The sequence below is a fragment of the Malania oleifera genome, chromosome 7 (assembly GCF_029873635.1).
Source record: "Malania oleifera isolate guangnan ecotype guangnan chromosome 7, ASM2987363v1, whole genome shotgun sequence".
Classification (NCBI taxonomy): Eukaryota; Viridiplantae; Streptophyta; class Magnoliopsida; order Santalales; family Ximeniaceae; genus Malania; species Malania oleifera.
Window position 1 is genome coordinate 19,241,331 of NC_080423.1, and position 72,089 is coordinate 19,313,419.

The 72,089-nt window shown below is 36.3% G+C and overlaps 1 protein-coding gene across 3 annotated transcripts; it reads left to right on the top strand.

Annotated features, from left to right (window-relative positions):
* Positions 1-12,731: 12,731 nt before the first annotated feature.
* On the top strand, positions 12,732-40,639 carry LOC131160302 (uncharacterized). Of its 3 annotated transcripts, none has more exons than XM_058115834.1 (9): positions 12,732-13,352; positions 13,450-13,575; positions 27,934-28,014; positions 28,108-28,196; positions 28,281-28,355; positions 38,240-38,301; positions 38,397-38,456; positions 39,093-39,290; positions 40,224-40,639. In XM_058115834.1, exons 1-9 carry the CDS (start codon positions 13,068-13,070, stop codon positions 40,301-40,303), a joined length of 1,056 nt encoding a protein of 351 aa, XP_057971817.1. In that variant the 5' UTR covers positions 12,732-13,067; the 3' UTR covers positions 40,304-40,639. The 3 variants fall into 3 exon arrangements, with proteins under 3 accessions (XP_057971817.1, XP_057971816.1, XP_057971815.1); XM_058115833.1 differs by having other exon boundaries at positions 13,453-13,575; XM_058115832.1 differs by having other exon boundaries at positions 13,147-13,575.
* Positions 40,640-72,089: the final 31,450 nt, after the last annotated feature.

The following is a 72,089-nucleotide window of genomic DNA, read 5'->3' on the forward strand; positions in this document are numbered from 1 at the left end:
TGAGGAAAACTCACTGCAATTTTGTTGATCACTCTTACTTATGGCGGAGGAATACCGTGGTTACAAAAAGTCCTATGAGATTACAATCAATTACAAAAATAAAATTCTCGCAAAACTGTTTATATCCTAAAATCAAAATACATTTCTATAATTAACTATCTTACACTATACAAGCCAATAAACATACATTGTCATTTACTATTACTTTTACTAGCTCAACTTTGGGCTCCACCGAACAGGTGTGGATATCTCTAGCACATCTTATCCTCCAATTCCCATGAAACCTCCTCAACTGCATGATTGTGCCATAGCACTTTTACTAATGGAATCCTTTTTGTATGTAACTCCTGTTCCTTTCGATCTAGAATCTGCACTAACACTTCTTCATAAGATAAGACATCACCAAACTTCAATGCCTCATAACTGAGACGTATTTTCTTAACATGGACACATGGAATACGTCATAGATTTTGGACAAAATTGGTGGTAAAGCTAACCTGTAGGCAACTGGACCCACTTTATCCAATATCTCAAATGATCCAACAAACCCAGGGCTCAACTTACCCTTTTTCTCAAATCTCATAATTCCTTTGTGTTGTGTCATGCATTTTGCATCCATTTTAGGCATCCATACTACTTGGCCAAGATTCTGGAAAAGCCTAATTTATTCATGAAAGATTCAAATTTTATCTCCCAAGATACTCTGCATCCATAAAAGGGAAAAGTAGATCAGTCCCAAGGTCATTCCCAGAATTCTGGCCAAATGGTTATCTAGGTTGCATTGCATCCATGCATTTCATGCATAATTCGTGTATAGCCATTCATGTTAATTCTTCTCCAATGGGTCTGTACTCACATTCCAATTTCTAGTAAAACTAGTAAGTCATGGTGGTAGAAGCAAGATTCAGAATTCCAACATTGAGCAAAGCAAGGACAATCTCTTTATATCCTTTTTCTAGGCGAAAAGTTAGAATCATGTGGAATCAATTAGAAAGCCGCATAAGAGCTCTTGAGCAAAGTCATGAGAATATCCATCACGATGTTCGGGAGATTAAGGATCAGATGAATAAGTTATTAGAGATAGCTACTGACTCACTCAAAAAATGAGCAGCTCGGAAGCTATCCCAAGTATAGGAGTTATGTCGTGTAATACTTAGCCCAAGGGCTAGATCGTCTCCTCAAGGAATGTGTTTTAACATCAAATTTTACATTCTTCCAATCGAAAATAAAAAGGTATTGAACTCAGTTCAAATTCAGGATTTTCTAGATTGGTTAAGACTTATATTAAATAAACACGCGAATTAAAACCCTAAAACTAGCATGCACTGGATTAAAGAACAAAAATGGAAACCCTAGTCTACTCAAAGAAACACCGAAACACGCACTAATTAAAGATGGTAACTTCGAACTCAGAATTAAAATGCGCAATGGAACTCAATAAGACTCAAACACAGACTAAAAACCAAACCTTTAACACGAACCAAGAACTTGAATTAAAATTAAACTATCAATCAACCTAAACGATAACGGGGCACAATAAAAACACGAACTTTGTATTTTATTCCTTTTTTTTTTTTTATCTCAGAACCGAACCAAACTTCACTAGATTAATTAAATAAACTAAAGCAGTAATTAAATCTACCACAAAATTAATTGAGAAAATAAATAAGTTGCGGCAATTCAAAATTAAATCTTTCCATAAACTTCAATAAATAAATAAATAAAAGAAATAACAATAGTCACTTGAATATTACTAAATAAGCATTTAAATCCAGATCACTTAGTCTTCAAAATATATATATATATATATATATATCCAAATAAAATAAAATAAAATAAAAGAAGAGAAAAGGAGAGAGACAGCCATGAGAGGTTGTGGCATGAGTGCTAGTGTGGGAGTCCAAGGAGGAGAGCTGCTAGAATTTTGGAGGCTATGTGGTTTGCTATTGGAGTTTGGAGGCTGGAGCTGTGTGGAATGAAGCTGCTCGGGGTGCTGGGGAGCTCTGGTTGCTGGTGTGCCACAGCTGGAACAGCTGCTGTGCTGGAAAAGAGGGAGAAAGAGAAGAAAAGCAAAAGAAAAGAAAAGAGAAGGAAGAAGGAACAAAACCAGAACAAAAGAAAGGAAAAAAAAAAAAAAAAAGCACAGTAGCTGAGCTCGGGTAAGGAAGAGTTTAAAAAGGAGGCTGGTGGCTACCCTACCTGGATCCACTAAGAGACCCGACCGGCCATGCATGGCCGGGTCAGGTCAAGAAAAATTGATTTTATTTTATTTTTTGTTTCTTTTTTTTTTTTTCTTCTTTTTTGTTCTCCGTGTTCATAGCCAAGTTTGACCTTACTGGAGTCCGTTTTACTCGAAACTAAAAACACAGAAGTTGTAGATAATCCTTTTCTATTTCTCCAAAAATTTGAATCATCTCGATCGGAATTCAGACGGAAAAGTTATGTGTGAATTACAAATTGGTGTTGGTTTTGACTCCTGGGAATTTTTCTGTGATAAAAAATTACCGAAAATTCATAAATTGTTCAATAAAACTCAAAAATGATAAATAGGGCACTTTGTTAAAATATTGGATGTAATTAGACATTAAATTAAAAATAGAAGCCATAATGCCCAGATTAAGATGCTTAATTACGCAGTTTTGGCGCGTAATCAACTACCTATTCAAGCAAAACTATGCAATCTCCAAAACATGCAGTTGAAAGTGAGCTTTTGTTCCCGCCACCTAGTAGTGAGCATCTATCATCACAATTGGTGAACTTGTTAGCTGGCTTGGGCCCAAGCTTACACACATTCATCCCAACGACTCAATACCCGAGATTCCAACTAAAGAGAAATGTCCAAGCACCACCAGTCATCAATCTTGATATCCAAGAAGGGAAAATAGTTAAAGAAACGAATAAAGAACAAACCCCTAGTTCGGAAAAGAATCATGAAAATGAAATAGGGGAAGAACAATTGCAAGCTATGAAGGAAGCAAATATGTTTGACCTGGTGGACGCTTTTAATCGTTGTTCAGTGTCGAATTTGATTTTACCCCTAAAGTTCAACATCCTAAATTGTGAGAAGTTTAGCGGGTCCAAATGTCTGTTAGCTCATTTAGGGATGTATTTTTAAAAGATGGCTACACATTCTAACAATGATAATCTGCTCATCCACTGTTTCCAAGATAGTTTGACTGGAGAAGCTTTAAAATGGCATAGTCGAGTAAAGATTCATACATGGAGGGATTCGACTTGTAATTTTATCACTCAATATAGCCATGATATAACTCCAGACATGTTAACTTCACAGAATATAGAGAAGAAGGTGAGTGAATACTCTTATATCAAGGGAAAAATAAGACAGCACAAAGTTATCCTCCGGTTGAAATTGGAAAAGCAATTTATCCATGAAATTAAAAATAGCTTCCCAAGAGGGGGGGGTGAATTGGCTTTTAAAAATTTCTTTTAATTCCTTTTGAGATACCTTAAACTTCATTTATTTCTTTTAACCAATTCTTGACTTGTTTGTTTAATTCTTTAACCAATTAATCAATCGAGAACTTAGTTCCTTTATCCAATCAATAACACAATTAAACAACCAATCAATTAAACAATATCTTCAAGTTAAACAATCAATTTATTTGCCAAGTACAAGTTAAACAACAAACAACCAAACCAAGATATAAAGTATTCAGCACTTTGGTAATATAACAACTCAAAATGGTTGTTTGTTTATATTTGCCAAATTTGAACCAAGCCCTGTAGTGAATGAGAATTTATGCTTGCTGATGTAAAGCCCTGTATAGACGAATCAAATTACTCTTTCCAAATATTTAGAACTCAAATAAACTCTTGGTAAATTTATCTTTGGGATGTTAACCAAGTAACGTACTCCCGTAAGGTTTCCACAAGATATGGTATAACCAACATACTCCCTTTCGGTTTCCGCAACCCAAATCAAAATTAAACCTTAAGTTTGTTTGATTTCCAAATATATGTAGTTTATATGATTTTCAAATTTAAACCATCAATGCAATTTAAATATGCTAAAAATAAAGAGTAAGGGAAAGAGAGAATGAGACGGAAATTTTTACGAGGTTCGGCTTATACCCAGCCTACGTCCTCGCCTTTGGCAAACCACCAAAGGATTCACTAGTTCAGTTCCGTTGGGTGGAACAATATCGATTACAACACTCCTTGGTTAAGGCTAGAGTCCACCTTCTCCAAACGATATTCTCTCGTTCGCTCAGTCCTTACATAAGCTAGAGCTCGCCTCTCTAAGCAATATTTCCTTACTTAGCCAACGATCCAAACAGCCCTTGGAACGTCAAAGAACTACAAGAAATACAAGATATAATCTACGTACAAGTATACTCTCTCAAAGAGCAAGTTAGTACAATTTCAGCACTATATACTTTGAATGTAAAATATCAATATGAAATACAATGAAGTTCAAGTGTAGAATTCACCAATATCCTTCTTAGAAGAGGATTAGCAGTAGGAACTCAAAGGAGGAAGGATTAGCACTTCAGAATTCTCAGCAAAATAATTTTTTAATGAGTGAACAAGAGAGTTTTGGAAGAACAAGAATACTTTCAGCTTTACAAGCAGATTTTTCAATTCTTGGATGTATTTTGATTTGCAAAAACATGTATTTATAGGCTTTCAAACTTGTTTAGATGTTGCAAAAGTTTCCTTTGAGAGTTTCCCAAAATTTTAGAAAGTTTAGAGCTCAAACGGCTATATTTTAAAAACAAGAGTTTTAAAATTTTTGCCCGTTGAACAGTGTTCAGTCATCTAAAGTGTCGAGGTCAGTCGACTAAAGTTTCTTAACCCCTTAAAAAAATAGAACTGGATATAGGGTCAGTTGACTAAAATCAGGGTTCCGTCATCTGATGTCGCAGGTTCAGTCGACTGAAGTTGCAAGTTTAGTCGTCTAAACTTTGCTGCTGTAACTCTCTGCCTATTCTGTCCTGTTCTTCTGTCAACAGTGACCCCACTTTAATGTTTTGGCCATAAATTTTTCTGTGTAACTCAAAATTAGGTGTTCTTGATGTCAAATAAAATCTAAGAGAAAATCCTACAACTTTCATTTTGATCACTTTTCAAAATAATGAGGTTTTGATAGTGAAAAATGCACCTGAATATGGCTATATAAAAACTAACAGCATTTGGAAATACCCTTTTTGGTGCTTTTTATTCCAAAAATGATTCTAACCCTTTTAAAATAATTTTTAGCCTTATAAAAATATTTTTCAGGTATTTTAAAAAGTATCTAGGTCTAAGTTAACCTAAGAGTTTCAAAATATTTCAAACGATATTTTAAACATTAAAGTACTTACATGAAAACTTCTAAAACTTTTTTCATTCTAGGTTCTTGAGTCTTCATGTTTTGTTTCTTCAAGCTTCCATCTTTTCTTCAAGCTTTCATAATCTTTGAGCTTTATCACTTTACCTTTCTTTGGATCTTTTAATATTCCTTGGCTTTCAACAACTCATTCATGTCTTCATATTTTTCAAGGTTTAATATATCATCTTTAAATCCATGCTTGGACTCTTTTAAGCTTCATTTGATCCTCTTGAGCACTTTGACCTTTGCTTTCTCATATATGAACCCCGAAATATCATTACTCACACAAATACATTAAATTTCACTTGTTTGTTAGCATCAAAATAAGACAACAAGGTTTTAAACCTTGTAAGGCCAACAATCCATTTGACCACTTTTTCAAAGATCCATGTGTTGACCACCATATTACAGGTCCTCCTCAAAATTTTGCTAATTTGGGAATCATTGGAAAGCAGGTTGAAGAAGCAGCCAATATAAGCAATGTGAAGTATACAGGGTCAGAACAAAGCTCTTCAAAATGGGTCGGGAAAAAGAAAGAAGATGAGGCCCGGATAGTGCAAAGTCGCCCATACTAGAAAGAAAGATGGGCAAGTAAGGCACGACCCCAATTTGTTTCCTCTAGGAAAATGCCCATACCAAAACAGCAGACACGAGAAAGAGGTTTTAGAAAAATAGAGTCAATTCCTATGTCCTATTCAGAATTGTTCCCCCAATTACTCGAAAGCGAGCTTGACTTAACCATCGCCGGACTGGTCATATGACATCCCCCTCGCACAATGGTAAGACCCACATGCACGGTGCGCATATCATGCCAATTCCCCTGGCCACACCGTTGCTGGGCATTTAAACACAAAGTACAATCATTGAAAGACGTTGGATGATTGGAATTTGATGACAAAAAGCCTGATATACATGGGAATCCATTGCCTAATCACTGCAAGGGTGCGATTAATGTCATTGGATTGGAGGACTGACGGGCATTCAAATTCAGAATCAGCAATAAGTGTGGAAAATGGATCATGCGCTAAGAGGGATGCTTCCATAAATCCTTTTTGTTTCAATTATTTTGAATTCGAATGAAATAAAAAAGCATTTCAGTCTCATCTTATAGCATCTTTCTTTGATTGTCATATCTTTGCCAAATTTTGTTTTTCTTTTTTGGTTCATGCAAGTAATATAGGGAATGATTTTGCCAGTACAAAGGATTTTGGGCTAGTAGTTGGTTTCAGGAATATATTCAATGGGGCGAAAAAAAAACCTCTAAGTTAGAATTTAGTAAGGACCCCACTTCAAGATGTTATCAAGAAATCTTATTGTGACGACCTGCTTAATTTACCATAATATTTTTTTACACATAATAGTATGCCAATAATTATGATAACTATAAACATAATCCACCCAGACTCGTGGGTACTAGGAAAAAAAACTGTCATATATCATTGACACCCTAACAATGGAAAACATACATCATATACATAACAAACCAACCGTCCAAATACAATACCAGAGTTTTACAAACCCGTCATCTAAATATACAAACATCCCAAAATGATCATAAAGTTCCCTAGGGTCACTACCCAAACCCATCTGACCCTAGCATAGTGACTTACCCTTCTGGCAGGGTAGATCAGCTGACCACTAACGCTGCGGAGCTCTATCTGCTCCTCTACCTGGATTCCTTGAAATTTTTTAGAGTTGGGGTGAGACACCTCTCAGTAAGGGAAATAAACAAATCAATGTGTGACAACATAGGTATTTCCATGTGTCATAAGCATATACTATATATAAATCGTATATGTGAAAAATGTCTGATAATTTACTGAATAAACATATTTGAAAGTAGCATAAATGTCATTGTATATATCTATACATGTAAAACATCTTATAACACTGTCTAATACATGAAATAAATCCCAGGATGGATAGCTAGTTGGTGTCATGTATTACCCCCACATGACTGAGTTGTGCGGCCCGAAGGTGGGACCTAGCACTGGCTGACCGATCATGCTAGATCAATATAAGTTTGTAAGTACGATGGGCCTGACCCACCCTAGTCCAGACTGCCAGGGGGACATCTACAACTCTGCACTGAAATCACATCGACTGCCAATCTCCCACAGCCCCTTGCGGTATGTGGTTGCACTAACATAATCTGAATACATATATAGTTACGGTACCGTGCTCCTGAAAACTAAACTAAACTAAGTCATCGGGGTCTGGATATCATATATTATGTTTCATATGCTGAACATAATTGTTTCATCATAATATCTGACATAATAATAATTTCATGAAAAGAGCATATCATACATTACGGTCATTGCGCTGGCATATCATATCATATAAATTATGGCCCTTGAGCTATTTCATATAAATTACGGTCCTTGCGTCATATCATATAAATTACGACCCTTCTACTGTTTCATAAATTACAGCCCTTGTACCGTTTCACATAAATTACGAAAAATATAATTCTTGTACTGTTTTAACCATTTTTCGAAAACAATAATAGCATGAAGGTTCTGAAAACATAACATTTTGTCATCACATAAATCATAAGGTTTTATACCCATGCCACACAAATTAAACCATTTTCCCTGATAATATATATAAACATTCCCTATAAATAGTAGTAATTTTCCATACATAATTTTATATCGTACATAATTTATAAAATAAAATGTTGTAGAATAATAAGTATTTCCATGAAAATTCTGACTTAATTTATTCCCTTACCTGGTTTCTTAAACTACACCAACATGAATTCCAAACTGATGCCTGTGGCGCTCACCCAGACCCTGAATCAAATTAATGGACCGGATCAGTCATATATGAATTTAACTGGGGCAAGACTTCATGTTGAGATCCAGGGAAACAAAATTTAAGGGCAATCATATTGGATTGGCCAAGCTCAAAGATTGGTTTGTTGATTATAGGCGCGTTGGAGAAAGAAAGTTCGTACATCACCATACATTTCATGCATTGTATGAAAAAAGGAAAAGAAAAAATGCATAGATACCCTTATGTCATGTAGCATGCATACATGTCCCCCTATTCTAGCATCTTAAGTAGCAGCATGCATACATATCATGCAATATGCATCATTGTCATGCAACATATATAAGAACCTGAACCGTGATAAATGGGTTTAATTCTAAAGAGATGGAAATTTTTGGTAAAAGAGCAAGATTCATTGACGAAGCCGAATTTCGTCAATGAAGCCTGTGTTCTTCTCGTCGACGAAATTCAGAGATTCGTCGATGAGGAGAAGTCGAGGAGTCTCGAAAAAACCAGCGATCTCAGATTCGTCGACGAGGCCACCGATTCATCGATGAAGTCAATGAAAGATTCGTCGACGAGAACACTTTTTCGTCGATGAATTAGGTCAGGTCAAAGGGTTATAAATAGAAAATTTCATTACTTCCTCACTAAGTAACTTCAAATATCTCTCTCTCTAAAACTCTCCCTACTCTCTCTCTCTCTAGATTTCTTCATCGATCGTTGAGGGAATCTGAAATCTGAAGTTACCACGAGGATCGTGGAAGGATTCTCTACAATTTCTATGGATCAGAATCTCGTTTCGGAGATTTTCAGGTTTCAGCGTAAAATCGAGGTAAGGTTTGATTTTCAATTCTGATTCGATAGTTTTGTAGGAAACTGTGTCGTGAGTATATTCTGTACTGTTGATTGTAGGTTTTGGAACTCGATTTGCTGTTTAGGGACCTTGGAGTTCTAAATTTGTTATTCGGGGAAAAGGTAAGGGGAACTATGTTTATATTGGTTATTTTTGAAATCGGACTCAGGGGAATTATGGTCCACGTTCCTGTGTGTGTTTTGGCTACTCATTTGAGGGGATCTAATAGGGAAAACTATGGGTTTTTCATTATTACAATTTTGGGAAAAAGGGGGCGACGGGCTGAATCCCGGGTTTTGTTGAAAACCAAGTATATGTGTGATTTATACTGTGATAGTGAGATAACTGTGCCTTGACTTGTTTAAACTGTATTTGTTTGAAAAACCATGATTTAGATTACCAAATGGGTGTAGTTTGTTTGGTTATATGAGCATGCATGTGTGTGATATGTTGAAATGCTTGTAGGAACTGGGTTCCGAAATTATTCTAGGTACTAAGAGTGTCCGACTCTATATCCGAGGGCATGTGCTTATCTCCTGCCACGTAGGCAAGAGTGTCCAGCTCTATATCCGAGGGCGTGAGCCTACACCGACAAATCAGGTCGAAGGGTGTGGATCCACCAGTTAGCGCCGGTACGATGCCATGGGAGTCGGGGACTAGCCATGTGCCGGTGGCGCCATGCTTCGTGGGTTGGCCAGGCCAACGCTGGATTGTCGCGGACCGGCTTTAGGCCGAAGGGTGTGACGTCACTGGGATTGCTGATCATGTGTTGTGTGTGTGTGTATGCACTGTGTAAATTAGTACTGGATTGCATTAAACTGCATGTATGTTGTATCATAATAACACTCAAATGCCACACATCGATATAACCTGTATTCTTCCTTACTGAGAGGTGTCTCACCCCTGCTGTATGTACATTTTTACAGGTCCTTCGAGTAACTGGAATTAGCATCCTGGTGTAGGAAGTATAGTGGCCGGTGTACTGCGTTTAGCGCTTAGGTAAGTGTTAGGACTGTATTTTTGGTGGGTTGCCATTTTGAGATGTATTTGGGCACCCGTTTGTACGTTTTGATAGAGCCATATTCTACTATTGTATAGACTCTGGTATGGTACTGTATACGATATTATAGAATGACCTTTTTTAGCTGCGTATATGATTGTGGTTGGATGTGTTTAGGGTGCCTGGGAACCCCACGGGGTCGGACCCGCATCCATTGTACTATATCTTTGGACGTCTTATCGGATACAGGGACAGGTTAGATCATATATTCACCCTTGGGTCCCATTTCGGGGTTCGGGGCGTGACAACATACATACATATCATGCATTATGCATATGTACATATAGCAATATGCATGCATCCTTGCATTCTAGCATCATGAGTAGCAACATACATTCACCATATAACATCATTTATTCATACTTGTCTGGTTGTATAAAGTTTTGTACATCTCTTTTCATCCTTGTCTAAAGCAATCCTTGTCTGAATATTGGAGGACTAGCCTAGGTCTAAGTCAAGCCGTCCACCCTAAAACGAGGGAACTAGCCCTCAGGTTCATATTGCTTTATCTACTCTAAAATTGGGGTATCGGCCCTCAGGTCCAAATTGTGATGTCTACTCTGAAACTGGGGCATCAATCCTCCATTCTAAAAATCGAGTCTTTTACTTTAAAATCGGGGCAACAACCCAGGGTCCAGTTTTCATTGTCTGCACTCATGCTGGGGCACTAACCCATGTCTAAATTGAGTCATCTACGATGAAACTGGGGCATTGGCCCTCGTGTTCAAATTGTGTTGTCAACCTCGAAGCTGGGGCATCGGTCCTCATATCCAAAAATTGTGTTGTCTACGTTGAAATTGAGGCATCAGAACTCCTCCAAGCTGTCTTGACTATCTCATTCATTCAAGTAGTCTCATCCAAGTTGTCTTGATTATCTTATTCATCCTATTATTCTCACTCCTATTGACACTTTTGCGGTCCAAATCCTATTAACCCTTTCACAGTCCCACTCTTATTTACCCTTTAGTGGTCCCACTCCTATTGACCCTTTAGCAATCCCACTCCTATTGACCCTTTAGCAGTCCCACTCTTATTGACCCTTTTGCAGTCCCACTCCTATTAACCCTTTTGCGGTCCCACTCCTATTGATCATTTCGTAGTCTCACTCCTATTGACCCTTTCGCGGTCCCACTCTTATTAACCCTTTCGCGGTCCCACTCCTAATGACCCTTTCGTGGTCCCACTCTTATTAACCCTTTCACGGCCCCACTAGTATCGACCCTTTCGCGATTCCACTCCTATTAACCCTTTCAAGGTCTCACTCCTATTGACCCTTTCATGGTTCCACTCTTATTGACCCTTTCACGCTCCTACTCCTATTAACCCTTTTGTGGTCCCACTCTTATTGAGCCTTTCGCGATCCCACTTCTATTGACCCTTTCGCTATCCCACTCCTATTGACCCTTTCATAGTCCCACTCTTATTGACCCTTTAGCAATCTCACTCTTATTGACCTTTTCGCAGTCCCACTCCTATTAACCCTTTCACGGTCCACTCTTATTGACCCTTTAGCGGTCCCACTCCTATTGAACCTTTAGTGGTCACACTCCTAATGACCCTTTCGTAGTCTCACTCCTATTGACCCTTTTGCGGTCCCACTCCTATTGACCCTTTCGTGGTCCCACTCCTATTGACCCATTAGTAGTTCCACTCCTATTGACCCTTTTGCGGTCCTACTCCTATTGACCCTTTCGCGGTCCCACTCCAATTGACCTTCTCGTGGTCCCACTCCTATTGACCCTTTGGCAGTTCCACTCCTATTGACCCTTTCGCGATCCTACTCCTATTGACCCTTTCGCGGTCTCACTCCTATTGACCCTTTCACGGCCCCATTCAAATTCTCCCTTTTATCGTCCCACTGCTCCTATTGATCCTTTTGTGGTCCCTATTAAATCAACCCTTTCCGGTTCCTATTAAATCAATCCTTTGTGTCCCTTTCACTAACATAACGAGAAGAATCCACTAACTACTAACTTCGTAGAGAAATGTGCTACATTCCCATATTACCCTAGTTACTCTTTTCTCATCCTTGATTGACAGAAGCAAATAACACCTGATTGATCTGAAAGCCTTACGCAGTTGTGTGACCTAATTAAAATATATGTCTTTTTATCTTTATAGGCTTGTTGCTACAGATAACGTAAGAGAGTTCCTACTATTATCTTGAAGCAACAAATCCTATAAAGAGGATCTGATTGAGTCCTTTTCCAAATTGAGTTCTTTTAATTGAGCCTCGGATTTTCTTAAATCGAGTTTCGTTATTTTTAATAGAGGCCTATAATTTTTAAAATTGAATTTTTTATTTGAGTCTCAGGTATCTTTAAATTGGGTCTTTTAATTTTAAATTGAGTCTTTTAATTTTTTTTTAAAAAACTTGATTTCTTTAAATTTTAAAATTGAGGCCTTTTTAATTGAATATTTTGTTTTTTTTTAAATTAAGTCCCTTATTTGTTTGAGTCCCTTTTATTTTATTGGAGTCATTTTTATTTTGAGTCCGAATCCTTCGTTTCCGAGAATTAAGTGTAATACAATTAGGTGGCAAAAAGAGTGTATGGGACAATTCATAGTTTCCAATATAGGCTGGTGGGAGCCATGAAGGCCCAAAAAAAGGATAGCATGGGCCATGCGGCAATGCAATTAAAGAAGGAGCCTAGGGTTTTTCTTTTGAAGCCTATAAAAGGAAAAGAAAGAGGGCAACGCTGGGGGGACACTCGCACACACAACTCACCCTCACTAGTCCCCCACCATCATCTTCACTTCTTTTCTGCCTCACAACTTCACAAAGGCACTCGCTATCATCTCTCTCTCTCTCTCTCTCTTTTTCTCTGCTACACAACCTCCCTCACAGCACACATGCCATCCTCCCAGCTTCACAAGATTGTCCTATAAAAAGCTTCATAGATTTGTCATATAAAAAGTGTTTCACAAAATCGAAGTTCAAACTATCCTTACAAGTTAAAATCTCCCTAATATACATCCGATATGAAACCATATCCGTGTGATCTCAAAATGACTTACACATCTAAATATGATCCATCTATATGATAGTACTTACAAGGATACCAAATATAATTATCTTAGGCCCACTAATTTTATGGTTTTATCCTATAAAAAACGCTTCCAAACTCCAACTATTTAGTCAAAGATGTCGTTCGTACCTATTTGATGTGGCCCCTAACACCAAACGTTTGCTAGGCACGACTGTTACACTTGGCATCAAGCAGAGCCTCGTCTCACTGGGTTGCCGCTACGTGCTTCAGAATAAACCAGAGAGAGAGAGAGAGAGAGGCGCACGAGAGACACAGGGAGTCAGAAGCCAATTCTCAGTAAACATTAAACCCTAACCCTAACGATTACGTCATTTGACATCTGCTTCTTGTTGCTGTTTTGATTTTGGTTTGGTTCGGATTGGTTTGATTGAAGCAGATGGATCGATATCAGAGGGTGGAGAAGCCGAAGGAGGGAACCCCTATAAACGAGAACGAGATGAGGATTACTACTCAAGGCCGCATGAGGAATTACATTACCTATGCTACGACTTTGCTCCAGGTTCCTTTCTTTTTCTACTTTGGAAATCTTTTGTGCATTGAACTTCATAGTTACTGTATATTAGAGTATGTATGCGTCTGCCCGTGCTTCGTTTATCCAGGCTTTGCAGCAAGAGACGATATGTTTTGGTTAATGGAAGCCCTTCACATAAATTGCTCTGTATGGTGTGCGAATTTGTATATTTTTTAAAACCTACAAGAAGTTTATTGAAAAAAAAAAGGAGTTTGAGCGCGGGAGGGAGAACAAAATCGTTTGAGTCTAATCTCTTTTTTAGGTATTTTTTTTAATAGTTTTTTGTTGTTAAAAGACCAACACTTTCGACACAAAAACATGGTGAAGAGAGTGGACTAAGATGAGAGGAATCTACAACCAACAGTGTTAGACACGCCAATTGTTGAGGAGAGTATTCTTTTATTCATAGTCAGTAGATAGTTATTACAGCTTCTCAATTTTGAGACAAAAATAGTGGAACTAATATTTTTTTAAAACAGTTTCTAGCTTAGACAAGTGCTAAGTTTATGGAAACAGAAAGATTCTACTTGTAAATTAAATTTTGAATGTATAACTACAGCTTGACTATGAGTGTTTATAAGATCATTGCTAAGGTTCTTGCTGATAGGATTAATGAGGTGCTAGGACTACCTTTTTTAGTTCTTAGGTGGCTTTGTGGGAGCTAGATATATCTTGGATGCCGTCCTTGCAGCTATTGAGGTTGTGGAAGATACTAGGAGTAAGAAGCAGGGTTTAATTTTTAAGCTGGATTTTAAGAAGGCTTATGATATGGTTAGCTGGCAATTTTTGGGAAGGGTCTTATGTAGAAAGGGTTTTGGTGCTAGATGGAGAAGTTGGGGTTGTTTTTACTTTACTCCCCTTTATGTGATTATTGATGGTCAACTGTCCTGGTTTTCAACCTCAAAGGGTGTGAGGCAGGGATCTCTTATCTCCTTTTTTGTTTAATTTTGTTGTGTTGACTGAGATGATTGAGAGGGCCATTGATAGGGGTCATGTTCAGGGCATTGCTGTGGGTAGAGATGGTGTGATTGTGTCTCATATGCGATTTTCCAATGATACAATTCTTTTCTTGCCAGTTAATAGGACCTCTTTTCATAATCTTCTCACTCTTCTACAAGTCTTTGAGTTAGTTGCGGGGTTTAAGATCATTTAGGTAAGTGTGATCTTGCTGCCATTAATTTGAGGCTTGAGGCAACTTCTAGCTTGGGTGTTCTTGTGGGGTGTGCGATTTTCCGTGGTCTTTTGTCCTATCTAGGAGTCTCTTTAGGAGGGAGCCCCTGATCTACTAGGTTTTGGGATCTTGTGATCACTAAGCCGTCTAAACATCTAGATGGGTGGAAGGGTGTGTTCTTCTCCCTAGGGTTCGCATTACTTTAATCCAGGCCCTACTACGAGACTCTAACCTAGTTAATTGGGGTCCCATTTCCTTAGATTTGAGAATATGTGGTTGACTTATGTTTCTTTTAGGGCTAAAATTGAGAATTGGTGGAGAGATTGGAGGGTTTTAAATTTATGAAAAATTTGAATTTTGTGAATAATGAATTGAAAAGATGGAATAAAGAGGCTTTCAGAGACTAAAATAGCAAAAACAACAAAATGATATTCATTTTTCAGAGTGTAGGGATAGACAAAATGGAGGAGTATGTTCTGTTGGAGGAGGATAGGACATCTTAGTATTGATTTCGAGGTGATTCTTATGAGAGAGGATGTTAGTTAGGTATAGAAGTTATGGTTCAAATGCGATAAAAAGGGGGATTGTATTTCTAGATTGTTCCACTAGTTGGCTATTGGTACGAATTGAAAGAGTTCTAATAAAGAGCTCAAGTTACATTCTAGTTTCATGGTGAGTGATCATAAGAAAATAGGAGAGGGTTTGATGTATTTTTTTTTAGGAATTTGCAATTTGAGGGGTGTCAAGGTAGGTTGATGACTGAGGGATTTGAATGGGGTCCAGTTGAGGAGGGAAGAGCTCTTTGGCTGGAGAGACCTTTTGTGGTTGCAAAGGTTAAGGAGGCGAGTAATAAGCTCCAAGGCCGATGATTTCACATTAAAATTTTTCCAGAATAGTCGGGAAGTTATTTAGGATAATATTATGAGGTTATATCAAGAGTCTTGCAGCAATGGGGTAGTTGGGTGGAGCATGAAATCTACTTTTATTGCTTTTATTCATAAGGAACATGCCAAGAGGGTGAGAGATTTTAGGCCTATTAGTTTAGTAACTAGTGCTTACAAGATTTTTAAAAAAGGTGTCCTGAGAAGCTTCAAGGGAACGTACAGTGACTTTGGTGCAAAGTGCTTTCATGAAGGATATAGTGATTTTAGATTATAAATTGGTTATAATGAGGTGGTAGAAGATGTTAAAGGGAAGGGGCGGAGGGGGGGGGGGTGTTATTTTCTAGTTGGATTTTGAAAATGTCTATGATGGGTTTGTTTTTATTTTTTGGATAGGGTGATGGAGAAGAAGGGTTTCGGGTTTGTGTGGAGAAAATGGGTAAAAGGTTGGTGATTGAGAAGAAGGGTTATGGATTCATGTGGAGAAAATGGGTAAAAGGTTGGTTGGCCACTATTAGTATGTTTGTGATTGTGAGTAGGCAACCTAGGATTGGTTTAATGTTCCTTAGTGGTTGAGGCATGGGGACCCAATATCTCCTTTTTTTTCTTAATTTGGTAGTTGATGTGTTGACTGTTAAGTAGAATGATTTCTCATGCTCTTGAGTTAGAGCAATTACAAGACTTGGGATAGGAAGTGAGGTTAAACCTTTTGATGTCCATCTCTCTAGAGAATAATGTTGAGAAATTTCGCATGGTTTTCATACAACAACAATCCGAGCCTTAAGTCCCACCAGGTAGGGTTCGTTACATGAATCCTTTTCTGCCAATTTATGCGATCATGGGTAATTTCCTTTTGACAAATTCAGAGTTATTAAATCCTTACTATTTTATTCCAAGTTACTTTAGGTCTATCCCTATTCCTTTTACTATCCCTTACAGTAACTAATTCACTCTTCCTTAATGGTGTACTATTTGGCCTACGTTTCAAGTGGAAGTCATCCCTCCCTTATCTTATCTTCTATAGGAGCTATGCTTAACTTACTTTGAATATCTTTATTCCTTTATTTATCTTTTAACGTTATACCCCTCATCCATCTTAGCATTCTTATCTCGACAATTTTTGATTTTTGGATATCTTGTTTATTAGTTGTCCACAAGGTTTTTGTATTTTTTGAAAATTGTTATATTTTAGGATTGAAAATCAACACTTCCAAGAGTTATGTAACTGACATTAATGGATCATTGCGAGCTAGAGGAGTTCATGTCTTAGCTATGTGCCTTATCATCTCTTGGTCTTTGCCTTAGATCTTCTTTTGGGGGGTAATCCTTGGTTAGTAATTTTTTTTGGATCTGGTGATTGAGAGAGTGGGTATAAGATTAGAGGGTTTACATGTCTTGAGAGGGTCGCATGACACTTATTTCTGCACGTCTTTCCATATTTCCTATTTATTTATTTGTCCAATCTCAATTATTCTTGTTGAGAGATTAGAGAGGATTATGACAAATTTGTTATAGTGTGATATGGGCGGTAGTAAAAGGAAATCATCTTGTTAGTTGGGAAGTGTTTAGGGGACAGAATGGGGTTTGGAACTTGAAAATTGTGTCTAAAAAACATCTCTTTGGTGGGTAAATGGTAATGGAGGTTTCCCTTCTAAATTGATTCCTTATGGCACATGGTTATAAAAAGTAAGTATTTATTCATTGAAATGGGTGGGATGTTAGGGCTTGTTAGTTCTTTCTTCTTCTTTTTTTCTATCTCCACTTTTGGTTTTCTTTTGATTTTTTATTTTTCCTACTATAAGAATCTCTTGTCCTCTCTTTGATTGTAATTTTCTTTACTCTCATTCTTAATATATTCCATTTGTGATGATATATTTTTTTTGTTCCTTTTACCTATTTCAAGATTGTCTAGGTGGGTGAGATATCTTTGAAAGCCTTGGTGTCTTTTCATTGATTCATAATACTCCAATCACTTCCTTTTATTCCTTGGAGACTGCCCTCTTTCTTGGTATTTCCATTTTTTTTGGGAACAAAAGAGGTTGATGAACTAGCTAATTTGTTAAGAGTTTAATATGACTAAGGATTCGGTGTTCCTCATTAAGGTGTGATTCCGTATTTGGTTATGGGATAATTATGGTTTCTTCTCCTCTATATCATTTTTTTTGCTAGTTATTGAGATCTTCAACTTCAAATCATTATCCCTAGAATAATGTTATTGGAAGGCTATGGCTCCTTCTAAGGTTAAAGCATTTACTTGGACTTTGACATCCAATAAATTAATATGAATGGATTATTGAAGGTGAGGAGACCCTATAAGGCTATTAGCCCAAATTATTTTCATGATGTGTTTAAGAGTAAATGCACATATTTTCTCCATTGGTGGGTGGCAAGAGAATTATGAGTGATGCTTTTATCCTTGTTTGGTGAGGTGTAGGTAACCACAAACAGTAAATGGCTTCATGTTGGTGAAGTTTAGGGATTTTTGGGAGAAGGAAGAAAGGTAGAATGTTGTGGAGGTTTGCTTTGCATTCTGTTTTTTGGGCATTGTGGATTGAGAGGAATGTGGGGATTTTTAATGATAAGCCAATACCTTCCTATATTTTATGGGATGGAGTTGTTTTTCTAACCTGTTTTTGGGCACTTGCTTAGGGGATGTGATGAGACCCTAGGGTTTTATCATAGAGAATTTGGGGAAATCGAAAGAAAGGGAAAAAAAAGAGAAAATAGGGTTGATCACTTTGAGGGGCTTTGCCTCCAAATTAGCCAAAGACTATAAATTATGTTATTGTTTCTCTGAAATGGCCTTGTAGGGATACATATATATAGGGTAAGGAACCTTACTCCTATAAGGAATGTAAAATATCCAATCCAAGTTCTTAAAGCACTCAATCCTAATTGATTGTGAATCCTAACACATAAAATAAAAAACCCAACATTAAATAGAATCCTTACATTAAATGGAATCCCAATTGATTTGGGAATGATAACATAATTATTAGAAATCCTAATTGATTTGAGAATCATAACACTAAATAGAATATCTCATTTGATTTGGGAATCCTAACATTCCTGCCTCTTTCAAATCAGCCTTGTTTTCAAGGTTGAGCAGCAATAAACTCTGAGAATCTCTCCACTTTGTAAATCAATGCACAATGGCTAGCATCTCTTTGTTGTACACAGACATGCTGATGTGAGATGGAGAAAAGCCTTACTAGAAAAAGCAATAGGGCATCTGTCTTGCATTGTAATTGTGCCAATGCCAACTCTTGATGCATCAAACTCAGCGATGAACACCTTGTTGAAATCTGCCAAGGCAAGAACTGCTGTGGTGGACATTGCGTGCTTAAGCTTTACAAAGCCTTGTTTAGCTTCCTCACTCCATTTGAATGCAACCTTTTTCGGTAGGGCAGTCAGTGGAGTGCTAACCTTTCAATAATCCTTGATAAACTTGCGTTAGTAACCAGTCAACCCCAAAAATCCTCGCTGCATTTTGATTGTTTGTGGAATAGGTCAGTTTGTCATCACTTGTATTTTAGAATGGTTAACTTAAACATCTTCTTGGGAACAATATGTCCAAGGTATTCCACATGCAGTTGAGCAAAGTTGAAATTAGATTTCTTGACAAACAAATGATGCTCACGAAGAGTGGTATGGTTCGCATATCATAAATGATCTTCGAGAGATGAGCTATATATTAGGATATCATAAAAAATATGAGAATAAACTTTAGTAGGTAGGGTTGCAAAATGTCATTTATGAGACTTTGGAAGGTCAAAGGTACAATGGTTAACACAAGAGGTATAACCAAGAACTCATAATGGTCATTGTGAGTCCTGAACGTAGTCTTCTGAATTTCATCCTTGTGTACCTGAATTTGGTGATAGCCTGATCTAAAGTTGAGTTCGGTGAACTATTGGGCACCTCTCAACTCATCTAACAATTCATCCACAATAGGGATAGGACATTTATCCTTCACAGTGTTCTTGTTCAGTGCTCGATAATGAACAAACATCCACCAACAGTCATCCTTCTTCACCAAGAAGATAGGAGAAGAATGTGGACTGACACTCAGTTGAATTATGCCAGCATCTAACAATTCTTTCACTATATTTTCTATTTTTTCTTTCTGAAAATAAGGATAGCAATAAGGACAGATGTTAGTAGGGATACTACTCGGCAATAAGGAATGCAGTGATCATGTGTTCGTTAAGGTGGCAATCGTTGTGGCTTTGTAAATAGGTCAAAAAATTTTGAAATAAGATATTATAGCCCTTCATCCTGGTCAGATTGATGTTGTAACTCCTGTGGTGCTCTAAGTTGTACTAGGCAGCCATGTCGCTCCTATTTAAGGATGTTCTTCATACGATGGCTAGAAACTGTAGTAATATTACCACAACGTTTGCCCTTAAGAGTCACTCTTTGGCTGTTTATAGGGAACTTCATAACCAGTTTAGAAAAATTCCAAGCTATATCACCTAAAGTCCTTAATCATTCAATACCCAAAACCACTTCATAGTGTTCTAGTGGCAGCAAAAAGAAATCAACATACAACTCATGATTTGCATTGTAAGTTTAACCTTTGGACACTTGCTCTGACATGTCAAGGTCCTTCCATCTGCAACCTTCGCATCAAAATTTTCACATTGCTCCATAGGATAGGCTAGCTGTTTAGCAATTTTAGTGTCCATAAAATTGTTACTGCTACCTGTATCAATTAAGATAGTAACCAGTTGACGCTTTAGGAAGCCTCTAATTTTCATGGTTTGAGAATTAGCATGCCTAGCTAAAGCATGAACCGAAGAAGTGATAGATTCATCATTATCATCAAATTCCATACCTTCTTGTTCTGAATAAGAGGGGTCATCCTCAACCTCCTTTGGTGGCTCCATTGGATCAATCATCAAGAGTCGTTCCTTTTTGCAACGGTGCCATCTATGCCACTTTTCATGATAATGCCAGCACAATCCTTTTTTCATTCACTCTTTAAGTTCCTCTTGATTCAATCATTTGGCAAGAGGATTGTGAGGAGTAGGTGGTGTGATAATGTTGCTGACATTTTGCTTGCTAATGGCTTGTTGGAGCCATGTCGTTCTTCTCCCAACTTCTTTTCTTCTAACAGTGCAAAGGAATTTGCCGCAATCATGGTTTGTGGCCGACGCACTTTGACTACACCCGAATGTGAGGAAGGAGACCTTCAATAAAAGTATTGACGAGTTGGTTTTCATTCCAATTTTTAGTCCTGTTTGATAGCCGCACAAATCATGTATGATACTTCATGACAGTGCTAGTTTGGTGTATTTTGGCAAGTTCTCCATCGATATTTTCATATCTAGTGGGCCCAAATTGGACAAGTAATTCAGAAACAAATTCTGCCCATGAAGGCATTCTATAATGAGCTTCAAACCCATCATACCACTGTATAGCATTGCCATCCAGATTAATAGAAGCAATCTCAACTTTAGATGTTTATGGAGTATGGTGACAGCGTAAGTATTTTTCAGCCCTAGAAACCCAACCGGTAGGATTATCACTATCCCATTGAGGAAAAAGCCCAACTGGTAGGGTCATCACTGCCCCATCGAGGAAAATCCACCTTCATACAAGAAGGACCATGATCACATCTTCCTTGGTAACCTCCTTCATGCATGTATGGTTGCTCCCTACGAATTAGTTGATGTAGAGGCATCATCTTCTCTCTCTTTATGGGAAGATGTAATGAGTAGTTTAGAGAGCGATGCTTGGTTCTTTTCAAATTGAGATGTAAAACATAGTGCTAGGTTCAGCCTTTAGCCTAGCTTCTAGGTGGGACTTTGCTGAATTTTCTAAGGCAATTGTGTATGAGTGAAGATCAATAATTCCAAGTTCTTGCTTTTGTCGGCGGGTTAATGGCATCCACAAGAACCTTGACTCTAATACCAAATGATAAAACCCTAGGGTTTTATTGTGGAGAAATTGGGGGAATTGAAAAAAAGGAAAATAGAAATAGAAAATAGGGTTGATCACTTCGAGGACATCTGCCTCCAAATTAGCCAAAGGCTTTGAATTATGTTATTGCTTCCCTAAAAAAGCCTTGTAGGGATACATATATATAGGGTAAGGAACCTTACTCCTATTAGGAATGTAAAATATCCAATCCAAGTCCTTAATGGATCCAATCCTAATTGATTGGGAATCCTAACACATTAAATTAAAACCCCAACATTAAGTAGAATCGTAACATTGAATGGAATCCCAATTGATTTAGGAATCATAACATAATTATTAGAAATCCCAATTGATTTGGGAATCATAACACTAAATAGAAAATCTCAATTGATTTGGGAATCCTAACAAGATGCTGTAGGGTATTTTTTTGTTTGATTTGCCAATTGCTAGTTGTTGGAGGGCTGCCCTTTTTTGTAATTTTCTTATTTTCTGATAGAAAGATATCTTGTTTTCTCCAAATCTAGCACTTTTCTATCTTCTCTTATAGATGAATTTCTTTTATTATAATTTTTTGGATGTTGTTTTGGTGGCTAATGAGGTCATAGAAGATGTTAATATAAGGAACAGAAAAGTTGGTATGTTTAAGTGGGATTTTGTGCATTCCTTTCTGTTTTTTCCTTGTAAGGTTTTAGATAGGAAGGACTTTGGTTCTAGAGGAAGGACAAGATCTGTAGCTGTTTGCTGTCTGCAGCCTTTTTTTTTGTTGTTCTGTGTCTAGGGGGTTGTGTTAGGGCAATCCATTATCTCCTGTCTGTTCTGTGCGTATTGCTGGTATTTTGACCAGAATAGTAGATAGGCCTGTGGATAGGAGTTCTGTGCATGTAGGCAGGGTTAATGTTGTTATTTCTCATTTATAATTTGCTGATGAGAGTCCTTGGAAGTTCAATTTTCAGATTTTTCTTTATTCTTCCCTTTTGGTAAATAGTGATGGTTCCTGTGTGAGGAATTGTGACAAAGTGATGCTCCTTTGTCTAATGCATTTCTTGTTTTATCATCTTTCAAATCTTCATGTGTTCCTATTTCTTCTTTCTTTGTTTATGATCATAGTTTTGAAAAATGAGGGTGGTCTGCATAACAGGAATGGTCGGAGTGTTGCAGTGCAGTTGTTTTGGACTTTACAATAATGCGTAATGGTCCATGGATGCTAAATGATTCATTTATGGCTTTAGCAAACTTGCTAAAAACTTATAGATGCACATGTTTTGGCTTCATAAGCTTACATACTAATGCCTTCTGAACCAAGAAATCTTAAAATAATGAAACGATATGCACTATGGAGCATAGAGTAGAGACTACCTGCCTTCATATTTAATTTATTATCTATTTTTTGGCAATTGAAGGATGTAGATGTATGTTACAAATATAATTTCTACCTGAAAAAACCTTGTGATTTTTGCCCTCCCACATAACAGATGGTCTGTTTGTCTTTAATTAAAAAAACAGGAGGCGGAATCTGATAGGTGGATTGCAAAAAATTCTATTAATTTTCTAGAAGTGATGTGTCTTCTATTCAGGAGAAGAATGATAGTAGGCAGGGCTCCAGGGTTGAGTTTGGGGGATCTTCTAAGAATTTTAATTCTTGTGGAGTTAAAAATCAGGATTTTTATTGTTGGTTCGGAAGGGAATTCAGTTTTTAAGGGATTCAATTCGGATAATTTGAAGAGTCGAAAGGTTTATACTCATTGTAACGAAATGCAATTGAGTTTAGAAAAGGATCGGGATTTGCGTGGTGAGGAAAAAAAAAAATCCTTAAGAGAGATCCTAAAGTTGCTTAAAGTATAGCAGGGAGGAGTCAATCGGTGAGAGGGCTAACTTGAATAAGGATAGTAAGAGGTTGGGGGATGTTTTGGAGGATGATAGTGTAGGCAGTAGTGATTTTGAATGTGACAAGGGTTTACTTTTGGATCAAATTAGGAAGCAGCAAGGATTTTCTTTTGATTGTCTTGAGGATTTATTTCTTGTGCTGCCTCCTCCTCTAGAAGGTTTAGATGAAATTAATATATTTGAGGATGATGCTTCTAAAGAATAACTGATGGTAAGAGATGGAATTCTGCCCACTCCAGTTCAAGAAATTTCTGAGAAAGAAATTCAAACTAAGAGTTTGCTGGATAACTTGGGCCTCATGTTGTCTTATCATGGAGGAAATGAAGTTAGGCTTGATGGTGGTAAATCTAAGCCGAAGAAGGGTCAGACTGTCGGAGGGAATTAGCAAATTTGAAGTGTTCGGTGAACTATGATGCCAAGGGATTAAAAGGGGCATCCTTGGATGATTTCAGATTTATTTTATTTTATTTTTTCTTTTTCTTTTTTGCTTTTGGTGTTCCTTTTATTTTTTGTGGAAGTGTCCTCACTCTGATTGTACATTCTCTTAATATTTCTTCTTTTTTTATCAAAAAGAAAAAAATTGAGTTTAGGTCTCGACTACTTGGAAGTAAATATGATGAATATGATGTACACACACACACACAAACACACGTTTTAAAACCTTTAAACATTTTTAAGAAGTACGAAATTAGTGTTGAAATTTGTTAAAGTAATTCACAGCCAATCTAGGGCCATGCGGGCTGTACCAGACTGTAATGGCATGTAACAGACCATAGCATATTGGAGACAATATGGATTTGAATCTTGAAAGGCACTGATACCGTTACGCAATGTGATTACATCTGAACTGCTGATTTTTAGAACCATGTTTACGTGGCTATGCTTCTGGATTTTTTTTGTGTGTGCTGCAGAGATCTCCCAAGTGAATGAGTGGCTTTGCTGGCCTTTTTATTTATTCATTTTTTTAATTTCTTACTTTTTTTTCCCGTCGTTGTTGCAGGAAGATGTCTTGCCCTTCTTACACTCTTCTCCTCTCTTAATAAAGTTTCTTGTTTTATAAAAAAAATATGAATGAGATAAAATTTCAACTATTTAAAAGTGTCCAAAGATTCAAGGATATGATTTTTTTTTGATAATAAAAGAAGATGTATTAAGGTAGAGAATGTAAAATCAAAGCGAGGATACTAAATCCTAAAAAAATAAAGTAAAATAAAACTGAAAAATAAAAAAAATAAAAAAAAACATAATGAAAATAGAAAATAACAACTGCTGAAATCAGCCAAGAAATCCCCTCTTTAAACCCTTCCCATCATAGTTCCCTAAACACGTCAAATTAGCTAATTCCCTTTGACCCTTTTTCTCCCTGGATTTGCCACCATCAAGCCCGACTTCAGTACCTCTTTTGATCAGACAACATGAGGCCCAAGTCATCCAATGAACTCTGAATTTCAATGCCCCTTCTCAGGAATTTTGTCTTTAATGGGTGCAAGCAAAATTCCATCCTTTACCCTTTTAACATCTTTGAGGACCTTCTCTTCAAATAGAATAATACCTTCTAAACCTTCTTATGGAGGAGGCGGCACATAAGTTAAATCTCCAAGAAGATCAATGGAAGAATCTGAGGAATATCTACACTGTTCCTGAATATGGTACAATAATAGACCTTTTTTGCATTCAAAATCACTACTCCTATGCTGTCCTCATCTGAAACATCTCCCTACCTCGTACTTTTCTTGTTCAAATTCGCCCTCTCTTTGATTGGCTAATCCCATATACTTGATATCTTTTCTCACTAGAAAACTCTCTTATCTTCAATACATTTCCTCCCTCCAAAACCCATTTGCATTTCCCTACAACGAACATATATTTTACCACTCTTCGAATTATTCAAACAGACTCCTTCTCCAACTTGATTTCCTGGACCAAAAATGAAATCCTGATTCTCAAAATACCCATCAAGCCTTCCTCCTTCTGTCTCTTGCATTTTACCTTTATTAGAGCATCCCTCATCATGGACATCAAAGATGTTATTAGAAGAAGAACAAAATACCAGATCATCTTGTACACCATTCAGAGATGGTCACTGTTTGATTTGTTGTTGCTTCGAAGGACAATGACCCCCCTTTATCCTCTGCAGTTGTAGACAAGGAGACTCCCAGAACACAGGCTCCCTTATGTTCAGGGAACTGTAGAAACTCTTGGGAGTTCCTGGTTAAATCAAGAGACTGCTCTTGGGAGTTCCTGGTTAAACTCTTGGGTGTTTCTGCTCTTCTGATGAAGCTTCCCCACTACCCAAGCCCAGTTTTAAATGAACAGACTGCTTTTTGGCCTCCTTAACCAATAGGCCCAACAAAGAGTTCAATATGCTCATCTTATTTTCAAACAGCCGGCCCAAATCAATGTTAATTGATAAATAGCTGCTCTATCTTTGTCAACCTGTCTTCCATGCAAAACCCTAGTCACCTCACACTTCGTCTTTTCGTCGTCCACACGAGAAACCCTAGCCGCCTCTGTCTCAGCTGGCAATGAAGCCTTCAACGCCGTTGGTTGTTCTTGAGAAGCTAACTGAATGAACTCCTCTTGTGACCTTCCCCACAATGAGCACAAACCATCTCTAGTATATTCTTTGAAGCCAATCGACCGCCACCTACGCTTCCAGCAGCCTCCTGGCTCCAAGAGTGATTTCCATTGAACTTTTTGCTTTTTGCTCCATTCGAGCTTGCTCGACAAGAACTCTCCAAAGCAGCATGGCATCCCCAAACCGAGACCACCCTTACCCTTTCAGTTCTTTAAGAACAAAGATGGAATACTTCTTCCCCCTCCATCCTTGTCCTAATTCCAAGAATTTCCATGCCCTGGTCACTTGAATCCCCATCCAATAATCTACATAACCCACCCTGAATCTTCAAAATCCCTTGTCCAAACTACTAGCAAGATCCAAAAGCACCTGAGACAACCATAGAGCTTGCTCCTGAAGAGAATCAAACCTACCGATTGCATATTCTATTCATCTCAAGAAGAAACAGAGCTCCAACCTTCCCTACCTTATCCAGCCTCAAATCGAAGGATTTCCCTATGATCTGGATATGCCCTCCATCGCGAGAGCTTGGGAAGGCCCTAAGATTAAGGATATGATAAATATTCATTTAGGACAAAATTAGCTTTATCATGTCATTTTGATTGGATGTTGATTAGAAAGGTTGTTGGATCCACTTATTGAAGAAGTGGGAGATATTTGTGTCCAGATGAATGTTTTCCACTATTCAAAATATAGATACAGTTTGGTTTTTAATTGGATTTTTTATTATATTATGGATTTGACCCACTTCTAAAATAAAGTTAGGGGGTACTTTTGTTGAATCAATTGATTTACATTAGTCATACTTTTGCATATTTACTAAAAAATAAAATAGAATTTAGTTATACAGTAAAAGACTCGCGCGTTTTGTTCTTGTACCTTTTTCTTCTCTTCTAAATATCTTTGTGTGTGTTGAAATAAAGAGATTGTAGGGGAAGGGTTGTCACAATGTACACAGCCTGCGTCTCCGAGCCATAAGAGTCCCCGCTCTGTGATGGTAGGGGAAGGGTCGTCACAATGTACACAGCCTTACCCCTGCTTTTATGCAGAGAGGCTGTTTCCATAGACTCAAACCTGTGACCAACCGGTCGCAAAATTATAAAACTTATTATATCTTGTTTGTTTCACTTATTTTGAGTCCTAACCAGTTTGAATTTGCCGGTGATTAGTTGGGTGATGCCGTGATGGCATGGTTCATTTATAATTAGAGGCAAAGGTGACGCATAAGTCTTAAGGTGTTGAAGCATAAGCCTTTTGAGAATTTTAATTTTTAGATAAAAACATTAACGAATTAATATATTTTAGAATAAATAAAAAATAAGAAAATTACAAATGAAATTTAATAAATCGAAGATCATTTGTAAACTGCATGCTGGTTCTTCTTAGAACACTAACTTGATTTCATCAAGTGTATCATGCTAAGAGATGGTTACAACATTACAAAGTTCAAATTATTTTCATGACCTAAGATGCAACTCTCAATTTTATCTTGTAAAGGTTGAGCTTTAGAGATCATTTCATATTATGCATCCCTTCATTTAAACATGTGGTTATAATTTTCTAGCCAAAGCTAACTTGAGATTACACTCAATGTGCGTAAGCCTAAACTAAAAAATGCACTGATCTTTTTGGGATTTATTGTTTTAGACTATGCCTCAAGGTGCTTTGAGCATATCTGTTCTTGAGGCGAGCCTTTATTAAAGCTTTTAAAACATTGAAATTATATTGTGTTGTGATCCTTGGAGAATAATTTTTGCCACAAGTTATCCAACTAAATTAATACTTCTTTTTTAATCACCCTATAACTTCATTATTTTCAGCTTTATTCACTCTATGTGTAGTAACTGTAGTTCATTTTTTTTAATACCGAGCTACGTTAGTTATTTTTCTTTTTTATTTTTGTCTAGGAGAAGGATTCTAATGAAATTGTCCTGAAGGCAATGGGTAGGGCCATCAATAAGACTGTTATGATTGCGGAACTAATTAAGGTGGGGTGACTGCACTCTCTCTCCCTCACACACACACACACACACACACAAGTTGCTATGACCTTCGTAAATCTTTTTGTTTCCTTGTTTCAGAGAAGGATTGCGGATCTTCATCAGGACACATCAATTGGATCAACTGATATAACTGACGTGTGGGAGCCACTTGAAGAAGGCCTTCTCCCGTATGAAATTAAACGCTTATTCATGTTGGGTTTTTTGAAATTTAGTGTGCATTTAAGATGATTGTTCTTTTTTCTCTGTTGCAGCCTTGAAACTACCCGCCATGTTTCAATGATCATAATCACTTTGTCAAAGAAGGAGCTTGATACATCCTCCACAGGGTAAAAAAAAAAATGTGCACAAACACACACACACACACATGTTGTTTAGTAGACCATGTTCTCATGTATTTGAGGAACTATTATTGGGTGTACGTTTTGGTGTACTCTTAATTTAAGATTAGTTGCTAAACACAACTCACATAATTGGTACTTTTAAATTTGTTTTAACATTTTATGTTGAATATTTTTGAAAATTTAGAATGTATTCCCTTCCCTAAAATCTGCCTGTACACTCACGTGTAATCTCTTCTAACCTCCCATATTCCCATGAGAACCTCCTCAACTCCACACAAAGTTCATTGTTTGATAACATATTTTGTGTATGTAAGCTTATTCATCACTTCTTACAATATCAAAAAGTCGGTTCCTGTTGTGTCTTGCATGTCGACTTGCAGATTATAGAAACAAATAAATCAAATCTCAGAGAATTTATAAATTTTCTTTCATAATTAGATGAACATATTAGGATTCCTATACAAATTTTTATTCAAGAAAATAAAATATTTTATTACAATACCGTCATCATTACCATCTTAATAGTAAGTTTGATACTATTGAAGTATTATTAATTTGCATAGTAGCATAGTATCCTAGATAATTTATCAATCCAGTAACCATGGTTCAGTCATTTGATGAAATTTAAAATTTTATTTTAGAAATTTATTCTCTTATTAGGTCTCATTCTAAAATAATAATTTCAAATAATAGAATCTATTAGTATTATATTAAAAGCACTATCATAATTAGAGAGGAAACTCATCCTTTAAAAGCTGAGGAAAAGTTAGAACAAGCTACTCTCCGCACCAATATTGAAAAGCTCACTCTTTTAGAAGAGATTAGTCGGAGGCAGAAGTCTAGGGTGCTACATTTGAAGGAGGGGAATGCAAATACCAAATTTTTCCATAGAATGGCTAATTCTAATAGAAGAAATAATGGTATTGAGAGCCTTGTGGTTGATGGTGCCTTGTCATCCAATCAAGGTATGAGTGCTGATTACATCACTCAATTTTTCATGAATTTATACTCTGAGCAACAAGTTAGTCGATCATTCCCAGAAGTCTTAGTATTTCCAAGAATATCTGGTGATAATGCAGATTGGCTAGATAGACCATTTGAGGAGGCGGAAATTTTTGATGTCATACAAAATTTTAATGGTGATAAATCGCCTGGACCAGATGGATTTACAATGGCTTTCTTCCAAGCTTGCTGGGGGATTCTCAAACCTGATCTTATGGCTGTGTTCCATCATTTTTTTGCTAAAGGCCAGTTTGATAAAAGCTTGAATGCTACTTTCATCACTCTCATTCCTAAAAAAAAGAAGCAATTGAAGTAAAGGATTTTCGCCCTATTAGTCTTGTTTGGGGGGGGGGGGGGGGGTTATAAGATCATTGCTAAGGTCATTAGCCACCAGACTTCGCACGGTTATGGAAGATATAATTTCAACTTCACAGAATGCTTTTGTGAGGAACAGGCTGATTCTTGACCCTGTGCTTATTGCTAATGAATGCCTTGATAGTAGATTGAAAACTGGGGTGCCAGGGCTACTTTGCAAATTAGATGTTGAGAAGGCTTTTGATCCTGTAAATTGAGGGTATGCAGTTACTAGAACGGGGTGAGTTCTCTGCCAAATGGAGGCGGTGGATTTTATTTTGTATATCTACAGTTCGTTTCTCCATTCTGATAAATGGCACTCCTTGTGGATTTTTTGAGAGCTCTAGGGGATTGAGACAAGGTGACCCATTGTCTCCTTTGTTGTTTGTCTTGGTTGTGGAAGCCCTGGGGAGAATGTTGGATAAAGCTGTCCATGATGGTCACATGTCAGGCTTTGGTGTGGGGTGTATAGAGGGAAGAGCTTTGGTGGTGTCTCATCTTCTCTTTGCGGACGATACTCTAATTTTTTGTGACGCTGAACTGGATCAGTTTTGTTTCTCCGTGTGATACTTATGTGGTTTGAGGCGGTCTCTGGTTTAAAGATAAATTTAGGCAAGTCAGAGTTGGTTCTTGTTGGTACGGTGTTTAATTTTGACTTATTCTTGCACGTCCTTGGCTGTAAACAAGGTAATCTTCCTATGAAATATTTGGGTCTTCCTTTGGGAGCCAAATTCAAGGATAAGACAATATGGAACCCAATTTTGGAGAAGATAGAACGAAGGTTAGCAGGGTGGAAACATTTGTACTTATCTAAGGGAGGTAGAGTCACGTTAATTAAAAGCACTCTATCTAATTTACTCACTTACTTTCTATCTTTATTTTCTATTCCGGCTGCTGTGGCTAACCGTATTGAGAAACTTCAAAGGAATTTTTATGGGGTGGCATTAGTGATGAACCAAAATTCCATTTGGTTAAATGAGATACTGTTTGCTCTCCCATTTCGTCGGGTGGTTTGGGGATAAGGAAGGTAAGACAGTTTAATGAAGCTTTGCTTGGGAAGTGGTTATGGAGATTTGGGATGGAGAAGGCTGCTCTTTGGAGGCAAGTGATAGAGGTGAAATACGGCTGTGAATGGGGTGGTTGGTGTACTAGGCCTTTTAATGGTCCACATGGTGTTGGCTTGTGGAAAAATATTATTCGGGGATGGCCTTCTTTTTCTTGCCACGTTCTATATGATATTGGAAATGGGTCTAAGGTGAAATTTTGGCAAGACCATTGGTGTGGTGAGACATCTCTTGCAGTCAGCTATCCTGATTTGTATGGATTTTGCTGAGATAAAGAAGCTAGCATGCCTGAGCTTATGAAGTTTGATAATGGAGTCTTGTTTTGGGATGTAAGTTTCTTTAGGGGTATGCATCTTCGGGAATTAGAGGCCTTGACTGGTTTTATGGATACCATACATGGTGCATCGGTGAAGGGGTTTGGTGAGGATAAGATGTGCTGGAAATCTGATAGAGAGAAGGGCTTCTTGGTTAAAGGTTATTATGGTATTTTAATGGGCTCCAAAGATTGTGGCTTTCCTTGGAAAAGTATTTGGAAACAGAAAATTCCATCTAGAGTAGATATTTTTGTTTGGACTGCTGCTTTAGGGAAATGCTTAACAATTGACAATGTATGAAAAAGAAAGGTTTGGATTGGATTGGTGCTGCATGTGCAAGTGTAATAATGAGACGGTTGATCCATCTTTTTATTCTTTGTCCGGTCAATGGACTTGTGGGTTATGGTGTTGGGTTTGTTTGGATTGAGCTGGGTTATGCTGCAATCTGTATTGGGACTTCTAGCATGTTGGCAAGGCAGATTTGGTCGTTATCGAAATGGGTTTATTTGGTTGATAGTTCCTCATTGTTTATTGTGGTGTCTTTGGAGGGAGAGAAATAGTAGGTGTTTTGAAGATAAGGAAAGATCCATTTCGGACTTGAAGCTATTTTTTTCTTTACAACTTTGATGGATTGGTTGGCTGCTTTGCGAAACCAATCATTTTCTTCTGTTTTTGATTTACTAGATCCTTGTAATTTCTGTTTTTGATTTGTTTATCCCATGTACACTCCATGTGTACTTGGTGTTCATTTTTTATATCAATAAACTTATTACTTATCAAAAAAAAAAAATTGTAATTGCATTTATTAGAAATGAAATAATAATTAATGACATGAACTCAGATAATTAAATAGGCAAGTATTAAAAATTTTAAAGTTAAATAACACTATCGATTATAAATAATATAAAATCAATCACTTATGAAAGTTTCTCTTTACCAAGGACATTTAGTCCATTGTCTTACATCTAGAAAGTTAGATTTGTAATAAATTTGAAATTCTATTTCTATTTTACCTTTGAAGTTGGTCTATAGTTTTATATTGTGCTTAAATACGACCTTTAGTTCTATTATTTAGCAAATATATTTACATTTGAGATTAGATAATGTATATAGGCATGAATATTTACTCAACAATATTCTCTTGAAAGATCTCTTGCCCTATAGTGAAAAATTGACTAGGTTTTTTTTAGCAAATTTTGGATCCATTAGGCAGTCCATGATGTGAACTGTAGTTAGTAACTTAGTATCTTTTGTTTATAAACTCAATGCATGATTATGTGGATAGTGAGTAATTAATTAGAGAAATTCATTATGACTTATCTTGCTGCCCTTCTTTGTTTAGTCAGTGTTATGACTTATCTTTCTGCTCTTTATTTAGTGAGTTGTGGTACATGAACTTGTAAAACAATTAAGCTACATGATGCGGAAGCAATTGAAGCATTTAGTACTTTAAGTTTTAGGTCTTTTTGAATGGGTGTTTGTGTCCATTGTCATTTTTGTTCGTATGTGAATGGCAGTTGATGGCATGTGAAGGATATCCAATTTAAGAACTACCAGACCCATTGTGGTCCGCCCCTTTCCTAGACCCCCATATGCGGGAGCTTTGTGTGCCGTGCTGCCTTTTTTATATTGATGTATGCATTAGAACCAAATCACAGAATTTGATTGAGAACTGTAAGATTTGTGAATTTGTTGACAGCATAAGATATTGTAGACCTGGCCTGTTAAAAATGTAATTTGTAATTTTTATTGAAAGAAAAAAAAAGAGTGGAAGGCTGAAGAATTTTGTAGAAGTGTGTAGAATGCCTTAAGGGTTAAGGTATGGGAAGCAGCTTGTAGAAGTGCATAGAATGCGTTAAGGGTTAAGGCATGGTAAGCATGCATGCATAATGGCTGGGCATCAGCTGGCATGCATAAATGCTGAGTTGGCAGCGCCCATTTAGCTGCCTTGCATGCCCTATAAGAAGGCATATGAAAGTGTATCCAGGTAATTCCTCTCTAGTTGATGAAATTTCCATGCAAACCAAATTCCAGCCTCTGCATTTAGGTTTAGTTTGGCTCTATTGTGGCTTCTAAAAAGGAACCTTGAAAAAGGAATTGATGAAAAGGAGATTATTGAGATTGTTGTGAAAATTGTTTGTCCCCTTTGTGAAAAGGAACTATTAGAAAGAAAAAGTTGGCTTAGTGTTTGGTAAAATAGTTGTCAAGTTTCTAAAGTATTTAAAATGACTAAAATGGATATGTATTTCTAGGAAATGTGATTAATGCGTTGATAATATTTTTTTGGGAAAAAGCTAGCATTTAGCTTTAAAAGTTCTAAATTTGTAGCTTTTAAAAGCTTCCCAAAAAAATTGAAAGCGTGCTTTTAAAATCTGAAAAAGCTGTTTACCTAATGCGCTATACAAAACTTCTATTTTTAAAAGGAGAAGTTGGGTCAAGAAAAGGGGCCAAACTTACCTTAATTCTTTAGCCTTTCATCTAATATTCACCGAACCCAACAATTTGTGATATCAAAGCTAGCCCTTTAATCTTATTTCCGACCTTATCCCCTCACAAATCAGCCAAGCAATGGCCCCAAGCAGCGGCAATGGGCTCACCTTTAATTATTCCCACAAGGAGTTCCAATCTTTGTTGGAGAAAATTACAATCGATGGAGCACTCTTGTGAAGATGATGTTCATCTCCCAAGATCTTTGGGATATTGTTGGAGAGGGATATGATGAAGCATCAAGTCTGAAGATTAGAGCAACCTAGTCTTTGGCAAAGCAAAAGGAGCATAAAGAGCACAAGATGAGAGATGCAAAAGCCTTGTCCTTCATGCACCAAGGGGTGTCTACAGTTGCAAAACCATCTAAAGATGCATGGGAAATTTTCAGAAAGCAACTTGGAGGCTAAGATAAGGTAATCTCCATTAGGTTTGAAAACTCATGGCAAGATTTTGAGAACTTAGCCATGAAGGAAAAATAAGTGCAAGAATTATTTAATAGGGCTTCTTCAGCTATTAATCAAATTAGAGCCTCTGGAGATACCATAGAAGATAAGAAAATTGTCGAAAAATTTTTAAGAAGCTTGCCCACAAAATTTCAGCATATAGTTGCTGAAATAGAAGAATCCAAAGATCTATCAAAGCTCAGCCGAGACGAGCTCATGGGAAGTATTGAAGCCCATGAAAAGAGGATGAGCAGATTTTGAAATCAAAGTATGGAGCAAGCTTTTCAATCAAAAATTGGAGAGCAAAATTATGCAGGCAATTCATCTTGAAGAAATCCATGTGGAAGAGGATGTGGTAAAATCCAAAATTTTGAGCTCGAAGCAGGGGAAGGAGTAGTTTAACTCTCAAAGCTGCATTTGCAAAACATGTGGTCACGATACAAAAGATTGTATATTTCGGTGCAAAAAATGCAGAAATCCAAATCACTCTTAAAGTGATTGTTGGCATAAAGACCAACAGAAAATAAAGTAGCGAACTGCACTGAAGAAAATAAAGAAGAAGAAGCTAGACAAGTGTTTCATTCCCGCATTAATGCTCAACAAGAGTTCGAGGATATTTGGAATGTGGACATTGCTTGCAACAATCATATGACAGGGAACAAAGATTTGTCCTTGAAGCTTGATAAATTTTCTTTTGAAGTAAAACTTGGAAATGACATGCTGCACAAAATTGTAGGGAAAGGAGCTATTGTAGTCCATTCAAAGGGAGGTAACACTAAACTCATATTTGATGTGCTTCACATTCCTAATTTGATCCAGAATTTATTTAAGTGTTGTGCAACTACTACAAAAGGATATAAGTTCTATTTTGCAAATGGAGAATGCATCATCATTGATAGGAAGGAAAATCTCACTGTGGCTAAAGTAAAAATGAACATGAACAAAGCCTTTCCTTTATCTATGTTACAACATGAGAGAATTGCTTTTCAAAGTCTTGGCAATGATGATTCTTATTTATGGCATCTGAGATGTGGTATCTAAATTTCAAAGGCCTAAAAAATTATTGAACGATTAACACATGGTTGTTAGATTGCCCAACATCTCTTATCAGAATAAAATTTGTGAAGATTGTGTTTATGGAAAAATACACTGGTTACCATTTCCGAAGACATCTTGGAGAGCCTGAGCTCCATTAGAATTAGTCCACGCAGATAATTGTGGATGCTATCACTTAACAACAACAGACATTTTATCCTATTTGTTGATGACTATACCTGAATAATATGAGTTTATTTTCTGAAGCAAAAATAAGAGGCCTTCTTCACTTTTCTTCAGTTCAAAGCATTTGCAGAGAAACTAAGTGGCAAAAAAAATAGTCTTAGGACAGATTGTGTTGGATAAATTTCATCTGCTGCATTTAATGATTATTGCAAAAAAGGAAGGCAAAAGAAGGGGGCTAGCAGTGCAATATACTCCTCAACAAAATGGAGTAGCAGAATGGAAGAATTGCACGGTGATTGAAATGGCTTGGAGCATGCTAAAAGGTAAGGTGCTTCCAAATTGTTTCTGGGCAGAGGCAGTTAATACTGCTGACTTGGGAAAGTTTGATGAAAAGGGAGAGTAGTGCACCATCCTTGGGAGTAGTAACAAATCTAAAGGACACTGTTTACTAAACCCAAAGACCAATGATCTTGTCAGATTACCACTTTACCTAAAAGCTTAAGCTATTAGGTTGTGGGCCAACAATGTATATCAAGTTCTTTTAACACTCTCCTGCACGTGCAGCCCAACAGAATGTGGAGAGATACACACATGCACACGATAGATAACATGCATTCAGGGAATATAATAATTTTTTAAACATCAGACAATAAATGCAACAAGAAGACTAGAACTCTGGGACCCCCTGGTAAAGCATCATGCAACTACCCTAAAAAAGAAGTATGTTGTAATGATGGCCTTCACAATTAAAGGTGGTCAGTGAAAAAAATAGGACTGTTTGATAATGCGTTTACAGTCCACAGTCGACAATCTTTAGCAAATGGAAAGCAGGTTGTTAAGTGTTTTTGGGGGGGGGGGGGGGGGGGGGGAGATAGTTGTGCAGTTCCAGGATGCAGCTGCTGTCCTACAGCAGCTTTTTAGTAGTGGAACAAGGTTTGCTTCTCTTTCTTTCTTTCTCTTGATTTTTTATTTTTTTATTTTTTGGGTTTTATTTTGCTCTTTTTGTTTTGTTTTGTTTTTTTTTTTTTTGGTTTTTTTTTTCAGTGCAGAAAGCAGCCAGGAAAAATAATAGCTCTTAATTGATTGTTATGTTTTCATAAAAAAATAGAAATTAACATGATGCCTATTTTGGTAGTTTATGTTTTGCAGCAATGTTAACCATACATAGAAGCACATCAGCTATTTGACAACTATTGCAAAATATTTGGCAAACATGTGTGTGTGTGTCTATATATATATATATATATATGTTCAGAAAAGTTACAACAGCTCCCCAACAGCATTTTCTTGTGGGCACTTCTCACACAGTTATGGCATTACCAAATGGAGCCACTGATTTATTTTTGGGGAAAACTTTGAGTCACATTTGGAGGGTAGAGGGAAACTTAAAAACTGAACACAATTACTTGGAAACATATATCGATTGGATAGATCCATCCCTGCACACACCCCCCCCCCCCCCGGCGCGTGCGCGCGCCCCATACACAAATTAGAAAAGCAAGCAAAAAATTTAAACCTGATGTTGCTGACAGCCAGAAGGAAAAACATGGTGGGAAAAAGTAAATAACTCTCAAGCCTAGAGATTAGAAAACCTGTGGGTATAAAGATTTGCCAGTTATCTATTGGTAGTGGACATGTTATTATGCAAGATCTTTTGTAAGTTTGAAGGCAGCAGCAATTGATCCTTTTCTGGTAGCTCAACCCCACATTCTCAGTTGACTCTTTTTGTTGATGAAGCAGACAGAGGGGTGAGGGTTCTGTAGTGGATGAGCTATTTTGTTGAGTTGATTTGAGCATAACAAGGGATGCCTTTCAGATTTTTCTGAGACGAAGTGTTGTTAGCTGAAGGGTTGGACTTAAGGGTGGTAACATGGGTTTACTGTTGACAAGGAACTTGAATATTGAAAGTGTGAAAGTTTTTGCATGGATTCTGTCAGCCTGGTTCAGGAGTGCTTGAGACAGTTTAGCTGGGCTGTGCGACTCTTACATTGTAAGGCCAACATTCATAACTTGAGGAATGAGTTCTCTTATATATGTTTCTATCAAGTTAACAGAGCTGAGAACAAGGCTGCTAATGATATTGTTAAACAGGCATGTAAATGGGGTTAAAGGATGGTGCTCTCCTGATACTTTCCTGGCTTTTTTGAAGCATATTTTGAACTATCTGTTATTTCTTTCTATTTATGTATGCCCTCCATGCAGAAAAAAGGCTGAAATCATATCTGTGTAGCAGAGCATTAGGGTTTTGGTTTTCAGAATGGCAATTAGGATAGCTTTCCTTTTTCTTCAGTCTTTAGGGGAAGTTATTGTCACATTGAGCCCATGGACATACAGGGATTAGGGTTTCTATTGGCTCTACTTGTATGAATTACCATGTCTTTGCTTCAATCTTTGAAGAGTTTCTTATTTGTATGAGCAGTTTTGTAGTTGAACATTAATATGTTGATGGAGCTTGAAGGATTGTACATGAGTTAATCATGGGTGCTACTTGATTCCAAAATGAGTGTGTGTGGAGCCTCAACCACATCAAAAGATGTTTGGTAGAAGATGGATTAGTTTCTCCTGTGCTATGAGGAATTGAGGATATATATATATATATTATGTTTGATTAGGCTACAACATTTAGAGCATGGCTGGTTTTTTTTCCTTGCTCTATGTGTGCTTAGTGCTTGAGGAAAGGGCATTTCCATATTGGAAACACGCAGTTCCACTATGTTAGAAAATGGCTTATGTATTTTGGAAAGTCGTTCTGATTTGTTCTAGGATGTAATTTTTCTATATGGTCTTCTCATCTGATCACTCTATAACACTGCTTGGCACTTGGTCACAATGTTGGGAGTTATATGCAACAAATTGAGAATTGAGTTACTAGATTTGGAAGCATCATTATCTATTTGAGATACTTCTTTGGATTTGCGCTTGTTCCTTGAGTTCTTATTATAAACTATTGGACTCTGCTCATCTCGTTTATCTCTTGTATTCAGGTACCAGCCTCCAATCCCAGTTGATCAAGTGAAACCATTGAATGACTTTGAATATGATGGAGGTGAAGTGACATTTTGTTTCCGCATATTTATGAAAGTTGCGTCTAATATTTTTAAAGTGAGTTAATATTATCTACATCAATATCATGTTATTCAGAGGGCTTGCCTAGCATGCGAGGCAGGGGACGTGGTGGTCGAGGAAGGAGTAGGGGTAGAGGTATTGTCTAGTTCTTTATTCACAAAAAAGAATGACATATGGTTGAGAATGGGTACTATTTATTTTGAAGACAATTTTGTATTTTAAATTTCAGTTTCTAGAACCCCCATTTTTTTGTTTCTTTTGAGACCTTTATAAATAATTTTGTTCTTTCTTTTAAAACTCTTCGAACTAGAAAATGGTTCTTAGGACCTCCTAGTATCCTACCATGTTGGATTACCACTTAAAAGCTTAAAGCTGTTAGGTTGTGCTCAACAATGTGTATCAAGCTTTATCAAGAATTACTACCTCTTAACAAGCTTTGAAGGCTAAGTTATATTGGCTTTATTTATATTTAAGTATAAAAGTTCTAATTATTTATTATTTAGGGTGTTGAGTGGGATTTATTTATGTACTTGTTCTGAATTCTATATATTTATATTTTACAGTTACCCTGGAAATGGCTCCTTTTTCTTTTGTTAATTTTAAAGTTTCTCCACGGAAAAAAATGATTTTGATGGTTGAATTTTCTCCTTCAATAGCTATTTACAAAAGTGGATGATTTGCTCATCCTACTTGGATGTTTGATGCACATATCGAGCTCTGTAGCATTTAAGTAGGTTTATAGATTATGATCTCTCGTTATTGGTTGTGCAGGCAATTATAATGGTGCAGTAGACTATAATGGTGAATATTGGGATGGTGGGCATTCTTATGGTGCCAGAGGTCGAGGCCGTGGAAGGGCTCGTGGTTTTTGGGGGTGGGGAAGGGGCTATGGCGGTAGAGATTCGCAACATCAGCAAGGTGGTTACTATGATTATGGTGAAGCAGAACCACTGCCTGCCCAAGTTCGCGGTAAGTTTGTGGAGCCATGAATTAAATTTTCTACAATGGTTGATATGAATATATGGAACTCTGGGAGGAAACTATCCTTGACTTGATGTCACCATTTTTGACAGCTATAGATAATGCATATTGAATCGTATGCCTGCTGTGCATCCGTTCCATTTTGGATTTGGCCTTTTAAAATATAAATTGGCTGTGTAAGCATGCCTGCGCACCTGTCCAATATTATTTGCAAATCAGTTTTTCCTCCCTCTTCCCCCCTCCCCCTTTAAATTTTGGTTGGGAGTTGTTGGCACGACGAAGGCTACTTCAATAGCAATTGTTAAAAAACCTTTTGTGTATCCAAAAAACAAGAATAATATAACCATTACAGGGAAACTTAACTTTCAGGAATATATGTCAGGAAAAAGTGTCCATTCATGTAGTAATAGCATTGCAAATTCAAATGAAATTAGGGGGAGGGGGGATTTTTTTTTTTTTTTGGCTAGCTTGGATATCATATAATATTTTTCACAAAGTAATGACAAATATTTAACACTTACCATAGCAATCAACTCAAGAGTTGATATTTAAAAGATTCATGATCCCCCTCAAGTTTCAAGTGTATCAGATCATAAGCCAGATGTTACAGCTGCTACAAATAAAGGCTGTGATGCAAATTCAGGATCATATCCTTATGCTTATTGCCCATTTTATTGGAAGATAATTTTAAGTGGAATGAACTCTTTTTGGTGACATGCCTTGGCAATTTGTCAGGAAAATCTGCAGACCTGATTGATTGCCTAGTGTAGATTATGGACTGCTATTTCACATGCTTATTTATTGTCTTGATCCGATCTGATGATGCATGTATGAATTGGTGGTTTGTGAGTCATTTTTATAATAATTGGCATCAGGTTTATTAAATTGATTAATCTGATAACAAAATTGGTGGTCTTGCAGGGCGTGGCCGTGGACGAGGAAGGGCCTGGGGGCGGGGTCGTGGTCGTGGTCGTAATTACAGATCAGATGGTCCAGTCTAAGCAGCAGCTGTTTTAGGAGGTCAAGCCTTTAGGTGCAATGTATGGTTTGGCTGGAAAACAATTATGGATGTTTGCTTACCAGGAAAATATATGCATGCCTGCTCTGCTTCTGTGCTCTGTTTTTATTTGTATGGGCATCATTTTATGATATTTATGTTCTGAGGCTTTGCAGCTGTGTTGCATGCAAGCTCTGTGTTTTTGTTGGTAGGGTAGCAAGTTAGGTTATATGTTGATTTAATTACTGACCAAGTTCTTTCAACTTGGCAAATGCTTGTACAATTTTTCTCCCCCTTAATCACAGGAATAGTAGAGCAGTACATTCTTTTATTCTTACAACTCAAAATCTTATATTATATTCTGGTTCTGTGAAGGAGCCTTTTTGGTATGAAGTGTAATTGAGTGGGGACAGACCCGCTGGTGAAGCCAACTCTGCTAACTTATGAGCTCTGTGCTTCTGTTGGACTACTGATATTAGAGGATATTAAGCAAGATGTGCATCAATTTTGAAGACTAGTTTTGCTTTGATTCCCATGAAGCCATAAGGGAAAGAATTCTTTCCATCACAGGTGAGAGGATCGTTTTCTTTCGATATATCCTGTAGATTCTCTGTCGTGTGCGCGTGTCTACGTGTATATAAGTTTGTATGTGTGTATGTTTACACGAATATATGTGTATATTAATTTCATGTTCTAAATTGTATGTTTGACATAAAAGAATAGAATAGAATCGAGTAGAATGAGACTAATATATCTTGATTTTGTCGCTCTAGTCAAATTATCATTATATTCAATTTCTATCACATTTTCATTTATTAAACCGAACATGATATAAAAGCTTTGGTACTTAAAAATATTTTAAAAATTACGAACATTTATATATTCATAAAACAAATTTTAAAGAATTTATTAACCCTATTTGTATAGGATTAAATCCCTTACCAGCCATTAAACAATGCCTTTTTGTTTGGGTCCCTTCTTGTGGGTTAACGTGACTGTTGATCTTTAAATTGATTCAAATGTAGTTCCCATTTACTCTTATATGTTTTTTTGGAACATGATTGGTTCAACTCAAACTGACTTTGTCCTGTCCATTCACACTGACGCATAGCATTTTCAGTGGTACTCAACGTGTAGTCAACCCGACTAGCTATATGACCTTTGCTACTGGCGACCATTTGGTGAGAAGGGTCATGCGTTTTCCAAAGCTTTACTATTATTTTCACGAGTAAAGGTTCGATCATTGCTGCCGAAAGATGGGGAGCTTGCCTCATTCCCTTTTATCTATGCCGTGTTGCTCTTGTGCAGCTCCTCTCTAATTGGAACATTGGATCTTACTCCTATGACATATTACTTATACTGACTCAACTAAAATGAAATGAATTGAGAAATTAAATGAAAGTTTATATGATAAATTTATAAAATTAGAAATATTAATTTTACTTCATTATATTCTATTTTTATATACCAAACTAATCATAGATATATAATACTATTTTTTATTTGGATGGACTCACTATATACCTGTGCATATTGTGTAGCACTATTTTCCTCTTGTGCCTAGGAATGTCGAAAAACCATTGAACTATCTATCCAATGACTTGGACATTGAAAGGGTGATAGATAATGATGGTGCAGAATTTGGCAATGCAAAAGCCTTTCTTTGAAGTATCTTTTAAGTAGAAATTATTTGGTATTGATGCAAAAGCCTTTCTTTTAAGTAGAGATTATTTGGTATTTGTGCCACTGCTCCAATTAGTGATGATGAGTGTTACGGAGGTAGATTTCTCAATGGTCAAAAGAATCTTTTTTACCAAAATTCTCCTAGAGTGTCAACTGTAAAATAACATCATGTTTAGTCCAGCTGTACTTATCCAAGAAAACTTTCAAGTGACCAACCTAGTGGTCAAGTCTCATCGCTTAACAACCTGCAACCTAATTGAGTTTGTTGCTGATGAACCTGAACTTGAATGATAAGGGAAATAACTTATATTCCACCAGTACTAAAGGTAATTGTCACCTCCATAGTACAACTGGGGTCTTATATGATACCATATAATTGTATAGTTGAAGACTAAGAAGGATGTACACCCAAATCTCCGGGCCAAGAGTACTTGCGTGATCTTATTCCCAAATGGATCATCTGCAAGGCTTCCAATCCTACATGCAAGCCTAAGACACCCCTCAAGGATATCAAAAGCCCTCCCCTGAGCGCTCCTCAGGGTTGCTCACTTAGTACCCATCAAGATACTAGGGGAGCAAGGACGCTCACTTGGTGTTCCCCCAAAAGTCATTATCTGAAGTTTTCTTGATCACATGCTACTAACCACCAAGGATCTAATGAACATAAATCTTAGATTCGTGAACACCACCATTAAAACAATCTGAATTAACCACAACATCATAAAGACACTGAAACCATTTGAGGTTGTCATTGATGAACCTGGACTCGAACAATAAAGAAAATAACTCACGTTCCACCAGTACTGAGGATAACTCTCATCCCCATAGCACAATTAGAGTATTAGTTATGATATCACCTAACTGTATAGCTGGAAACTAAGAAGGACATACACCCAAACCTTTGAGCTAAGAGTACTCGAGTGGTCTCATTCCCAAATGGATCATCCATGGAGCTCCTAAAACCACACAAAAGCCCAAGACACCACTCGAAGATATCAAGAGCTAGCCCCTAAGTGCTCCTCATGGTTGCTCATTGAATACCTATCAAGATATCGAGGGAGTTAGGACACTCACTTGGTATTCCCCCAAAAGTTATTCTCCAAAGTATTCTCAATCACATGTAACTACCAAGGATCTAATGATCATATATCTTAGATTCAAGAATACCACCATTAGAGTATCTAGACCAACCACAACATCATAGAGATATAATGAAACCATCCCTGTGACAACCGCATAGTCACATCCAGGTTAACCAAGCATACCTCCAAGTCAATAATTATACACTAAAATCATGCATTTGGGTTGAAAGACTTTAAGACCCTAACATTTTCCCCAACTCAGTCTATCAACATCCTCATTGATGAACATACATGAACCAAGTTTCAACAATACTTGCTAAATTCCAACACATGAGGCTTCAACCAACCACAAACCAAAACTTCACATATTAACCAATCTCGTCTCTAATCCCAATCTCTTATCCTCTTAACAAAAAGAATCTCAACCACAATCTATCATGGTTACCATTCTAATATCTCTGCCCTTTAACTTGAACTCAAACTTTCATATGAAAGGTATCCCTTTAGATTAGTTGTGTTGCACGAACCTGCAAAACAACAACAAATAAGAAAGGCCCTTTGGCCATAACAATGCATGTGCTCACTAGTAGCATGACTCAAATGCCCTATGGAAAAACGCATCATAATGCCCTCTAGCAAACTCATCCCAGTGTCCTCTAGCATAGGTCATTGATAAGGCAAAAAATGTAAACAACGAAAACATGCTTTCGTCAATTCCACGATAGCAGTCTCTGACCATGTTCCCACTAGAACATGTCATTGGATCAACTTGGGTTTCAATGAAGTCTAATGAGCAATATTTGTGGTTCCCTTCGATTCCAAACCCCATTGGGTGAATGTCCCTATTGTGATCAACACAAAGCCACCCTCATGGCTTGAGGACATCTGTCCAAGGTGCTCATAACTCATTCTTCCCCATAGATCTAAGAGTTGCACCTCTTTCTATAAGTACAAACTTCTTAAGTTTCGTAAAAAGACCCTTGGATAAACTTTTTCAATCGTACACTTCTACCAGATCTAATAGTATTGCCTCTGCCTGTGGAATGAGGACGCCTTCCCAAAGTGCGGCAACAATACTTGCCTTTAGGGCATAAGGTATTCTTATATTCATTCCCTTCCTATCATCCCCTATCTTTTATTAAGGGTATAGGGCACAATCAAGTAACTTGAAGTTCATAAGATATTCATTAGAGGCCAAATTTCGTTTCATTACCTCACAATGGGTTACATGACAAGAGGGGAACTTGAGATGAGGACCTACTCAAAGATAACTTGCTTCTCCTCAACTCAATGTCATAAACCAAATACCACAATCGAGTCGATGCCAATAGTTTCAATCTTATTTTAATTCTAGATCGAGAGAGACTTTGATATCAACTATCATGGATGTGGAGTTCTTAATGACCAAAAAGAATCACCCTTGCCAAAATTCTCCTTAAGTGTCAAGGAGACACTCGTTTAGTGACAAGACTAGACCAAGTTTAGCCTAGCCATACTCATCCTTATCCAAGAAAACCCTTAAGTGACCAACCTAGAGGTCAAGTATCATGGATTAACATCTTGTAATCTAACAAAGGTCGTCATTGATGAATTAGAGCTAAAATGATATGGGAAATAAGTCATATGCCACCAATACTGAAGGTAACTCTCATCCCCACAACGTAACTGGGATCTTAGATGATAATGGCTAACTATATAGCCCACAACTAAGAAGGAAGTATGCCTAAACCTTCGGCTAAGAGTATTTGTGCGATCTCATTCTTAATTGGATCATCTATGAGGCTCCCAATCCCACACAAAAGCCTAGTACACCCGTTGAGCATGTCAAGAGCTTTCCCTTGAATGCTCCTTAGGGTTGCTCACCAAGTATCCATCAAGATACTAGGGGAGTTAGGATGCTCACCTACTGTTCCCCCAAAAGTCATTTTTATTGGCCCAAGTCGCAACCTAGGGGGAAATGAATTAGGTTAAACAAAATTTAAGTGTTTGACATAAAAATTAAAGAAAATAAAACAAACTAAGAAAAACACACAATATCAAAGCAATTTAAATAGATAAGAGAAGAGAAGAGAAATTGCAAACTCCTTTTATAGTGATTAAGCTATTCTCGCCTACGTCCACTCTCTCAAGGTCAACTCGCTAGAAGTTCCACTAACCCCTTGTTATAATAGAGACCAAGGAATCAATTACATCCTTTATTTTTCAGAGACAAGGCAACCAAATTACAATCCGTCATTTTTTGGAGACCAAGAAAACCATATACAACAAATCTTACGAAAAGAAGGAAGACATACAATTTTGAGCTCACAAGGAAGCTCTCAAAGAATAATAAAATATAAGGCTAAAGAGTTTTCTAGAGTTTCTATTAAGAATAAACAATTTAGAGCACAAAGAGAATAAAAGAAAATTTTAAGGCTAGAGCAATTGGATATTCATTGTGTGTATGATCGCTAACGTTCTCAAGGCTTTAGAGGGCATATATATATATATATAAAGATAGGACAAAACTAGTCATTTTCATCTTGTTGGAGCCTTTTTGCTGGTAAGATTGGTCAACTGCTTATTGGGTCTAGTTGACCATTTACTAGCCATTAGAGGGAAGGAAAAGACCATTGTAGGCAAAAGTTGTTAGATTGGTCAACCGCCTCTAGCCCTGCCAAGGCTGGATTTGGTTTTCCTTTGTTCCCCATTCACCAATTTAAGCTCAGTTATGCTATGCCTTATATTTTCATATAATTTTAAAAGTTAAAGTACAATACAATTGAGAGAATAAAATTACAAATAAATGAAACTTTAACTCTTCGAATCTTTTCTCAATTCTTTAACTTCAATGACTTTAATCATGCATAAAAATAATTTAAGCACTGAGTCATCAGTTCATAGTATCTTAGTATCATTAAAATTAGGTTAATGAAACCTTAGGATTAACAATCTCCCCATTTTTAATGATGACAACCTATTCACAAAAAATAGAAACAAATATAAAACATTTAAAATCATAGATAAGTTCCTATTTTTCATTTCTCCCTATTTGACATCGTCAAGTCAAAGTATGAGGGGTGAGACTGACGATTTTAACTTTTGAGCACAAAGTTTCAAATTTTCAGCAAGTTCATCATAAAAAATTATACCAATATGCTCCACACATAAACATTTGGCACGGTCAAGAATACGACAATTAATAATACCGAATTAATGCACGGGCATATATAAAAATAATTTGATATCAATTGTTGCCGATCATAAGTCATTTCAAAGATAATCGATACCAAATAACTTAAAAAAAAAACTTTCCATGCTTGGAAAATTTTCTTCCTCTTTGTCATTATCAAAAAGAAAAGATGGGGGATATGAATTTTGAAAAATGATTCACAATTTAAGGTTTGATAAAAAATTTCAATGTCCAATTTTCACAATGGTCATACCATTCAAGATTTTGAAAAATTTATTCAGTCATTCTCAAAATGATTCAAAATCATGCTCATGTTTTCAAAAAGAAATTTCCCTTATGCTTACTCTCCCTTGGTAAATATCAAAAAGTTTTTAGGAGGAAAAAAACAATCTCACAAATCAAATTCATAAAACCCTTCAAAATAATATTTCAATATGCTCATTAATGTGCTCAATTTTTTTTTAATAAGATGCTCAATTATCAATGAGTTCAATAACCACAACAAAATATTTAATGTGCTTAAGATGATAATCATCAAAAATAATTTTTAATAAGTTCACAATTAAAATATTCAATCAAAATATTCATTTAAGCACATCGTTCACATATTCAATATTTTTCAAAATTTGCAATTCATTATGCTCGATTTTCTAAAAACATGATCATCAATTACAAAATCAAAACATAATATTCACTTTAAGCTCAATTTTCACATCACCATATTCATTTAAGCATGCACCCCCTAAACCAAATCATTCAAAATTTCTAGCAAGGGTTACCAAAAAATTATTTCAACATAAGAGATTTTCAATCATGCTCAACTTTCAACAAAAAAATCATTTATTTTTAAATATTATAATAAATCAAGATTCACAAATTTTCCTCACATGTCAAAAAGTAGCAAAATATTTGCACAAAATGTCACATAAACAAATATATCAAACATTTTAAGTGAAACACAAGTTTAAAAAAATAATTTTAATCCCTTATTTAAGATGAATTGAACAAAAAAAGTTAGTTTGAAAATGTAACAATTTTGAAAAAGCCCAAATGGTTTCATTTTTTAAAGAAACCATTTCTAATTAAGTTTCAAATTTAAGGGTACTATCATATGAAATTAACCTAGACCTTTTGGTATTCATATATATATATATAAGAATTTCTTTTGTATGGGTGATGCCTCTTTTTATGCTTGTCAAAAATAACATTTTGATTGGCTAATACATTATCAAAATTCTCCTTTACATGATCTTTTGAAAGAACATGGTTGACATTATCAACTTTCTTTTTCAATAAATCATTTTCCTGTCTTAATTCATTTGCAGGAGAACTAGACATAATCTTTGTTGTTTTTTGTCCCACATTGGTAGAATAGTTCAACATTAGTATAAAAAGTTGTTTTGAATTTTTTGTATTATTTGTCCCACATTGGAGAGAAGTTTTTTTTGGACTTGAGGTTGAAGCTATATAAAAAGTTCAACTCTTCATTTGTAAAACACACTTCAAAGTTGTACTTTGTCAAGAAATAATGGATTGATCGTCGGCGACCGACGACGTAGGTAATTTTATACCGAATTTCATTAATTCCTTATCTTATTCTTTTTACTATTTTATTATTAGTTTCTGCATTACTTTAGTTTCTTATATATTCAATAGCAATAGTTGTAGTATTGGTGTTTGGCACAAGTGGGGTGCCCGACACAACAATTGGTAGCAGAGTTAGGTTGAATAGTGTCGATACGAAGGTGTTCCTTTGTTAGGATCCTTGATTCCATGGTTGATGCCTAAGAAAGACCTTGTCTAAGTGAGTGCTCAGAGACCATTGCGTCTTAGTCTCTCCCTGGAGGTCGGCCTAGTCAAAGTGGAATTTCATAGGATAAAACAGAGTAGACACAGTTAGTACATACTATTCGTCCTAGGCTTTTTGCTTTGTTTGTTGCTATTGAATATATAGAAGATGACACAAACTAATGCAGCAGTAGAAGAAACTTTGTCCACACGAACTCCAACCCCTTCGGCTTTGACATCATCATCGAAGACGATAGCTAATGCTCAATTTGAGGTGGATAAATTTGATGGTACCAATAATTTTGGTATGTGGCAATGTGAGGTGATGGACATATTGTATCAGCAAGAACTAAATATTACTTTGGATGATAAACCAGTAGATATGGGTGACAGGGATTGAGAAAAGATCAATCGTTAGGCATGTGGTACGATTCGTCTGTGTCTCGCTAAAAATCAAAAATATTGTGTTATGAGGGAGACATATGCAAAGAAATTATGGAAGACATTGGAAGATACTTTTATGACCAAGAGTTTGGAAAATCGGCTCTATTTGAAAAAGAAATTGTTTCGCTTCCAGTATCAACCAGGTATTTCGATTGATGACCACATAGATGCTTTCAATAAAATTTTGGCTAGTTTGTTAAATTTAGATGAAAAGGTGAAAATGAGGATAAAGCTATATTGTTATTGAATTCTCTACCTGATGAGTATGAACATTTGACCACCACTTTATTGTATGGGAAAGATAAAGTTACTTATGATGTTGTTTGTACTACATTGATTAGTACTGAATACAGAAAGAAGGATCAGAGGGTCCATAAGGAAACAGCAGAAGCACTAACAATAATGGGACGTTCTCAGAGTCGTATGCTTGGAAGGAAGAGTAAATCTCATGGGAGGAGTAAATCTCGTGGGAGACCTGCTAAAGATGAATGCACCTTTTGTCATGAGAGAGGGCATTGGAAGAAAGATTGCCCTAAATTACAGTAGAAGAATAAGGGCAAAGCACATTCTAATGGCAATATAGCCAATGATGATGGAAGTGAGTAAGATTTTTCTCTTGTTGGAACATCTTCGTCACATTATTTTGGTGAGTGAATTTTGGATTTTGGTTGTTCCTATCACATGTGTCCCAATAGGGAATGGTTTTCTAATTTTGAAGAATTAGATGGTGGGGTTGTTTTTATGGGAAATGATAATACTTGTAAAACAACTGGAATAGGATCAATATAGTTGAAATTTCAAGATGGAACTATTAAGACCTTGACTAATGTTAGGTATGTTCCAAGCCTAAAGAAGAATCTGATTTCATTGGGTGCCTTAGAATCTAAAGGGTTCACTATCACTTTGAAAATGGAACCTTAAAGATTAAATCAGGTGCGTCGGTGGTGATGAAAGGAATAATGAAAAATAACTTGTATTATTTATAAGGTAGTACAGTTATTGGCTCAGCAGCTGTTGTTTCTGAGAAAGATGCAAGTTCAGATACAACCAGGTTATGACATATGCGAGTAACACATGCAGGAGAAAAATCTTTGCAACAATTAGCTAAACGAGGTTTGTTAAAGGATGCAAAGGTGTGCAAACTTGAATTTTGTGAGCATTACATTCTGGGAAAACAGACTAGAGTGAGATTTGGCACTGTAATCCACCAGACTGAAGGTATTTTAGACTACATCCATACAGATGTATCGGGGCCTACAAAAACGGTTTCGTTGGGTGGTATGCATTATTTTGTCACTTTTATTGATGATTTTTCCAGAAGAGTTTGGGTGTATTCTATGAAGTATAAAAATGAAGTGTGTGATATTTTCCTTAAGTGGAAAAAAGAGTTGAAACTCAAACTGGTAGAAAAGATTAAATGGCTCAGATAAGATAATGGTGGTAAATACACGAGTGACCCGTTTATGAAGGTATGTCAAGATAAAGGTATTACTAGACACTTCACAGTTCAAGATACACCACAGCAGAATGGGGTGGCAGAGTGCATGAATCAGACTTTGTTGGAGAAAGTTCGATGTATGTTGTCTAATGCTGGGTTAGACAAAAGGTTTTGGGTTGAGGCTGTTAGATATGTGTGTCATCACATCAATCATCTACCATCATCTGTAATAGAGGGAAAAACACCCTATGAGGTATGGTCTGGAAAGCCTGCTAGTGATTATGATTCTTTACATGTATTTGGTACTATAACTTATTATCATGTTAAAGAATCTAAGTTGGATCCAAGAGCGAAGAAAGCAATATTCTTGGGGATAAGTGCAAGAGTCAAAGGATACCGTCTTTGGTATCTAGAGACGAAAAAAATGATTTTAAGTAGGGATGTGACTTTTGATGAACTTGCGATGATGAAGAAAACAATACGCAAGGAGTCACGAGTTGAAGAGAAAACCAATGGTACTCAACAATAGGTGAAGGTTGAGACAATTTTGGGAAACCCAGTGAGAAATGAGACTACACAAGGTAACTCTCTAGTTACGGTGGGGAATAGTGTACAAGAAGAGGAGATTTCAATTCGAGAATCTTCACAGCAACAAGAATCAATTGTTTCTCAGAGGCCAAGACGAGAAATTCGAAAACCTACTCGGTATACTGATATGATGGCCTATGCACTTCCAGTTGTGGATGATAATGTACCTTACACTTTCAAAGAAGCAATGAGAAACTCTGAATTAGACAAGTGGAAAAGAGCGATGGATGAAGAAATGCAGTCTCTTCATCAGAATCAGACTTAGGAGCTAGCCCAGCTACCCAAGGGTAAGAAAGCAATTGGTTGCAAATGGGTTTATGTAAAGAAAGAAGTATTTCCAGATGCAAATAATGTTCTTTTCAAAACTAGATTGGTAGCTAAGGGCTACGCACAGAAGGAAGGCATTGATTATAGTGAGGTATTTTCTCCAATTGTTAAACATTCTTCCATTCGAAATTTTGTTGGCTTTGGTAGCACAATTTGATCTTGAACTAGTTCAACTTGATGTAAAAACTGTATTTTCACATGGTGATTTGGAAGAGGAAATCTATATGACTTAACCAGATGGATTTCAGGTTGCTGGAAAATAAAATTGGGTATGTAAACTGGGTAAATTGTTATATGGTTTAAAACAGTCTCCAAAACAGTGGTACAAATGATTTCATCAGTTTATGATGGGTCAGAAGTACGTCAGAAATAAACATGATCATTGTGTTTATTTTCGCAGACTACAAAATAGATTTTTTATATATTTACTCTTGTATGTTGATGATATATGTTGATAGCTTCAAATAATAGGGAAGAAATCAACAAGTTGAAAAGTCAGGTAAATCAAGAGTTTGAGATGAAAGATCTTGGTGAAGCAAAGAAGATATTTGGCATGGAAATTCGCAAAGACAAAATGAGAGGAAGAGTTAGTTTGTCTCAGAAACAGTATTTGAAGAAGGTAGTACAGAGTTTTGGCATGTCTGAGTAGTTAAAACCAGCAAGCACTCCTCTTGCTCCTCTTTTCAAACTTAGTGCGGCTTTATCTCCTAAATCAGATGAGGAACATAAGTATATGTCATAGGTTCCTTATGCAAGTGATGTTGGTAGTCTGATGTATGCAATGGTTTGTTCTAGACCTGATATTTCACAAGTTGTTAGTATGGTGAGCAGTTATATGCATGATCTGGGTAAAGGACATTGGCAAGTTGTGAAATGGATTTTGAGATATATTATGAATACGATTGATGTTGGTATAGTATTCGAGAAAAAATAATACTATTGATCAACGTGTTGTTGGATTAGTGGATTCTGATTTTGCAGGTGATTTGGATAAACGTCGATCAACTACAGGATATGTTTTTACATTTTCTAATGGTCCAGTGAGTTGGAGGTCTACCTTACAATCTACCATTGCCTTGTCTACAACAGAAGCAGAGTACATGGTAGCTTCAGAGGCTGTTAAGGAAGCTATTTGGTTGCAGGGTTTAGTTGAAAATTTGGGAGTTGTTCAGAAGCACATTGTTGTGTTCTGTGATAGCTAGAGTGCTATTCATTTGGCCAAGAACCAAGTCTATCATGTTCTAAAGAAGCACATCGATGTTCGGTTTCATTTTATGCGGGATATTATTGATGGAGGCAAGAAACTTCTTCAGAAGATTGCTACAACTGAAAATGCCATAGATATGTTGACCAAGATTGTGACAACAATCAAGTTCAAACATTGTTTGGACTTGATCAATATCCTGCAAGTTTGAATTTTTTTTGAAGGCGTCGATGATGTGGAACTCCAGAAAATGTTGGTGACTAAAAAATTTGTTGAATTTATCGTCAAGGTGGAGATTTGTTGTTTTTTGTCCCACATTGGTAGAATAGTTCCACATTAGTATAAAAAGTTGTTTTGAATTTTTTATATTATTTGTCCCACATTGGAAAGAAGTGTTTTTTAAACTTGAGGTTGAAGCTATATAAAAATTTTAACTCTTCATTTGTAAAACACACCTCAAAGTTGTACTTTGTCAAGAAGTAGTGGATTGATCGTCAGCACCCGGGGACTTAGGTAATTTTATACCGAACCTCATTAATTTCTTGTCTTGTTCTTTTTACTGTTTTATTATTAGTTTCTGCATTGCTTTAGTTTCTTATGTATTCAATAGCAATAATTGTAGTATTGGTGTTTGGCACAAGTGGGGTGCCTGACACAATAATCTTAACTTTCAAGATTTCATTCTTCCTTTTCAAGAGCTCATTTCATTTGTCAAAAGATATAATTTTATTTTGAGATATTTCTATTTAAAGCCAGTGCTTTCAAGATCATTATATATTTCAATTAAAGCATTGTATAAATCATCATAGGAGGTTGCTCATTTTGAAAGGAATTTACCTTCCTTTTCTCCCTTGCCTCTTCTCTATCTTCAATGGTTATAAGGCAATGAGTTGATGTTTCTTCTTATTCCTTGTCCCTGGTCTCCATCTCAAACATATCATATTTGGTGAACAAACAAGTTTTCATTTTCATCATATGTATCATCATATAACATTTCAAGCAAATGCCAAATTTGGGATTAAGGTAGAATTCCATGATGGAAATTCTTTATTGTAGAAGACTATAATTGATCCAAGTTTTATGAGGAATTTTTGCATGCATGGTTAAGTCTTAAATCTCTAATTTTGAAATTGCTAGAAAAATCTCTTGGCAACAATTTCACCTTAAGAACATTCAGTATCTTTGTTTTGTAGACAATTTTTTTCTGGAGGACCATGGATCATCCAAGATCATTAACAAATAGTATGACATTGGAATCAAGATTTTATGGCGTCTCAAGCAACTATCAACCCAATATTGGTATGGGTTCTGAGTATTATGATAAGAATGTGTTGCAACCCATTGTGAGCAATATTAGGTTAAATATTTATTGAGGCAAATAAAAATATGAGTTTGGCCATGAGAGCTTGGTTTGTAAGGGCTTGTGTGGATATTGATCTTCAAAAACTTCTTGTGGAACAATTTTGGCTTAGTAGTTGGTGAGATAGAGTTGAATATATGTAACATCTAGCTAATTGTTGATGGAAAGAATATAGAAGATGGTAGATTGTCAATGAAAATCATTGGATTTTTGGACTATGGATGGTAGTATCTAATTGTAAAAAGTTTGGACTTGGCAAAGCACTAGATTAAGCAAGAAATAAGGGAGAAAATCATGACTAGTAAATTTACAATTTTAATTGAAGAAAGAAATGTAAAAATAGAAAGAAAGGATAGTGAAAAGCACATTCAAACAATCAAGAAATTTACACAATTATCAAAGACATTTAAATTAAAGAGAGAAAAGATAGAATTTCAAACTTCTTTATAGTCGTTCAGCTATCCCCGCCTACGTCCACTCCTTTAATACCACTATTTTGAGGTTCCACAATTCACTTATTTTAACAGAGACCCAGCAACCAATTACACCTTTTGTTTCACAGAGACAATGTTACCAAATACAAACCATTATTTTCTAAGGAGACAAGGAAACCAAAACGACAATGCTTACAACAAAAAAAAAAAAAATTCCTAGCAAGGAAGATTTTACAAGAAACTCTTAATGAATAATCAAAATAAAGATCAAAATTTTTCTCTTAAAGATTGACAATAAAGAGAACAAAGAGAGATTGAGAGAGAATGAAATCTAGAGCACATTGATATTCAGTATAGGTTTGTTCTCTTACATTCTTAAGGCTTAGGAGGACATATATATAAAGATTGGAACAAAACTAGCCATTTTTTTTTTCCATTAGACCCTTTTAGGCTTTCAAACCGATCAAGCGCTTATAAGGTTTGGTTGACCGCTTACTAGTCACTAGAGACAAAAAGAAGGCCATTGCAAGAAAAACTTGCCAAACTAGTTGACTGCCTTGAGGGGCCGGTCAACCACCTTTGGCCTCTGCCTAGGTTGGTCAACTGCCCCTAGCACAAGGCTGGGGTTCGATCTTCCATTTGTTCTCCTTTTTTCTAGTTATGGTCCATTAATGTTATGCCTTATATTTTCGCATGATTTTACAATATAGAGTACAATAAAAATTAGTGAGATAACACTACAAATAAATCAAAACAAGTCTTCAAATTCTTCTCTCAATTCTTCGTCTTCTTCTCTCAAATCTCCCAAACTTTAATTGCTTTACTCCCATAGAACATAACTTAAACACCAAGCAATTAGTACTCAATAGTTTGATATCATCAAAATCAGGTTAATGAAACATTGAGACTGACTATCTCCCCCTTTTTGACAATGACAACTATTTGTAAAAATATAAACAATTAATAAAACATTTAAAATACACACAAGTTTCTACTTTTACTATCTCCCCCCCTTTGAAATCATCAAAACCAATATAGGAGGGGTGAAGCAAAAGATTTTAATATCAAAGCACATGATTTTATTCTTATCTGAAAACATATTCTTTATAAAAGATATACCAATGTGCTCCATATGAAAATTTTAACATAGTAAAAAATATGATAATAGATTATACCAAATTGATGTACGATCGTATGTGAAAATTGATACCAATTGTCACCAATCATAAGTCAATTAATCGAAGATTGATACCAACTAACTTAAAAAAGTAACTTTCTAAACTAAACAATTTCTCCTGCTTTGTTAATATCAAAAAGAAAAGATAGGGGTATGAATTTTGTAAAATGATTCACAATTTAAACTTCTGTTTGAACCAAGGTGTTATAGTTTTGAAAAATTGCATATTTTTATGATTTTCAAAAGTTTCAAATTTTCACAGTGATCAAATCATTCAAGGTTTGCAATCATTTTTTCAAAAATATTCTGAATCATGCTTATGTTTTCAAAAAGATATTTCACATATGTTTGCTCCCACTTGGTCAATATCAAAAGTTTTTTTTGGAGGGAGGAAAAATGTACCACAAGTTAATTTAATAAAACATTCACAACAACATTTATTTAAGCATAACTTTGACATTATCAATATATTTAGTATGATTGACAATATGCTTAATATACTCAAATTCATTGCAAGCTCAATGATCATAACAAGGTAGTCTTTTAAGCTGAATATGCACAACAAAACCTTCAATACGCTTAACTCATCATTATATATCCAATTTGCTCAATCAAGATATGATGTTCATTTTGAACTCAAAACACAAGTTCAATTTTCATAACAAGACATATACAGTGTTTTCAAAATGAATATCAATAACAAGAATTTTCGATAAGGTTGATGTGACTTCAACCAAAGTATTCAATTAAGCTCATTTTCAAAATACAATATTCAATATTCCCAACTCATAATACTCAATTTTCCAAAATTTATTCCAATGAGCTTAGTTTTCTAAAAAAAACATGATCATCAATTACAAGATCAATATATGATAATGAATTTTGAACATGCTCCCCCTAAAGCAATGCATATAAACTCAAGATTCAAGCATGGGGTTTCACAATGAGCATTTTAACATAAAAGAATTTCAAATTTTCATCATCATGCTGAATCAATCAAAATATTCATTTGTCATCAAAACATCATCACACTTTTTTTTTTATATATTATATATCAAAAATAGCAAAAGATTTGTACGTACAAAATATAACCAAACACTTTAAGGGAAACAAACAAGTTTCGTTCAATTTTTTTTTTTTTTATCTTTTATTTTTGATGAAACCTTAAGCAAAATAATTTGTTTTGAGAAATGCTAAATGATTTGAAAAGCCCAAGTTTCATTTTTCAAGAAGAGCATATTCAACTAAATTTCAAATTTAAGGGTATTATCATGTGAAATTATCCTTGACCCTTTTGGTACCCATATCTTTTTAATATAAAAAATTCTTTTGTATGAGTAATGCCTATTTTTAGGCTTGTCAAAATGACATTTTGATTAACTAATACTCTATAAAAATTCTCCTTTACTTGAATAGTATTTGAAAGAATATGGTTGGGATTATCAACTTTTTTTTCAAAAATTTATTTTCCATTCTCAACTCAATTGTAGGAGAACTACACAAAATCTTAGCTTCCAAAACTCATTTTGCTTTTTCAAGAGCTTATTTTCATTTGCCAAAAAAATTAATTTTCTCGAGTGCTTTCAAGATCATCATGCATTTCATTTAAAGCATTGTATAACTCATTATAGGAGAGTTGCTCATTTTGAAAAGAATTTACCTCCTCTTTCTCCTTTGCCTCTTCTTTTTCTTCAATGGCTATGAGGAATTGAGTTTATATTTCAACTTCTTCCTTGTCCCTTGTCTCCATTTCAAACATGCCACATTTATGAACACACAAGTTAGCATTTTCATCATATAATATTTCAAAAGCAAGCCAAATTTTCCTAGTTGTACGACAAATATATATTTTATAAAATTCATTACAGACTAAGGCACAATACAAGGTGTTCATTGCCTTGGTATTCATCTTCTGCAAAAGTATTTTGTTTTTATCCCACATACTTCTAGGTTTAGACTTTGTCACACTATTTTCCACCATTATTGGAAGAGCATATCCATTTTTGATAATATCCCATGTTTCAAAATCAAGAGTTTGAAGGAATATATTCACCCTAGGTTTTTAAAAATATAATCATTTTCATCAAAAAATGGTAGTCTAATGGTGGAATACTCCTCAAATCTAAATGAAAATGTATTGGTTGCCATGGATCATCTAAAATGGTTAAGTCTAAAAAAAAATTTAGAAGAAGAGATACCAATTATAGGCCCAAAGGCAACCCAAGAATAAGGGTTGAATTGGGTTTAATGAAAAATTAAGATTGCTTGATACAAAATTTAAAGCAAATTAAAATAATCAGGCAACTTACACAATTATCAAAGCAATTTAAATCAAAGAGAGAAAGGATAGAGAATTGCAAAATCCTTTAGTGATTCAGCTATCTTTGCCCACATTCACTCTCTCAAGACCAACCGTCTTGAGATTCCACTATTCCCTTATTTTAATGGATATAAAGGAACCAATTGGACCCCTTATTTTATGGAGACAAGGCAACCAAATACAACTCTTGCTTTCTATGGTGACAAGGAAACTAAAACAACAATTCCTACAAAAACAACTTCCTCACAAGGAAGACAACATGAAGCTCACACAAGAAACTCTCAATGAATAATCAAAATAAAACTCAAGAATTTTTCTCAAATATTGACAATAAAGAGCACAAAGAGAGATTGAGAGAGAGAGTGAAAGCTAAAGCTCTTTGATATTTAGTACATAGGTCTATTCTCTCACATTCTTAGGAGTGCATATATATAGATAGATAGATAGATAGATATTGGATGAAAACTAGTCATTTTCTACCCGTTAGAGCATTTTTGGACTTCAGTCGACCGCTTGTAGGGTACTCTAGTTGATTGCTTCCTAGTCATTAGAGACAAGAAGAAGATCATTGCAGGAAAAACTTTCCAGACTGATCAACCACCTATAGCCTTTACCTGGGCTGGTCAACCACCCTCGAGGGCTGTTGACTGACCCTTGGCACAAGGCCAGAGTTCAGTCTTCCATTTGTTCTCTTTTTGCTAGGTTAAGGTCCATTAGTGTTATGCCTTATGTTTTCACATGATTTTAAAATATAAAGTACAATATAAATGAAAGAAAAACACTATAAATAAATCAAATTAAATCTTCAAATTCTTCTCTCAAATCTTCAATTTTAATTACTTTACTCTTGTAGAACACAACTTAAACATAAGCCATTAATACTCAATAGTCTGTTATCATCAAAATCAGGCAAATGAAACCTTGGGGTTAACACATACATTCATGCAAATCTTTTGTTGATTGTCACGATGTCTCTTTCTTTTCTAAAGGGAAAGATTATAGGAAATTATTAGAAAAGTAATGCATGAAAAGGGATTATCTTGCATGCTTTTTTGGAAACTCTATCTCATGGCTTGGATCTTAGATTGGGTTTTATTATATTTGGGTGATTATAAACCTTAGAACTTTGCTTGATAATCCCGCAAATGCAAACTTGTTTTGAGTTCAAATTCATTTTGTACTTGTGCAAACAAATGAATGGCTCCTTTTAGACATTTATATTCTCACCTATTTGATCTTTAAAATTTTGTTGACTAGTTGTTGGTATGTCACTCTAGCATTCGCTACTTGCAAGCCTAAAAGGCATGATATTGTGGTAGTAAAACTTTGATCAATGATAAAGGAAGTTTTCTCCTTGTCAAGTAGGTGCATCTTAATTTCGTTATACCTTGAATATGCATCGATAGCTATTAATTAATAGCCCATGAAATGACATGGGCATTAACCAATAGGCCTATTCTAGGTTGGCACTGACTATCCTTTGAGTAGCTTTGTTTAAGTCATTGAAGTCAATGAAAATACTCCACTTAGCATTTTCCCGTTTTTTTTTTACCATGGTAAAATTGGCCATCCTCTTAGAATATTTAACTTCTGCAGTAGTTAACTCCTCGGATGGACCCCATATTGATAAGCTTATCAACTTATATCAATTGTCTAAATCTTGTCTAGAGCTTGCTTTTTTTTTTTTTGACAAGTCAAAACCCACCTTAGGCTTGTGCAAAGTTTTTATTTTGGGTCTATGCTAAAAACACATTATATGCCAACCAAGCAAAAACATTACTACTCCTTGTGAAGAAATCTATTTATTGTGCTTTGATTAATATATTCTATGAATTGAAAACTGTAAAGTCTTGTGCTTTCATTTGGTAACTTCTCTATTGCGGTCATATATTTTAATAATATGCCTCTCTTTATTCATTTTTTTTTTATTATGAATCTAGATTGTCAATGGTTAGAGCTTTGGTTTTGCTTTTAAAGGTAGTGGTGTGGTAATGAGTTGTGGAATGATCTTTAGGCACTCCTCTTCCATTTTTAGTAGGTAACTTCATTAATAGTTGAATTGTCAACATGATAACCCTCATTTGATTCATGCTCTATCTCCATAAAATGGAGTTGTAATGGAAGCTTCCTACGGTAATAAGAGAATCTACCATCACAAGTGTCTACTTGGGTTTTGCTCCAATCACAATACATGACTAGATCGTGTCATTGTACAACTTCTCCTATGAATCCTAAAAAAGGACTCTTCACTATTCTTTATTAGCTAAAAAGAAAAGATAAAACATCTTGTTAGCAGAGCTACTACTATCACTATTAATTTTTTGACTATGTGGTGTACTATCACAACTATAATCACCAAGGCATTGGTTCTCAGGCTGCTATTGGGGAAAGTGATTGTTTAGGTTTGCTGTCACACCTTCAATCTTTTAAATTTAACATTTGCTTATTACGCTATTAGTTAGACCTTCTTCACTCTTAAGGTTTTTAGAGATGATGTGGATATCCTTGGCAATAGATTAGTAATCTATAGTCTACAATATCCATGCTATGGTCTTCAACCAACTTATACCTTGATAAATATTTGTTAAGAATCCCTTTTCTAACGAGAAATTCGATCACATTGTCACTATTAATCACATCTCTACTGTTTTTAGAGATGATGTTAAGGTTTTTAGAGATGATGTGGATATCCTTGGCGCAATAGATTAGTAATCTATAGTCTACAATATCCATGCTATGGTCTTCAACCAACTTATACCTTGATAAATATTTGTTAAGAATCCCTTTTCTAATGAGAAATTTGATCACATTGTCACTATTTATCATATCTCTACTGTCAAGCCTAGCCTTTATCTTTCTCAGCCCAGTCATCATTTTTGAATATGCATTAAAATTTCATATTGGGGTATGTTAGGGGAGTTGTACTTGTTGAAAGTTTTTCTAGGCTCCTTTCATCTCTTACCTCTATAATAGGCTTATTACAAGGAAGCCTAAGTATTCTTTGTATTTTCCTTCTTTTTTCTTCTATCCAATTAAAAATTTTCATTTTTTCCTCTTTGCCTTTCTAAAATATATACTTGTCCAAACACACAATATATCAATCAAATCTCAAGGTGAGTATCTTGAAAGCAATGAGTTGAACTTTCTTAGACATCTTAGCATCTTGGCTTAACATACCCCAAAATTCACAAAGTTGTATTGAATATATGCACATGATCTTATAACAATTTGTTCTTGCCTTATTGCCATCAACTCCACAATTGGTTTTCCCCTCTTCTTGCTACTTATGGAGTGATGCTTGAGTAGTTTAGATAGTTGGTCAAAACAATCTACCAAGTTGGGAAGAAGACTTCACCACCAAGTAAGAGTAGCGCCTTTTAGAGTGGCAGCAAAGGATCGCTACGCATTTGAGACTATAAGGAACATTATGATTGTTGAAAAGTTCTCCACACAGTCTTTTGGGTCTAATGCTCTATCGTATGTATCTTTGATTATTTATTGGAACCTCTTGGGTTGAGGTTCATCTAGAATATTTTTGATAAATGAGAGTTCATATCTTTGTCATTTATTTATTAGTATATGAATAACGAATTTTCCCTCATTTATTTATTAGTATATGAATAACAACTTTCCCGAATTTTCTTTTCACTATCCTTTTCTCTCGCAAGCCTTTTCATAGTGCAATTTGATGACTTATTGCTTCTTCTTATAAAGGCTACCTCTATCTATGATAATCATTATTATGGTTTGGTGACTAGCATTTTAAAGTGCATACCATGCAAGGACTTAGGTATCATGATTAATTATCTACTTTTCATTTATCCAAGCATCGGGGATCGAGCAATGTGAACTCCCCTAACCTATTTTGATCTAGTGTTCCACCATGTGAGGTTTGACGACTATAATTTTGCTATGTCAAATGACATTGATTGCTTTTAGCTTATAGAATGTGGATTTTTTTGAACTAGAGATTGACATGTCTCTATACCTTGACAAGTTGATTATCCAAAGCAACATGATTTTCAAGTTGGGTCTTTTGTTGATGCAATTTTAATTGTACTCTCTTGCATAGTGGGGAACCCCTTCATCCTAGCATAATTATAAACATAAAGTCATTGTGCCTTTTGTTCAAAAGTTTGTCGTAATTAGTGTCAACTGATGCTACTTAGATTTCTAGTAAATCAATAGTTAGTATTTGTTCTTTAACTTAAGATTTTCACTCAAAAATACTTGCAAAACAATGAGTTAGAGGGTGCTTCAATTTCGACTCTCTGATGCCAATGTCATTATCCTTCTTAGACATGTTAGAGAGAGATAATTTAAAGGTTGATTATTTATTTTTGTGGGGGTTTCCTCCCTCTAGAGTCTTTTACTTACTATTTTAAATATTAATCTTTGATCATGGATGCAAGGACCTGACCCAAGAAAACGTGAATTAAACAAATAAGAAGAGGAGAAGGAATTTAAAAAGGTGAAAACAGTAGAGCTCATTGACGAGGCTCTTTCTCTCGTCGACGAAGTCTCTTTTGTGGCTCGTCTGCGAGGTTCAAAGGATCGTCGATGAGTGGATACCGAGAGATTTCTGGAACTTTGGAATCTCAAGCTCGTTGACGAGGCCAACTCTGTCGTCAATGAACACCCCTCTTCTGCTAGTCGACGAGCGCTCCACCTCGTCGACGAGTCTGGTCGGGTCAACTAAATTATAAATATCTATTTCATTGCTTCATGGTTAAGAAACTCAAAACTCTCACTCTCTCTCTCTTTCTCTCTCTCTCTCTCTCTCTCTCTCTCTCTCTCTCTCTCTCTCTCTCTCTCTCTCTCTCTTCGATCCTTCGCTGTTCGTCACCCAAATCCACGATCCAACGTTACTACGTGGATCAAGGGGGAAAACCCCTATGGGTATAGTAGATCGGATCTTCGTTTTGAGGATTTACGGGTTTCATCCCAAAATCGAGGTAAGGGTCTAAGTTCTTTTTTGGGTTTGGTAGATTTGTAGTAAATAGGATTGTGTTGAAGTAATGTTCTTTGGTTTATAGGTTCTGAGAACTCGTTTCATTGTTTTGGGAGCCGTATAGTTCGCGTTTTAGGTTCAGGGAAATAGGTAAGGGATTTATTTACGTAAGTTATTTTAAAAAAATAAACAGCTAAAAAGTTAACTTATGTTTATATGCACGTATTGACTGCTTATTTGCAAAGTTTTACTAGGTAAAAATGCTAGTATTATGATTTTATGGTTTGGGTAAAAATGAGGGTTTTGGAGTATGATCTCCAAACTTTTCAAAACTTCATTATTTGCATTAAACTTAACGTAGGAGATGCTTGAACCCCTTGTTTTCCATTTAAATGTTTCTTTTTGAGTTATATACTATATATAGTGGATTTTTTATCAAATAAGTATGGCATACGATATAAAATAGACTATGTGAATCTGTTTAAATACGTATATGAACTATGGGAACTGAAGTTCTATTTTACTATCTGAAAATGTGGAAAACAGATGTTGGTTATGTACCGAGCTTTGTATGTGAAAAGGGTTAAATTGAGAGTGTGTGTGTGTTGGTTTATACCACAGTATGAATGAATGAGTTTGTGAAAATACTGGAACTGTACAGGTGATTTATGATTTGGAAACAAGTTAATTTGTTTTATTGTAAATTGTATATATGATAATTGGGACCGTAGCTTATTACTATGAGAGCCTTAAAAAGCTCAATGTTATATGAGAGCCTTAAAAATTTCAATGTTATATGAGAGCCTTAAAAAGCTCGATGTTATATGAAACCTTAAAAAGATTAAGCGCGGTTCTGTTGCTATATTCTAGATAGAGTGCAACCACACATTTAATTTTTAATGTGGGTATCGAGATAGTTGGCTAGGTAGGTGTGTGCCATTGGTGGATTAATGGACCAGGTGAATTCAGTCGGACTATAGTAAATCGCATAACCCACACCAAGGGGTAGTGTTGGCATTTGTTATAAAGTTTCTAAGCTTGACGGTGTTCTAAATATGCATATACATGATTTAAAAACTAAAATAGGAAAAGTCATAGGTTTGAGTACCAGGCGGAGGGATTGTACAGTGTATGGGCTTGTACCCTACCCTAACCTTGGGAACTCTCGCTTGCAATGATGCTTAATTATCTATTGCAGGAAATATATATATATATATATATATATATATATATATATATATATCCTATATTACATTATTGAGAATATGTTATCTATGTAACTGTTTTCTACTGGTTTGAATATGTATTGTCACATACTGATATAATATCTTCCACCTTCCTATATTACATTATTGAGAATATGTTATCTATGTAACTATTTTCTACTGGTTTGAATATGTATTGTCACACACTGATATAATATCTTCTACCTTACTGAGAAGTGTCTTACTCCAACATACAACTTTTGTTTCAGGTCCTACAGGACGTTGGTCCTAGTTGTTAGAGGGACGTTGAAGCTTAGTACTATTTTTAGCTTACGTAAGTCTTTTGTATATGTAATAGACTTAGATCAGAATGTCTATTTGAAGATTGTAAGAACAAGTTATGTTTTAAGTACGATTGTATGTGTGTGAGGATACAGTTAGAAACTCTGGTATGTCTTTTAGATTTTCATATGGATGTTTATGTTTTTTGCTGTTCATGAGATTACAGATCAGTATGAAACACCCGTATGTCCCTATTCAGAGTGGGTTGTATATGTATGTTTATCAGAGACAGGTGTATTATACAAGTGTAATAGCACTCCGGGGCCGTATAAAGGGCCAAGCCATTATAGTTGGTATCAGAGCCTTAACCATCTGGAAGTGTGATGCGAATTACACTGCCTAGTTGTGGAAATGCTCAGAACTTAGGTTGCTAGGTTTTGTAGACTAGACTATACCAGAGTTTAGGATTGGAATAATATCTTGAGTTTAGCTTAGTATATCTAGAGACAAAAATCCATTAACAGACTTCTATGCTTTTCTAGATCAATCAAAAGGTTCAGAAAATCATGGCAATCCATCGACGGATTTGTTTCTGAGTGGAAGGGCGGAACTTGAGTTAGAATGAGAATGTTGAGTTATTTGAGTACGTCAGTAGTAGAAATGTGGATTAGGGAACTGAGTCTATAATATTGTAGTATTAGCTAATACTTAGATTATTAAGCTTCTAATTGATTTTCTTAATTGCTTTTTCAGGATGGAGTCCAGGGATAATATTGCCAATGTGGGAGGCAGTAGTAGCAAGGGAGCCAACCATGAGGCTGGCAGTGACTCCATGAGTGTACTGCGGGATTTCGCACAGCAGCTTATGGCTGAGGTGGTACAAATGTATAGAGGAGGACAGGATCGTCCCACAACTGATATGGGATGCTCTATCGATCAGTTCACTAGACTAAAGCCTTCTATTTTCATAGGAAGTGCAGATCTGATTCGAGCTGAGAATTGGATCCGGGAAATTGAGAAGATTCTGGATGTTCTGAACTGCACAGAGAAGCAGAAAGTAACCTTTGCAACATTCAAGTTGTCAAGGGAGGCTGAGAGGTAGTGGGTGTCGGTAAAGAAAATGGAGGAGCATCGATCGATACCAGTAGTGATGACTTGGGCCCGTTTCAGAGAGTTATTCTTTGAACGGTACTTTCAGGCCACGATCAAAAATGCGAAGATGGAGGAATTTATGAGTCTGACACAGGGGTCGCTGATAGTTCAACAATACGCTGCTAGATTCCAGTAGCTATCCTGATTCGCTCCATTCATGATACTGGATGAGGCAATGAAGGCTTGGAAGTTTCAGAGGGGTCTAAAGAAGGAGATTCTGAGGCAGACAACGATCTTGCAGTTGTAGGACTTTGCTAATCTAGTAGACAAAGTCACTATAGCAGAGGAGAGCCTGTAGGAGGACGAAGAGGTCCAAGTTTCGAAGAAGAGGCCAGAGTCTCCCAGTTCTTCTTCTAGTGTAAGGTAGAGCAACTGGAAAAAGAATAGTAGCGGTACATCTCAAAGCACCACATCCTATCGTGGTTGCGATACGTGTGGTAAGAGGCACTCTAGGCAGTGTTGGAGGACGGAAGGGGCTTGTTTGCGATGTGGTAACAAGGACATCAGGTGAAAAATTGTATCATGCAAGGGAACAGCGGAGCCCCACAACATCCATACATAGGAGGTATACAGGCGCATCATGGTGGTCAATAGGGGGGTACAGCCCAGGCAAGGGTGTATTCCCTGACTCCAGGCAACGTAGAGAATGCTGGTGATGTAGTCATAGGTATCATTTACATGCTTTCTCATAAATCTGTTATATTATTCAATTCAAGGACAACGCATTCCTTTATCTCCCGGGGATTCATTAAACTGTGTGGATTAGAGGTTCAACATTAGATTATGAACTGGTAGTGGCTATGTCATCTGAGTCTATAGTCGTGTGTAGTAAAGTAGTCCGTGATTTTCTAATAGAAATTCATGAGAGGGTACTACCAGTCAGCTTTATTTTATTTGACATGCATGGCTTTGATATCATCTTAGGGTTGGACTGGTTATCTATCAATTATGCCACTATCGATTGCCACAAGAAAGAGGTGGTGTTTAGACCGCTAAGGGAGCAAGAGTTCAAGTTCTTATGATTGTGTGTGCGTTAAGCCCCATGGATCCTTTCAGTTATGCAGGTTAGGAGATGTCGGGATTACCTCCAAATCGAGAGGTGGAGTTGGTTCCAGGTACCACACCAATATCAAAAGCTCTATATCGTATGTCTTCAGCTGAATTGAGAGAGTTGAAAGAATAGCTACAGGAGCTACTAGACAAGGGGTGTATTCGACTGAGTGTTTCGCCTTGGGGAGCACCGATGCTATTTGTAAAGAAGAAGGATGGGTCGATGAGGATGTGCATCAACTACAGAGAGCTTAACAAGGTGACAATAAAGAATAGATACCCACTACCTAGGATTGATGATTTGTTTGACCAACTACAGGGCAGACATATTTTCTCTAAGATCGATCTATGATCTGGGTATCACCAGTTGAAGGTGAAAGCGGAGGACGTTCCAAAGGCAGCTTTTCGAACCCAGTATGGCCATTACGAATTTATGGTTATTCCTTTTGATTTGACGAATGCACCTGCGGCATTTATGGATCTGATGAATAGAGTCTTTCACAAATACTTGGTATTTGTAGATGACATCCTAGTGTATTCTAGGAGTGCTACAGAACATGAAGTTCATCTGAGATTGGTACTACAAATGCTCAGGAAAAAGAGGCTATATGCTAAACTGAAGAAATACGAGTTCTGGTTGGAACAAATTACATTTTTAGGGCATGTAGTGTCCAAAGAAGGGGTATCAGTGGATCTGAGTAAAATAGAAGCGGTAGTGGACTGGGCGAGACCGAAGAATGTTCAGGAGGTCAGGAGTTTTCTACGTCTTGCAGGATACTACCGACAAGTCATAGAAGGGTTCTTCAGTTTATTAGGTCCATTGATGCGACTCATGAGGAAGAACATGAAGTATGATTGGACAGATGAGTTCGAGCTAAGTTTCTAGAAGCTAAAACAACGGTTGGTTTCTGCTCCAGTTCTAACCATTCCATCTAGGGATGGTGGATTTGTTATCTACAGTGACACCTCTAAGAAAGGTCTCGGGTGTGTTCTAATGCAAAAGGGAAGGGTGATTGCTTATGCTTCTCGTCAACTCAAAGAGTACGAGAAGAACTACTCGACACATGATATGGTACAAGAAACGATAGTATTTGCATTGAAAATTTGGAGGCACTACTTGTACGGTGAAAGGTACGAGATTTTTACTGACTATAAAAGTCTTAAGTACATTTTCACCCAGAAAAATATGAATATGAGGTAGCGTAGATGGCTTGAGTTGATAAAGGACTACGACTGTACCATTAGCTATTACCCAGGAAAAGAAAATGTGGTAGATGATGCTTTGAGTCGGAAGTCTGTTGAAGCGTCAGTCTCAGCAATGGGAGTTCAGCATCATATTTGTATGGAGCTGGAAAGGTTGGGCTTGGAAGTAGTGGGAGGAAATCACCAGGATTTTCTTACTAGCTTGGTTGTATAGCCAACCTTACAAGAGAGGATCCGAACAGCTCAGATGACAGATGAAGAGCTGGTAGAGGTTGTGGAAGGGGTACATAGTAGTTTAAAGCCGGATTTCAATATCTCTAATGATGGGATATTAAGATTCCATAGCAGGATTTGTGTACAGAATGACGCTGAGACTAAACGGGTCATTTTAGAGGAGGCACATCATTCGCTCTACACCGTACATCTAGGAAGTACGAAGATGTACATAAATCTAAGGGAATCCTTTTGGTGGTCTAATATGAAAAAAAAGATTGCCCGTTTTGTAGAGCAGTGCCTGACATGTCAGCAAGTCAGGGTAGAGCATTAGAGGCCAACAGGACTCTTTCAGCCACTTGACATTCCCAAGTGGAAATGGGACCATATCTCGATGGATTTCGTATCAAGGTTACCTACGACGGTGTATGGGCAGAATGCTATATTGGTTGTAGTAGATCTGCTGACAAAGGCTGTACATTTCATTCCAATTAGAGTCAGCTATTCTTTGAATAGGCTGGCAAAGCTATATGTTTAGGAGATGGTACGACTTCATGGTATCCTGATTTCTATTGTTTCAGATCGAGACCCACGTTTTACTTCTCAATTTTGGAAGAGTCTATAGGAGGCCTTGGGATCACAGCTCACATTTAGTACGTCGTTTCACCTGCATACGGATGAACAATCCGAGAGGACTATTCAGACGTTAGAAGATATGTTGCAGGCATGCGTACTGGATTTTGGGGACAGTTGGATACAGTATCTACCGCTTGTGTAATTTGCATATAATAACAGCTACCAGGCCAGTATAGAGATGACACCATACGAGGCATTATATGGTCGTTGGTATCAGTCTCTGTTGTACTAGGATTAAGTAGGCGAGCGGTAGATACTAGGACCGTAACTGATTCAACAGGCCTCTGCAAAGGTCGAGCTAATTAGAGAGAGAATTAGGGTAGCTCAAAGTCAGTAGAAGAGTTATGCAGATACTTGCTGACGAGAGCTAAAGTTCAAGGCAGGAGATATGGTATTCTTGAAGGTCGCTTCGATGAAAGGGGTGATGAGGTTTGGGAAGAAGGGGAAACTAAGCCCTTGATACATTGGGCCATTCGAGATCCTAGAAAGGGAAGGTCCAGTTGCTTATCGAGTGGCATTACCCCCAGCACTATCCATAGTTCACGATGTGTTTCACGTGTCAATGCTAAAGAAGTACGTTCCAGATCCTTCGCATGTGCTAAGTTACAAGCCTCTAAAGATCAGTAATGCATTAGCATACGAAGAAGTTCCGATACAGATTTTAGATCAGAAGGTGCAGCAACTACGGACTAAAGAGATACCGTTAGTGAAGGTATTATGGCATAATCACGTAGTGGAGGAAGTTTCATGGGAATTAGAGTCATAGATACGCCAAAAGTACCCTCAGTTATTTAGAGATAGTTAGAGTTAGATAGGTAAGTAAGAAAGTAAGTATGTATGGTAGGATAAGTGGTTCAGATTATTTTAGATATGATTTTCAGGAGAGTTTTGTATGCGTATTGTAATCTCCTAAAACATCACGTTGTAATCATGGTATTCCTCTGTCGTAAGTGAGGGTATGTAATAAACTTGGGTTAGAGCCGCTATGTGGGTGGCTTTCAACTCTTCTGTAGGGCTGAGTTATAAAGTAAGGTTATGCTTAGAAATAGTTAACAAATTTCGAGGACAAAATTCTTATAAGGAGGGGAGGTTGTAAATACCCAACCCGAGAAAATTTGAATTAAACAAATAAGAAAAGGGGAAGAAATTTAAAAAGGTGAAAACAGTAGAGCTCGTCAGCGAGGCTCTTTCTCTCGTCGACGAAGTCTCTTCTGTGGCTCATCAGCGAGGTTCAAAGGATCGTCGATGAGTGGATATCGAGAGATTTCTAGAATTTTGGAATCTCAAGCCCATCAACGAGGCCAACTCCGTCATCGACAAAGGCCCTTCTACTGCTCATCGACAGGGCTCCACTTCATCGACGAGTCTAACCGGGTTAACTAAATTATAAATATCTATTTCATTGCTTCATGGTTAAGAAACTCAAAACTCTATCTCTCTCTCTCTCTCTCTCTCTCTCTCTCTCTCTCTCTCTCTCTCTCTCTCTTTTCGATCCTCCATTGTTCATCACTCGAATCCACGATCCAATGTTACTACGTGGATCAAGGGGAAAACCTCTACGATTATAGCGGATCGGATCTTCATTTTGAGGATTTTCGGGTTTCATCCCAAAATCGAGTTAAGGGTCTAAGTTCATTTTTGGTTCGGTAGATTTGTAGTAAATAGGATTGTGTTGAGGTATTATTCTTTGGTTTATAGGTTCTGAGAACTCGGTTCGTTGTTTTGGGAGCCGTATAGTTCGTGTTTCAGGTTCAGGGAAATAGGTAAAGGGATTTGTTTACATCAATTATTTTAGAAAACTAAATCACTAAAAAGTTAGCTTATGTTTATATGCACGTATTGATTGCTTATTTGCAAAGTTTCACATGGTAAAAATGTTGGTTTTACGATTTTACGGTTTTGGTAAAATTGAGGGTTTTGGCATATGATCTCCAAACTTTTCAAAACTTTGTTATTTGCATTAAACTTAACGTAGCAGATGCTTGAACCCCTTATTTTCTTTTTAAATGTTACTTTTCGAGTTATGTACTATATATAGTGGATTTTTAATCAAATGAGTGTGGCATACGATATGAAATGGAATATGTGAATCTGTTTAAATATGTATATGAACTATGGGAACTGAAGTTCCATTTTGCTATCTGAAAATGTGGAAAACAGGTGTTGGTTATACACCGAGCTTTGTATGTGAAAAGGGTTAAACTTAGAGCGTGTGTGCCGGTTTATACCACAGTATGAATGAATGAGTTTGTGAAAATATTGAAACTGTACAGGTGATTTATGATTTGGAAACAAGTTAATTTGTTTTATTGTAAATTGTATATATGATAATTGGGACCGCAGCTTGTTACTATGAGAGTCTTAAAAAGCTCAATGTTATATGAGATCCTTAAAAAGCTCAATGTTATATGAGAGCCTTAAAAACTCAATGTTATATGAAGTCTTAAAAATATTAAGCGCAGTTCCATTGCTATATTTTGGATGTAGTACAACCACACATTTGATTTTCAGTATGGGTATCGAGATAGTCGGCTAGGTAGGTGTGTGCCACTGGTGGATTAATGGACCAGGTGGATTCAGTCGGACTGTAGTAAATTGCATAACCCGCGCCAAAGGGTAGTGTTGGCATTTTTTATGAAGTTTCTAAGCTAGACGGTGTTCTAAATATGCATATACATTATTTAAAAACTAAAATAGGAAAATTCACAGGTTTGAGTATCGGGCGGAGAGATTGTACAGTGTATGGGCATGTACCCTACCCTAACCTTGGGAACTCTCGCTTGCAATGATGCTTAATTATCTATTGCAGGAAATATATATATCTCCTATATTACAGTATTGAGAATATGCTATATATGTAACTACTTTCTATTGGTTTGAATATGTATTGTCACACACTGATATAATATCTTCCACCTTACTGAGAAGTGTCTTACCCCAACATACAAACTTTGTTTCAGATCCGATAGGACGTCGGTCCAAGTTGTTAGAGGGACGTCGAAGCTTAGTACTGTTTTTAACTTACGTAAGTGTTTTGTATATGTAATAAACTTAGTTCAGAATGTGTATTTGGGGATTGTAAGAACAAATTATGTCTTAAGTACGATTGTATGTGTGTGAGGAAACAGTTAGAAACTCTCGTATGTCTTTTAGATTTTCATACGGATGTTTATGTTTTCCATTGTGCATGAGATTACAGATCAGTATGAAACACCTGTATATCTCTATTTAGGGCAAGTTGTATATATATGTTTATCAGAGACGTGTATTATACAGGTATAGTTGCACTCCGAGGCCGTATAAAGGGTCGGGGCATTACAATGGAACTCTCAATGGGGCACATGCTAGCCTGACTTTTCCTATTTTCAACTTGCCCATGATTACTATGGTCATTAATGGTGATAGTGTCACAAAAGCTATCTTTAGTCAATGCTTCCCTTATTATATATTGAAGCTGCAAGGGCCTTAATCAATTTAGGAAATTTTTATGTACTGACACAATTAAGCATGTTTGGGGAATTCAACTTTGGGTTGATTGAGGGTGATCTGCTGATCATTGTGTTGTGGTTCCAATCCAAGAAGGTAAGAGAACAATATAAAGTTGCTTAAGGTCACCAACTTGGCCACCCTTTTGATTAGTCATCTTGATCCATTAGTATATTGCTTGCCTAGGCTACATTTCTACATATTCTCTTGGCTACACAATCTAGTTGATCACTTTGCCACTAAATGAAGTGTTACTAGTCCTAGTTTATCCAATTTGGATGAAAAATAAATTTAAGTATTTTGGCTAAAACTAGACTCCATGGTTAAATTTTGTTTGCAGAATACATGCTTAGTTTTAGGAATATAGTATAGTTAATTATAACAGAAGAATTTAATAATTTTTATAGAAAAATGTCGTTACTATAAAGTAAGGACAATTTAAAACATTTTATGAATCCATAATGAAGAATAGACAAGGAGTAACTACTCCCAAATTTCATCATGGAAATGCTTATTCTTTTTTGATCTATTCTATAAATGGATAATAAAGAATAGATGAGGAAATACTACTACTTCTATATATTCCTAAATTCTC

Coding starts and splice junctions, on each gene's coding strand:
- LOC131160302 (XM_058115834.1), top strand. CDS start 13,068: ATGATAGTACTTACAAGGATACCAAATATAATTATCTTAGGCCCACTA. Junction 13,576..27,933: donor ATGCTACGACTTTGCTCCAG/GTTCCTTTCTTT, acceptor ATTTTTGTCTAG/GAGAAGGATTCTAATGAAAT. Junction 28,356..38,239: donor CTTGATACATCCTCCACAGG/GTAAAAAAAAAA, acceptor TCTTGTATTCAG/GTACCAGCCTCCAATCCCAG.